This window comes from Podarcis gaigeae, assembly GCF_964106915.1.
Source record: "Podarcis gaigeae genome assembly, chromosome: 8".
Classification (NCBI taxonomy): Eukaryota; Metazoa; Chordata; class Lepidosauria; order Squamata; family Lacertidae; genus Podarcis; species Podarcis gaigeae.
This window is the reverse complement of record NC_139684.1, coordinates 4751836-4823709: the sequence shown is the minus strand read 5'-3', so window position 1 is coordinate 4823709 and position 71874 is coordinate 4751836. Positions and strand designations below refer to the sequence as shown.

General features: G+C 47.0%; 1 protein-coding gene across 1 annotated transcript; it reads right to left on the bottom strand.

Annotated features, from left to right (window-relative positions):
* Positions 1–14803: 14803 nt before the first annotated feature.
* Positions 14804–65241, bottom strand: TGFA (transforming growth factor alpha). The gene is made up of 6 exons (XM_083753475.1): positions 64838–65241; positions 43570–43623; positions 25840–25957; positions 24690–24839; positions 20786–20895; positions 14804–17864 (listed from the first exon to the last, which is right to left on the bottom strand). The coding sequence occupies exons 1-6, from the start codon at positions 64878–64880 to the stop codon at positions 17857–17859; spliced, it is 483 nt and encodes a 160-aa protein (XP_083609601.1). The 5' UTR covers positions 64881–65241; the 3' UTR covers positions 14804–17856.
* Between the last annotated feature and the right edge of the window lie 6633 nt (positions 65242–71874).

The window sequence follows — 71874 nt, the reverse complement described above, 5'->3', positions numbered from 1 at the left end:
AGGCTCACTATGGTACTTTATTTTTATATTTATAGGACTTATATGACTAGGGTTTTTTAATTTTAAAACTATGTTCAAAATTGTGGGTCGTCTTATACACGGACACAATCTCCCCCCACTTTCTCAATTTGGAGTCCCCCAAAATAGGGGGCGTCCTATACGTGGGGGTGTGTTATACACGGAAAAATACGGTATATTATTATTACTGTATTATTATTATTGTTGTTATTATTAGGCTGAGAGGCAGTGACTGGCTCAAGTTCACTCAGTGAATTTTATGGCTGAGCGAGAATTTGAACCCTGGTCTCCCAGGTTTGAGTTCAAAAAAAGCCACGCCCACGCCTACTCTCCGCCCCCGGTAGTGGAGTATGCAGCTTTGCCACCGCCCCCTCCTTGAGTATTTTCGCTTGCCCTTGAACTCTGGCCACGCCTCTTGCTTGGCTGGATGGTGGATAGAGAGGGGTGAGTGAATTTGTGTAGAAACTAGAATACAGTGGACACCCGGGCTGTGAACGTGATCCGTGCAGGAGGCACGTTCGCAAGCCGCAGTGTTCGCAACCTGCAGCGCCTGCACATGCACGGGTTGTGATTCGGCACTTCTGCGCATGTGCTGTAGCAGGAAACACCCCCCCCCATCATTCAGTTTGTACAAACTTCACACACACTCACACTCACACACTACATACGCTACGCTTCTGTTATAAATTCATAGAAAATCAACCATACATCGGATTTGCACTGTTCCACTTTTATTTTACTCCATGAAGGAAGGACTACAAAATGGGGAAGGTTTGATACAGGGCAGCCATAATCCCTTCAGCACCCCAGCACATCCACAGGAGCCCTGCCCAGTTGCTATGCCAACCCTAGACAGAAGACAATCAAGATCACAAAGAACTTGCATATGGGAGTGGATTTAGCATGGACTGGAACAAAGGACAATAATCAGCTCTTCCCTCTGGGGGCAGGAAACTGCAAACTCCCCTCTGTCACCTGGAAAGTACTCATGGGGAGGGGGAAAGGGGGAACCAGCCAGGTGACAGGACACTCAGGTTACCACCACCACCCCTCCCTCAACCCCTCCTTTCTGTGATGTATGCATGATGTTTCTGGGGGTGGGCTTGATCTACAGGATGGGAATTTCAAAAGTCTTTATAAGACCTTGCACACCATTTTTTCTGTGTCCTTCCTCTCTCCTGCAAGTGAGGGGAGCACCCTGTTGCAACAGTTCAATAAAGGCCAAGCCTACAGGCTGCTGTTTTGCTCCAAGTTATCCTGGTTGGTATCTTTGTTTTTGTCCAAGGGAGCCCTCGGATTTTTCTGTTAACAGCGCAAAGCGTGATTTAGCACTTCTACGTATGCGCGAGTGTGAGCACCGGAACCCGGAAGTAACCCATTCCGGTACTTCCAGATTCGGAGCGGTGCGCCACCCGAAAACGCACAAGCTGAAGCGTCTGTAACCCGAGGTATGACTGTAGTGTCCAAAGGTAACCTGAATCTCAGCTGCCCTGCCCACCTTTATGCCCAAAGGGAATGCAGCCTTTGGATTGGAAAAGGTAGCCTTGCCTCCCTCTGGCTATAAATCTTTCACTTGTTCTAGTTCCTGGGCGCCTTCAGGAAGCCTTAGCCCTCTGTGCAAACAACCGTGTGTTGTCTGAGCTGAATGAATGCTCCCGGTGAGAGAAGGTGAATGAGTCCTGGGAACTGCCTCAGCCCTGCCATTGAGTAGCTTTCTAACCCAAGACTTCCCTTCCCACTAGGCAAACACAGATAACACCTGCAAACTGCAAAAGCGCCATCCATTGATAGGAATGGCCACAGCAAGCGTTGTAAGCATGCCAGAGAGGTTGGGTTGCTTTTTCCCAGTTGTCAGATAGCTATTCTTGTCCTTTGAGTCCAGTGGTTCGGATCCTTGCCTCTGGAGCAGCACAAAACAAGCTCGCCCCAGCGGGGTAGCCTGGAAAAGAGGAGACTCAGAGGAGATACGATGGCCATCTTCAGATACCTTGAGGGCTGTCACATGGAAGAGGAGACATGCTTGTTTTCTCCTGCTCTGGAGGGTAGGACTCGAACCAATGGCTTCAAGTGACAATAAAGGAGATTCCGACTAAACATTCAAAATAACTTTCTGACAGTAAGAGCTGTTTGGCAGTGGAACAGACTCCCACAATAAGTGGTGGACTCTCCCCTGGGGATATTTAAGCAGAGGCTACCTGTCATGGAAGCTTTAGCTGAGATTCTTGCATTGCGGGGGGCAGCGGCGTAGCGTGGGTTGTCAGCACCCGGGGCAAGGCAAGTAATTTGCACCCCCTAACCCCTAACCTGCTGCCGCTGCCAGCTTCTTCTTGCTGCTGCCTGGGCTGCGGTATTTACGGTAAGGTAGCCACGGCGGCGGGTCCGTGTCAGGTGATCTGAGGCGAGTTGCCGCTGGTGCTGCCGTCGTTGACACCGCTTGCCCGGAGGAGGACGGCAGAGAGGCGAGGAAAATGCAACATGGCCCAGCAGCTGCAGCAGCAGCGGCGGCAGCGGGGCTGTGAGGAGGGGCTGCCTGGCGCGCCCTCCGCGGCCCTGACGCGCGGGGACCGCGGCGAGCGCTGAGAGCCGCTGCCTGCCGGACGCCTTCAGCCCGGACGTGCGCACAGCTCGTCGGTTCCGCAAGACATGGGGCTCTCTTACAGCCTGCACCCGAGGCTCTTCGACGACTCCGGAGGCGGCGAGCCCCCCCCCAGATGTTGCGCCCGGTGCGGCCGGCCCCCCTGCACCCCCCACGCTACACCACTGGCGGGGGGGTTGGACTAGATGACCCTCGGGTCCCTTTCAGCTCTAAGATTCTATGATTTGAACGTGGCTCTCATATCACCTCTCAGTTTTGTCTTCTCCACCCTAAACATCCCCAACCAATCCTCCTCTTAAGCCCTTGATATGATGTGATATTATCCAGCAGCACCCTTCCCCTTGGCCAAGATGCTTCTGTAATGTTTACTCACAAGTAAATCTTATTCAGTAAAGATCCCGACTCCCCAGCCATATCAAGTGAAGCAGGCTTTGTGCTTTATGTCTTGCAGGTTGATTCCAGGGACGGGGTGTTGTTATTTCCTTATGAGTGGAAGTAGGCAATTAAGAAGGAACAGCCAGTTTAATTACCCCAAAATTGTTTCTCTAAATTGCCTGCTCCTTTGTGCATTTCTGTTCCAGTGATGGGGAGGCACTGGGCTCCTTTGGAAGGAAGGGTGGAATACAAATGGGGAGAGGAGAGAAAAATCCAGAACTGAAGTCTTCCCTCCTTAAAATATTAAAGCCTCAAAACTCTCTACCTGCTGGTGGTCCAGTTGCATTTGTGGTTGTTCATCACAAATCCATACCCTCCAACATTTTGTGGGGGGAAATTGGGGGCACCAAATCTGTCTCTTGCCCCCTCCCTGCCGCTGACCCCCTTCCTCGCCCATCTGCTCACTGCAGAAACCCCCTTGCTTGCCCCCGCCTTCCCTCTCCTCTCTTCTAGCTCCTGCTCCTCACAAGACACAGCATGGCCTGCAGCAGCCTGTGGGAAGGGTGCCCCAGCACATGCTGCTTCTGGAAAACTGGGGCATCCCGGATTGGGATCAGTGGCCGGGGCAGCTTCTGTCAGTTCAGGATGTCCCAATTAAATAGGGACACTTGAGGGGCATGCAAATAAGTGCAGAACTCAGACAGATAGTGTGGTGTAATGGTTAGAGCCCAGTAATGCATCTTTCTTGATGGTAAAATTTCCTTACTGCCCACCAGTGCTCAATAGGAGGAGGATCAGCTTGTGCCGTAGAACTCCCTACCGCCCACCTAGAACCCTGAAACGCCCACTAGTGGGCAGTAGGGACCAGGTTGACAACCCCTGATTTAGAGTGTTGGACTGTGACCTTGGAGACCTGGGTTTGAATCTCCACTTCACCAGGAAATGCACTGGGTGACCTTGGGCCAGTCACTGTCTCTCAGCCTAACCTACCTCGCAGGATTGTTGTGAGGATGAAATGCAGAGAGGCGAACAAGGTACAGTGGTACCTCGGATTAAGAACTTAATTCGTTCCGGAGGTCCGTTCTTAACCTGAAACTGTTCTTAACCTGAGGTACCACTTTAGCTAATGGGGTCTCCCGCTGCCACTGTGCCATGATTTCTGTTCTCACCCTGAAGCAAAGTTCTTAACCCGAGGTACTACAGTGGTACCTTGGTTACAGACGCTTCAGGTTACAGACTCTGCTAACCCAGAAATAGTACCTCGGGTTAAGAACTTTGCTTCAGGATGAGAACAGAAGTTGTGCAGCAGTGGCGCAGTGGCAGCAGGAGGCCCCATTAGCTAAAGTGGTGCTTCAGGTTAACAACAGTTTCAGGTTAAGAACAGACCTTTGGAACGGATTAAGTTCTTAACCCCAGGTACCACTGTATTTCTGGGTTAGCGGAGTCTGTAACCTGAAGCATCTGTAACCCGAGGTACCACTGAACATCCCCTTGAACTCCTTGGAGGAAAAGGTGGCATATACAGGAAATATAATAAGTAAAGCAGGCAGCCAGGTTCTAGGCAGGTAAGCATCAAACCGAGGGTGAAAGAGAAATCATTGCTCTTTTCCAGGGCCGAGACAAACATCTCTGTTATGTGTGCTGTCAAGTGGGTAGGAAAGAGTCAACGATTAAAGGGAGAGCAGAATTTTAATGGCTTCAGCCCCAGCCCCACCCTGGCGGCCGCTTCTGCTGATCACCTGGCCTTCTGCTTGTAAAACCCAATCCAGGAGCCTCCCAGGGCTGCAGCTGGTCTTACCCGAAAGTCTGGAACTTGCAAGGGCTTCTCAGAAGGCTGGACCTGATCTCTTGCCTTCTGTCACCACCGCCCAGCAGGGGCTGTCCCTCCCTCTGCCTCCGGACCTCGGCCCTCTCTTAGGGATTTCTGGACTCCAATCAGCCGTTCCACAAATTTGCCCCCAGTGCCCCCTGCCTTATAAAAAGGATTATTCAGAACAGCAGCTTGCGCAGCCGCTAAGGGAGATAATAATGTGATGACATTCAAAACATTAACAATCAACTGCACACTTGTTTGGAAACCCAATTCAAACCGCTTCGTTTAATTCGTTCCGCAGTATGGAGGAACTTGATCCAGGGCTGCCAGTGTTTCAAAGTCCGGTGGTCATTTGCACCTCCAGCCCCAGGGCCGGCCCATCAATGAGCAGCTGCCTCGGGTGGCACCAGTGACAGAGAAGCGGGGCTGCCAGTGACAGAGAAGCGAGGAGAAGGGGCTAGGGGGGCTTCTGCAGAGAGACAGTGGCGTAGCGTGGGTTGTCAGCACCCGGGGCAAGGCAAGTAATTTGCGCCCCCTAACCCGTGGATTTGCGCCCCCTAACCCCCAGATGTTGCGCCCGGTGCAGCCGGCCCCCCTGCACCCCCCATGCTACGCCACTGCAGAGAGATCTCACAGGGTTCTAGTGAGACCCCGGTTTGCTCACATGGTGGCCCCTCAGGTGGGATAGCGGGACGGGTTGGCCCTGCCCAGCGACCCTCTGCTGCTGCCCCCTTGCCTCTTAGCACACCCACCCCACCTTGGGAGCCACTGATTTAAATCAACACCTTCATTTGACACCTCTCAAAGGTTTGGAGTGGATCCACAAGGACACAAAGTGAGCCCTGAAGCAGGATCGGGGCTGAAGACCTATTGAGCCTGGCACCCAGTGTCCCATGAGGACCCAACCTGATGCCCCACCAGGAAGCCCACAGGCATGGAGGGGGGAGAGAGCAAGAGCCCCCCCCCTGCTGCTGCCCCACCACCACCACTGGCACTCAGTTGCAGCCAAAGAATGGCCATAAAATACCTCCTGGCCATTTCCAGAGAGCCGCAGCCATATAAAGCCTCTTTAAAAGGCATCCCTAACCCCATCCTCAAGCTCTCTTGGGGGGGGGGTGCCTTTCTGCTGCCCGGAGCAGTAAAGCCTTTGCCTGTCTCCACTTAGAAGCATAGGATTGTAAATAACAACAACAACAACAACAATAATAATAATGATGATTTATTTATACCCCGCCCATCTGGCTGGGTTTCTCCAGCCACTCTGGGCAGCTTCCAATGGAATATTAAAATACAATAACCTATTAAACATTAAAAGCTTCCCTAAACAGGGCTGCCTTCAGATGTCTTCTAAAAATCTGGTAGCTGTTTTTCTCTTTGACATCTGGCGGGAGGGCTTTCCACAGTTCAGGTGCCACTACCGAGAAGGCCCTCTGCCTGGTACCCTGTGACTTGGCTTCTCGCAGTGAGGGAACCACCAGAAGGCCCTCGGTGCTGGACCTCAGTGTCCGGGCAGAACGATGGGGGAGGAGACGCTCCTTCAGGTATAGAGCTGGAAGGGAGCCCAAGGGTCATCTAGTCCAACCCCCTGAAATGCAAGAATCACAACTAATTCTCCCCAGACATCTTCCCTTCCTGTGGCCATCAGGCACCCATGGGGCAGGGGCAGTTTTGGGGCAAGGGAGACAGGGACTAGCCATTTGGAAACGGCCAGTTCTTGGACTTGCTCTGCTGTTTAATTTCATCGCCCAGATTTTCTGAACCCCAAATGGAACCAGCGTGGAGTATGTCCCACAAGCCTGGGAAAAGGAGAAAGGCTTGGTTTTAGTTAGGGCTCACCCAGGACGCCGTTTCAGAAATTGTCATCACTGCCGAGCTGAGAAGATGCAATGGAATTATAGGGGGTGGGGAGATTGCCCTGCACATTTGCAAAGAATTTAAAAGAGAAAATAAATTGAATTAAATGTTGCACTATGGTCCATGCAAGCACTCTGCCTGTGCAGGGGGGGGGATTGTGGGGAGGGCGCTGGCTGACTCCAGAGCTGCTTTCAGATTAGGTTTGCCAACTGACCAGACAAAAACACGAATCCTGCTTGTTGTGTATTGAGTCAAAGGATTTTATATCTGTATTATTATGGTCTGTATTGCATTAGGGTAAAGTAACTGCCTTTTGGTTCCAGAGGGTACAGCTACTATTGGTTCATTTAAGCTGCTGTATTTGGATCCTCTGTCTTATTGGTTTCCTCCAAAAGGCAGGACTGTGATTGCCTGAGATTGTTCCCTCCAAAATGTATCCTTTCTAGCTAGTTCCCTGTCCCTATAAATGTAGCTCTCCCCTCCTCAAGTCTCAGTCTTGTTTGCTTTAATAAAGAAGTGTTACTAGAGAACTGTCTCCAGCATATTATGTCAAGAGAGCTGAAATCACAAACCCCACGTCACAGCACTGCTCTTCTTCTCCTGTGCCTTTTAGCAGTTCCTTGATGCGCAGAAATCAGCGTGTGGCGCTTTTCATGACATATCAACCAGAGGTCGACAGGATCACCTGCCAATATCTGCACATCAAGCAGCTGTGAAATGCACAGGCCGGTTGGAAATTTGCCAACCCTGATCCAGATTAATTCTCCAGACATCCAAGTTGTATGACCCAGATTTTTTTTGTCTTGAATAGGCTTAGAATCTACCAGCTGCGCTATAATGGGCATTGCCTGCCTTTAATATATTGTGGCTGCATTTATCTTTAAGAGGGATAAACTCAGCAACTCTTCTGATGAGATTATATATTATACGTGCACATATATAATGCAGCCGTATATCTCTTTTTATCTTGTGCTTCTGCCCACCCACCCTAATGCTCTAGAAAGAGAAGATTGCGTTTTGTACAATTGGGCTTTGAAATGACAATTGCAGGCATTGCTGTTCTAGTACATCTGTATCTCTTGGGAATACAGAACTCCATGTGAGGACTGGAGAAGGCACGAAGGGCATCTGTGCCAGACAGAACGTCTGTCCCAAGAGCTTTGGTGGTGCTGAGCTCTCCGGTCCTTGGCAGAGACCCCCTCACACAGAAGTTCATTTCCAGAAAAAAGATTGCCTGCTTGTCTCCCTCCTACTGTCCTGGAGACAAAGACTGCCCACCAGATAAGGAGGCTGCAAGGCTAATCTCTTGGCTCTTTTGCAAAATATGCAGAGTGAATTCTGTGCATGATTTGACTGTGTGAAAAGGAAATGAGCTCTGCACCTGCTCAGGGGCACTTTCAGATATCTCCTGCAGGGTTTACACCAGGGGTAGGCAACCTAAGGCCCGGGGGCCAGATCCGGCCCAATCGCCTTCTCAATCCAGCCCGCGGACGGTCCGGGAAGCAGCATGTTTTTACATGAGTGGAATGTGCCCTTTTATTTAAAATGCACCTCTGGGTTATTTGTGGGGCATAGGAATTTGTTCATTTTTTTTCTTCAAAATATAGTCCGCCCCCCCTAAGGTCTGAGGGACAGTGGACCGCCCCCTGCTGAAAAAGGTTGCTGACCCCTGGTTTACACAGAGTGGTGCCACCTATCATGAATTAAGCCCTGTGCTCACATCTTGCCCATTGGCTGGTTCTGCCCACCAGTTGCAAGGGATCTTTTGTCTGATGCAGCAGAGCTTTCCTGATGTTCTTTTTATCTTTTGAAGACTTTGTAGGATTTCCCTTTTAGAAGGCCAGGGGCTCCCTCTCTTCTGCTCTGTTTCCTTGGACTCTGCAGAGTAGTGGGGTGTATTTTATGCAACAAACGTCTCCTGATGTATTGGGCTGGGGCAGGTTTTGGGGCAAGGACGCAGCCAGGTGGAATGAGGAGGCCAGCAGACCAAACAGCTGTTGTTGGTTTAAATTTTGTTATTCAATATCTATTTCGGTGCATATTTTATTTTCTATTTTTAAAATGTTTAATCTGCTTTTAATATGGGGTTTTTGCATTCCAGGCCAGGCTTTAATTCTTGTTTTTCACAATACACAGATTTGGAATGAATGGCAACAATTTTTATTTCTCCTGACCTTTATAAAGAGCATTCTGCAGTGGCTTTTCAGAAAGGCTGACTATAGCTAAATGAAAACAAGCCCAGTGAAGTCCTTTATTGAACCAACTGGAGAATATTATTATTATTTTGACGCAAACAATGTAATCTGATTAGGATCCTTTAGCAAGGAGGTCTCTGGTAATGCACCAATCTTGAGAGTTGCCAAGTCACCCAGGAAAAAATATGGCCTCGTGTGCTGCTGTCCCTTGAAGTGCTGCTTGATGGTCAGAACGCAACAGACCAATTTTTTCACAGCATGTTAGTCACATGCAGACCAAACTGCCACTGTAAAAAGTACAGGGGCAGTGGGCCTAAAAACATTGGCAATCTTAAATTTGTTGGCCTTCTTTCCTTAACTTCTGTGACCCTTGTCAAATTAAATTGGGATCTGGAAAAGTTGAGGACTGAAGCTTTTTCTCCTCGTCCCTTCTCCTTTTCCTGAGAAGAGAATAATTAATAACTCCTATTGCTTTTATTGACCTTTCATCTGCAGGAGAGTTTCTGCAATGCTTGCAAATTTGCTGCCACCCTCTCAATGCAGCTGGGATGTAGGCTGAGACCCTACTTGTCCACAGAGTGTCTCGCCAGAGTGGTGCATGCTCTAGTTATCTCCCGCTTGGACTACTGCAATGCGCTCTACATGGGGCTGCCTTTGAAGCTGTCCTGGAAACTACAACTAATCCAGAATGTGGCAGCTAGACAGGTGACTGGGAGGGGCCACTGAGACCACATAACACTGGTCTTGAAATATCTGCATTGGCTCTTTCAAGCACAATTTAAGTTGTTGGTGCTGACCTTTAAAGCCCTAAACGCCCTTGGCCCAGGATACCTGAAGGAGTGTCTCCACCCCCATCATTCTGCCCAGATACTGAGGTCCAGCTCAAAGGGCCTTCTGGAGGTTCCCTCACTGTGAGAAGCGAAGATACAGGGAACCAGGCAGAGGGCCTTCTCAGTAGTGGCGTCCACCCTGTGGAACACCTTTCCATCAGGTGTCAAAGAAATAAACAACTATGTGACATTTAGAAGACATCTGAAGGCAGCCCTGTTTAGGGAAGTTTTTAATGACTGATGTTTTACTGTATTTTTAATCTTTGTTGGAAGCTGCCCAGAGTGGCTGGGGAAACACAGCCAGGTGGGCGGGGTATTAATAAATTGTTGTTGTTGTTGTTATACATCCCTTTCACGGGCATTGGGCTTTACAAGAATGTACAAATGATCTACTTCTGCTTCATTGACTATGCAAAAGCCTTTGACTGTGTCGACCACGGCAAACTATGGCAAGTTCTTAAAGAAATGGGAGTGCCAGATCACCTCATCTGTCTCCTGAGAAATCTCTATGTGGGACAAGAAGCTACAGTTAGAACTGGATATGGAACAACTGATTGGTTCAAAATTGGGAAAGGAGTACGACAAGGCTGTATTTTGTCTCCCTGCTTATTTAACTTATATGCAGAATTCATCATGCGAAAGGCTGGGCTGGATGAATCCCTAGCCGGAATTAAGATTTCCGGAAGAAATATCAACAACCTCAGATATGCAGATGACACAACCTTGATGGCAGAAAGTGAGGAGGAATTAAAGAACCTTTTAATGAGGGTGAAAGAGGAGAGCGCAAAATATGGTCTGAAGCTCAACATCAAAAAAACGAAGATCATGGCCACTGGTCCCATCACCTCCTGGCAAATAGAAGGGGAAGAAATGGAGGTAGTGAGAGATTTTACTTTCTTGGGCTCAATGATCACTGCAGATGGTGACAGCAGCCACGAAATTAAAAGACGCCTGCTTCTTGGGAGAAGGGCAATGACAGGCCTAGACAGCATCTTGAGAAGTAGAGACATCACCTTGCCAACAAAGGTTCGTATAGTTAAAGCTATGGTTTTCCCAGTAGTGATGTATGGAAGTGAGAGCTGGACCATAAAGAAGGCTTATCGCCGAAGAATTGATGCTTTTGAATTCTGGTGCTGGAGGAGACTCTTGAAAGTCCCATGGACTGCAAGAAGATCAAATCTCTCCATACTGAAGGAAATCAACCCTGAGTGCTCACTGGAAGGACAGATTGTGAAGCTGAGGCTCCAGTACTTTGGCCACCTCATGAGAAGAGAAGACTCCCTGGAGAAGACCCTGATGTTGGGAAAGATGGAGGGCACAAGGAGAAGGGGACGGCAGAGGACGAGATGGTTGGATAGTGTTTTCAAGGTTACCAGCATGAGTTTGACCAAACTGCGGGAGGCAGTGGAAGACAGGAGGGCCTGGCGTTCTCTGGTCCATGGGGTCACGAAGAGTCGGACACGACTAAACGACTAAACAACAACAACAACAAATGATCTGAGTCCCATGAACTTGCTGCAGAAGATGGACAGGGCCGGATGTTTCAGGAACAGCAGCAGGTAAGGAACAGGGCAATTACAACGTGGTCCATCCCTTGTTATTCATTCTCATCTTCCCACAATCTGCACTTTGGAGAACACCTTGAGGAATGAGGTTACATGCCAGAACTATCTTGATGAATAATGACTGATGGGCTTCTGTTTCTCAAGGACATGTTTTGTCACAAATTGTACTTAGTTTCCTGTGATGGAGCCTAAGAGGGAGAATTTTTGGTTCATGTCACTTAGCGACAGTTCCAAAAGCTGGTTGCAAGAAGCCACAACAGTAAAACAGGCACATAGCACTGTTTCAGTAGTAGAAATCAACAATCTATGCTGACATTCTGTGTGTTCATTGACACCTGGAAGGACAGATCATCTCTGAGACTGAAGGAATATAATTACTGTTTATATACCGCTGTAATGAAGCCAGGCCATTAAGACTGGGGTGCTCCTGACCTCGTGGCCTGATCTTGTGCTTGTCTACTTACAAGTAAGTCTGCCATCCCCAACAGTGGCAGCTTTTGTTTCCTTGCATCAACACAATATAGGAAAGAAGTGAGGTTATAGGGAACCAGGCAGAGGGCCTTCTCGGTAGTGGCACCTGCCCTGTGGAACACCCTCCCACCAGATGTCAAGGAAATAAACAACTATCTGACTTTTAGAAGACATCTGAAGGCAGCCCTGTTTAGGGAGGTTTTTAATGTTTGATGTTTTATTGTGCTTTTAATTCTGTTGGCTGGGGAGTGGCTGGGGAAACCCAGTCAGATGTACGTATAAATAAATAAATAAATAATTTATTGAAGTTTACTGCTTGCCGCCTCTTGAGGACTCTGGCAAGACAGCAAGTAAAAGACCACAAAATTCCATGGAAACAGAATAAAATTTAGTCAGAAGAAATGCTGCCCCACCCCCAGCTCTCTACATATTAATTAGTATTTACAACATTTTCATGCTATCCTGGATTGTGGTATCTCAGTGTCCTTTAAGACCAGATTCCTGAGTCAAATTCTACCAGTACCAAGACTTACAGGCCAAGAGAGGGGGGAGAGAGAGACTGAGAATTGAATTAGTAAATCTGATTTGACATTCTACTTTTCTCACTGAGAAATACTATATTTTGCATAAATGATTTCTGGCCCAGATGCAGAACAGCCTTCTGTTGTAAACTTACCCAGCAAAAATGTCCAAGAAACATGCAGTAGGCGGGTTTGCCAGGCAGTCACAGCAGACACTGTTCATGTAGGATAATATCCTGCCTGCTGGAGTTCATGGTGGGACTCATATAAGATTATACAAGAAAAAGGAGCCGCTTTGATAATATACACCAGAATAATTATTCCTTTGATTTTAGGAGGGTGCAGCTGTATGTGGTCAGTGAATCACAACCCTCATGAACTACATAATTACTAGCTTTTGTTCTTTAACTTAAACAAAGAAATTGACATCTGTTAATGAGTTGGGTGAACATCCGCCTCCCGTTTGTACTTTGTACTTCCTGGGGGGAAAGAATACACAATCCTAGAAACTGGGCTTTTAGTGTTGTAGCTCCAGCCTTCTGGAATGAGTGAAATTAGACTAATGCCTAGTGTCTTGGTATTTAGGTGGCCACTGAAGATGTTTTTGTTGGTTTCCCCTGATCCATCCTTCTTATGGAATTTTAATTGTAGAAACAGTTTTATCACTTAACAGTAGAAATGGTTTTGTTGTGTTTAGAGCTTAATCTTTATGTCATTTTATTTTATTCTGTCACTTTGATAGCTGCAGGCAGTGTTGTGGTTTATAAATCTGCAAAATAAATGAATAAGCAGCAGCTAAAGGAACTATGTCATTGATGAAATAACTCAGCAGATGCCAGGCTGATCTCTTTTATGCTGGTGGCTGCCGTCACAATGGTGCAGTTGCCAACTCCGACAGACACAGCATCTCTGCAAACACGCAGCATCCCTGCACACCTCATTGTCACCAGTCACAACACTGAGCATTGATGTGCCCACATCACCCATGTACAGAGGCACAAAATCAATGCCCAGTGGCCAAGCAACACCATGTCGTCCCCCAGCCCAGCCCACACTGTCTCCTGAGTCCCCTGGGACCCCAAGCACCAGGAGATGCACCCAGGACCGTTCTGTATTGGGCTCTTCACCTTCCCTCCTCTCAATGCTACACTTGGCCTTCACACAAACAGCTGCTGGGAGCTTTTGTCTTAGTGGATTCTTAATCATGACCCAGATTCCCTCCTAAGTCCTAGGTCCTCCCCACCACCACCTTAGGCCAGAGCCAGCTGAGCTGGGCTCATTAAGGCCAGCCTTTTCTAGAGAGGTGTGTGTGCAGACCTTTGGCCACTAGGAGGTTTGGGTCACCTGGCATTTCTTCACTGTAACCAAAGACCATTAGGGCAGACCTCACTTCCGTAGGTGCCCACCTATGGCTCCACTTGGGATCACCTTTAGATCTGGGGATGATGGAGGCCTCGCACTGTTTTCATGTTCACAGAACCCTTTCCTTCGGTTCATGATGAATGTGAGAATTCGTCTGTGGTGCAGAGGGAGAGGGTGGGCACAGCTCTCAAGGCCACCAAGATGGAGAGAATGGGCACAGAATGACAACACCCGCCCCCCGTCTCATAATACCACGAGTCAGGAACACCCAAGGAAGCAGACTGCAGCAGCAGCTGGCTTCAGGATGGACTAGAAGGACTTCTTAAGAACGTAAGTGAAGCCTTCTGGGTCAAGCCAAGGGGACACCCAGATGCCGCAACAGGAAACCCGCAAGCAGAACTCCAGCATCTAAGAGCGCTCTCTCCTCCTGCAGTTTCCAGAAACGGGGATTCAAAAGCACTACTGGCTCCAGCTGTGGAGGCCAAGCTGAGCCATGGCTAGCAGCCACCAGGAGCCCTTTTCTCCACACAGTGCTGCTTCACCTATTAGCTTTCGATACTGTGAGAGAGGTGGCAGACCCCAGCTTTTGTCAAGGCGGTGTGTGTGTTTTAAGGGCTGGGTAAGTCTATGCAGGAGGTGAGGAACCTGCATTGTACTGAGTCAGATATTTGGGCCCCCTACCTCAGTATTGAAGGGACATGGGTGGTGCTGTGGGTTAAACCACAGAGCCTAGGAAGGTCGGCGGTTCGAATCCCCACGACGGGGTGAGCTCCCGTTGCTCGGTCCCTGCTCCTGCCAACCTAGCAGTTCAAAACACGTCAAAGTGCAAGTAGATAAATAGGTACCACTCCGGTGGGAAGGTAAACAGCATTTCCGTGTGCTGCTCTGGTTCACCAGAAGCGGCTTACGTCATGCTGGCCACATGACCCGGAAGCTGTACGCCAGCTCCCTCGGCCAGTAAAGCGAGATGAGCACCGCAACCCCAGAGTTGGTCACGACTGGACCCTTTACCTGTTTACCTCAGTATTGCCCCCACTGACTGGCAGAGGCTTTCTGGCAGTGGCTCAACGTGAGAGGCAGGTCAGCCACATAACACAGACAATAAGCACCAGACAAGGGCCACTTTGTGTATTAAAATCTGTGCAGAGACGGCCCTTATTTAAAGTATTCCCTTCAACCCATTAAAAACAGACAACAGCAAAGTATTATGAAAAAGTGTACTTCACTCATTTAAATAACTATAATTCAGCGTATTAAGGAAGAAATAACTGGCAATCAAATATAAACACTTTACGTAAATCAAATTAATTTAACCACACAATAAATTAATACATTAAATATTAACTTTCAGTGCAACATATACAGAAGAAACAAGTGTACCGCTGACTAAAAATAATCTTCAGGTTGGTTATAACAGTAAACGTACTTACAAAAAAAGAGGGGGGGGGGGGTTGTTAACAATATAACCAGAAGTCAACACACAATCAGGAAGGGGGTGTCTAGTTCATTTATCAAACATGTGTCTAATGTGAAAAATTGGCACAGTTCGTCCGTTTTATTTTTTAAGAAACATACATACTGTTCCTGCTTCTGGTCAAGTATCCAAATTGAAACAGAAGCTCAGGTGGGATCAGATCACAAAGCTCAGGGTTAAAAGGCCATCTCTAATTTCTCAAAAGCATTGCAGGGTACAATTGCAGAGAATCGTGCAAGCCAGCTCGTTTATTCAGACTGCAAGTCACTTTTCTGCCTATTCCTTCTTCCAGTGAAAAAAAGGAGCACAGGGTCACATTGTGCAAAAGGTATTTAAAAACACTGCTTTCACGTGGCTGACAAGCCACGCTGCAGCACAAATAAGAGCAAAGTCCTGGGACTGGGACTCCGAGGTTTTTTTAGGCCCAAGATGGGACTTGGGGTAAAGGTATCCCTTGAAGGAGGTCTGAGATACCTGGAGTCCTTACAGCAGCCATTTGCAACCTGGTGCCCTCCAAATGTTTGGGTCTGCACCTCCCCTAGGTGTATGGTGCTGGGAAGGAGGGGAGATGTGGTCCAAAACGTCTGGAGGGCGCCAGCTTGGGAAAAACTGCCTTTCGACGAGGAAATGCCCACCCAAGTGAATTGCTCTTCCTTAGTTCTGCGGCAATCAAGTGACCCTGACTGCACCTCAAGAGTGCAAAAGTCCAAGACGTTTGCCAAAATCTTGTGAACTTCATTTTTCAAACAAGCTGGAGTAATGCCCAGTTTAATAAATCAGCATTGGGGAGAAAAGGAGTTTAGGGACAATATTTTTTTAAAAAACTCATTTTTCCTTGAAGAGCTCAGTTCTCCTCCTCAGGACCGTCAAAGAAATATTTGTGCTGAATGACAAATAAAAAGGGACCGGGCCCTTTAAACGTAGCACAGAATGTCGTAAACTTTAGAACTAAAACTAACCTGCCTATAACTATTTCTTGAAAGGTATCAATCAGATTGGCTCTGGCAGCAATCAGGGTCAGCAGGGGTTTTAGACATGCTCAAGTAGGAACACAGATAGGGAATGGAATGGAAATAATGGAAACCAAGCTGGGGGGAGGAGGAAAGCTAGAAATTTCACAGAAGAGGTTTCAACTTGCATCTTAAATTTCAATTATTCTGCCTACTCAGAAAGAACAGCATGGCTTTTGAGTGATTTAAAAAAAGAATTTCCTCATATATTACTGCCTCCTCTCATTAGGAACTCTGCATTAGAAGCTGTCCTCTGAGGGTCCCGATTCTTGCTTATCAATTTGGCTTACAGAAGAGAGGTTTCGGCAGAATGCGGACCTCCCAAATGGTGAACTTTGAGCCAACGAGAACAGCCCTCTTCCTAACACACCTTTGGCTGCACACTCGGCAAGGAATCAGGACCCTCAGCAACATGCTACACCCCTCACACTCAAGAGCCAGCCCTCTTCCTGCAGAACAAGTATCGGGACATGGAAGCCCTTCCACAAATTGCCCCTGTCTTTGGAAACCTGCGTTAGAATTGTCAGATCAAAGATGCACAACAAGCCCAGCTGATCCCATGGAATGTTTCCAGACACACAAGTATCTGTTGAAACGCTCCAGTCTCCTGACATTGTCCTGTTAAGGCAGCCCAAAAATCCCTTCCTATTTAGAACCACAAAGGGATGACTTTTAAGAATCCATCCAAAAGTGATTTAAGTAGGATTCTTATCTATTTCAATGAGCTGGGCTTTTTTCAATTAGGTGCTAAAAACCATAACCCATGTAGCATCCTTCCCAACATCTCTTGCCTTGTAATCAACACATTTTTTTATGGTCTCTGCTTTTCATTCTTTGGGAAAATGCAGCAGAGCAGTCGATTGTTGTTGTTTTGATCCAGTTACACAGAACGGGGGTTGGGTCGAAAAAGAACTTTCTAATTTGGAGGCACAGTGATAATGAAAGCTGGAAATGTGAGCTATGTTGCTGTCGTTCGGGCTCAAAGGTGTTGCTGCTCAGTCCTTACTTTTCTAAATCCAGATATTCAAAATACGGAAAATGTTGAGTGCTGGTAGATACAAGTGATCACTTTGGAAAATTCATCTGGATGTTTCTGGATACAAAAAGATATTTTTTTCAGGCGGTGGGACTTGCAGTTGAACCCAGCGGACCTTCTTCTCAATTGGATAATTTAGCTCTCTCAAAATCACTACTGTAGCTCATCACTTCTTTTGAGTCGGATTCTGTAATGAGTGCAGGATCCTAAGACTTGAGTCCATGTTCCATGAAGTCTCAAGCAAGGAGGAAGATTATTGTGAAACAAAAGTTTACCCCCACCTGAACTGTACACAATTCTTTCCTGGTATCAGACACCCCCTCCATGTGCATTTCTCATAGCAACGTAAACATGAAGCTGTCCAATGTGCACTTTAAAAAAAAATGACCAGCCTGTACTTTTCCTACTCTTTATTTTACTATGTGAAGTCTTTTGAGATTCCTTGGTTATCCATAGGCTTCCATGTATGGATTGACCTGGTGTGTGGCGTCACGTGTCTCCACATAGTAGGGGCCGGATTCCCTCTGGCAAAGTTCTGGAAGCACAACGCATGAATGGAGGATACAGACAAGAAGCCGAAAGTTGCAGGGAGTCTGCTTGCCAATACTGTTCTGTCCCCAGGAAGCACCTGTGTCCATCTTAAGTGTCCCTCTGGAATATTGTAGGCCTCCTGTAGGATGCTCAAGTGGTCCCTTCTACACACAGCAGTAAGAATCCCAGCAGACCCCCGTCTCCATCAGACAACTGTGAAAACAGGCATCAAAATAGTTTAAGGATAAAGGCTTCACTCTGACTAGGCTGTAGCAAAGTTACGGTATAATACAATTGCATCTTGCATGCAACTAGCTTGCACGATTGAACCTCACACAGTTGACATTGGGCAAATTAATAGCATGCAAGGCAGACAGCTTAAAAGCTCTTTCATGCTAGGTTTTCCAGGTGTGGAAGAGCTTTTAAGCTCTCCACCCTGCTTAATGGGTTCTGGGATGCTCACACAAGACATCGCAGGAACTTGGACAGCCCTTGCGGGAGTGTCCCAAAACCTGCATGCTGAGTAGGACTTGTCTGATAAGCAAGGCAGAGAGCTTTTAAGCTGTCTGCCTTGCTTGGGGGGTGGCAAGGCTCACTTGACGCACCAGCTCCAGAAGGTAAGGATGCCCATATGGGGCAGTTCTGGATGTTTGTGTCCAGCATACAGTGGAACCTCGGTTCCCGAATGCCTCCATTGTCGTACGTTTCGGTTCTCAAACGGTGAAAGCCCGGAAGTAAATGCTTCTGTTTTCGAACATTTTTTGGAACCCAAGCGTGTGACGCAGCTTCCACTGAGTGCAAGAAGCTCTTGCAACCAATGGGAAACCACGCCTCGGTTTCCGAGTGTTTCGGAAGCCGAATGGGCTTCCGGAATGGATTTCGTTTGAGAACTGAGGTACCACTGTATGTGTTTTTGCATATACACATCATACCTAGAACATAACCCCCATGTAAGGTATGACTGAGCTATGCAACACAGTGCATGGAATTGAATGTTGCCTTATAGGACATGTTCACATGCAACAAGATGTCACTGTCCTCCGTGCACCTCCAAAATCTGTCCTGGGTGGCCCATCAACCTCCCAGTTCTGAGGGTGTGAAGATAAGGGGAAGGTGGTGATCCTGTTGTGCGACTGGAGGTCTGTTCCGCTCACACACACAGCAATGGATATGACTCTAAGTCACAAGCTGCGGGGATGATCACTAAGATGGTAATAGGCAAACCCACAGAGGATGGACCACCAACACTGATGGCAAAATGGTACCCTATGTCTACCTCACAATACCAAGCTTTCAGGTGTACCTGACTTCCCAGTGCTTTGGCCTCATCGCTCAAGACAGTGCCAGTATCCTTAAAAGGCAAGACCTCCAGGCTAAACTCAGCAGGGCTAGATGGGCACATAGTGAATTTGATGCAAACTCTGCGCACCTTCCTGGAGTAGCAAAGCAGCTCATAGATAATTCTATAGCTTGTAAGAAGCAGCAGCGAAGCTCCTTTCAATGCAGGGAGGGGCGTAAGTTTGTTTGCAGGGAGCTCCAAATGAGGACACTCAGGACTGTAAGTCTAAATCAGGAGAAATATAAATCCTCCCATCTGACCAAGTTGGAGACTGGGCTGTAAAATCTATTTTGAATGAGCAGAATTCGGCCCATGCCTCAGAGGAATCTAATTTAAACAGTTGAGAATTCCTGCCGTCTTCCAGTTGTAAGACTGAGAAAGAGGCAGTGTCCTCTCACAGAGGACAGCAAAGGATGGCTCTGTTTTGCTTGGTACGCAGCTGATGGAGGACAAGGCTGTCAGTGGCTGCAAACCATCCCCAGGATCAGAGCCAGTCTCCCTCGGGATACGATCCAGTGGGGTACAAGGGGAGAGTGCAATTGCACTGCATTTGCCACTGCAAATCTCGCTTCTAGGTTCTGCTTGTGGGTCTCCCAGGGGCCTCTAGCTGGCCACCGTGGAAAATAGGATGCTGGATTCGATCGACCTTTGGCCTGATCCAGCTGCCAACCACTACCTGGCAGCCCTGCTGATCTCAAGGCCTGCATTTCAGTATACAGTGGTACCTCGGGTTAAGTACTTAATTCATTCCAGAGGTCCGTTCTTAACCTGAAACTGTTCTTAACCTGAAGCACCACTTTAGTTAATGGGGCCTCCTGCTGCCGCCACGCCGCCGGAACACAATTTCTGTTCTCATCCTGTCCTGAAGCAAAGTTCTTAACCTGAAGCACTATCTCTGGGTTAGCGGAGTCTGTAACCTGAAGCGTATGTAACCTGAAGCATATGTAACCCGAGGTACCACTGTACTGGAAATACTTATTTACAGTGTCATTTTGCTTGTTTACCTTCTGTTAGAATTGGTTGTTTATTGGTCCCGTTTAGGTGATTTTGTCATTTTTGTGGATTGTTTTTTGTCTGTTTATTTTTACTACTCTGGGACTGAAACATTCTGTGAAGAGTGGGTTGCAAATGCTGCAAATAAATAATAAATTCTCACGTTCTTAACTCTCCAAGCTCTCAGTCAGAGGCCTCTCCAGTTCCTACTTCCTGAAATCCTTTGGGTTGGAAACGCTGGAGATTGAATCTGGGAACTTTTAACCTGTGAAGAGTGTGCTCTGCCACTGAACTGGAAACTCAATGCAGGCCGTGGCTGTATGAACTATTGCAGGAAGCCACCCTGACCCTCAGGGGGACATGGGTGGCGCTGTGGGTTAAACCACAGAGCCTTGGGCTTGCCGATCAGAAGGTTGGCGGTTCAAATCCCCGCAACGAGGTGAGCTCCCGTTGCTCGGTCCCTGCTCCTGCCAACCTAGCAGTTCGAAAGCACACCAGTGCAAGTAGATAAATAGGTACCGCTCCGGCGGGAAGGTAAACGGTGTTTCCGTGTGCTGTTCTGGTTCGCCAGAAGCGGCTTAGTCATGCTGGCCACATGACCCGGAAGCTGTACGCCGGCTCCCTCGGCCAATAAAGCGAGATGAGCGCTGCAACCCCAGAGTCGGCCACGACTGGACTTAATGGTCAGGGGTCCCTTTACCTTTACCCTGACCCTCAGCTCACGGAAGTAGCTAGTTTTCACCTTACTACCCTTCAGGTTAAATGCACCCCTCCAAGCTGCTTGTGTAGCCCCTTTATTTACCTGTCTCTGAATGGCAGCAAGACGTTCCTCCTTTCAGGAGCCCGTTGGGCTTCTCATGTCTGCAGACAACAGTTCTGCACCACTCGCAGTGTTTCCGTATCCTACAGCAGCTGCAAAACATAAGCGTAAGAGGTTTAAGGCAGGGGAAGGCTAGGAATGACATCAGAATGCAGAGGCTCAGTGGTTAGTGTGTTGGATTAAGAGCTGGGGGACCAAGATTCGAATCCCCACTCAGTCTTGAAGCTCACTGGGTGACCTTGGGCCAGCCATTGTTTCTCAGCCCAACCTGCTTCACAGGGTTGTTGTGAGGATAAAATGAGGAAGGGGAGAACCATGTATACCATTCTCCAGCTATTTGGAGAGAAAGGTGGGATATAAGTGAGATAAATAAATGCGAAGGGGTGGGACATCAGAATGTCGTCCGTCCCTACAGTAGAGAGGGCGGCTGGCAAAGTGGGGGCCACTTTGTGACCACCTTCAGAATGGGCTGGCAAGGATGGGCCCTTGAGTTTGTGAACCTGGAAACCCAGGTTCACACACCTGGTAGCTCCAAGCTAGCCCCTTGCACTCTGAAAAGCTGATCAGCCTCAAGTCTCACATTTGCCAGGTTTATCACAATTCAGCCCTGCTGTAATCCCGTTTTATAAGCATCTCAGGCCCTGTGATTAGGCACTATAAAGTTTGTTGCTGGATTCCAGGTTTCCTGTTAAAATTCAGAACTCCTGAATTAGAGTGGAAAACTTAACAGCTGGAAAAATAAATCAAAATGGGGTGTGTTGTCTATTAAAATAAAAGGAAGACTGTTCGGTTTGATTCGAATCAGTTCAAGGTGCTTCACTAATTTAAGATGAAATCTTTTTCACCAGCCTTATAAGAGACCAATAGCCTAGGGAGCAAAGACCCAAAGACAAGAACATTCAGGCGAAACAATCCAGGTGGTAGCTTTTTAAAAAAAAAAAAGGGTTTCTGTCTCTCCCTCTCTCTTCCTAAGAAGAACTCAAGCCCTTACATCCCAGCACAACCACTGGAAACACAGAATCTGGGAGTTGGAAAAGACCCAAAGGGTCATCCAGTCTGCAATGCAGTAAATCATCCAAAAGAATCCTGCTACTGGTCCCCCCAGGGACCCGGGTGGCGCTGTGGGTTAAACCACAGAGCCTAGGACTTGCCGATCGCAAGTTTGGTGGTTTGAATCCCCGCAACGGGATGAGCTCCCATTGCTCGGTCCCTGCTCCTGCCAACCTAGCAGTTTGAAAGCACGTCAAAGTGCAAGTAGATAAATAGGTACCGCTTTGGCAGGAAGGTAATCGGCGTTTCCGCGTACTGCTCTGGTTCGCCGGAAGCGGTTTAGTCATGCTGGCCACATGACCCGGTCAGGGGTCCCTTTACCTCACTGGTCCCCTGTGTCTTAGGAGTCTGACCAGCCTCAACTAGAAGCCAGTCATTCACTATTGCTGGTCCCAGGCTGTGCAATACTTTTCCAGCATAGATTCAGCAGTCATCCTCCCTGTTCTCCTTCAGCTTCTTAAATTCCGTTTTAGATAAGCCAGTCGTCTCTATTGTTGCCTTGCATTTATTTATGGCATTTGATGTTTCACTGTATTTGTATATATTGTTATGCACCAGCTTGATGTTTTCTGCGAGTGGGCGGTATAGAAATAGTTTTAGAAATAAACAAAAGGTGAGTCAGGCTCTCTGGTGGCTAGACTTTGGAACTCCCTGCCTAAGGATACCAGGCAGACACCTTCACTGCACTCTTTTTGGCACCTGCTAGGAACATTTCTGTTCAGACAAGCCTGAGATGCTTACAAAGTTCAAGTGAATTTTAATCTGTTTTTAAGCTATTGTTGTTTTAGCTTTTCAAAATTCTGAAGTTATTGCTGCTCATTTTTCTTAGAGATAATTTTATTGGCTTTCCTTTTTTTGTAAACTGATTTTTTGGTTTGTTTCTTTTACAAATCAAGCAGTTTATAAATATTAGGAATTTTTTTAAAAAAAATTCAGACTAGACTACTGCAATGCACTCTACATGGGTCTGCCTTTAAGAACAAATAAAGAACGGTCTGAAATTTTCAGCTAGTACAAAATGCAGCTGCCCTCATGACCCAATTTGTGAGCAAGGATGTTATTAAAACATTACAGTATTTACTACCAACACACTCCTGCATAAATACTTCTCAGCACCAAGAGAAGCGGCAGGACCTGGAGAAACCCGCTGTTGTCAGTGACTGTCCTAACTGGTTTGTTCGTTTTGGTCTCGCTGCTGGCAGAGAATGTTCCCCGAGCAAAGGTGAGAGGAGGGCTGGGGACTTGCTTGAGAAAAGGGATTAGGCAAGGCATCTCGCAAGGCGAGCCACGCAGATTGGGAAACCAACCACAACGACACTGCTGCCCGTCCTCTAAATTACACAGCAAAGACTTTAATTTTAGCTTAATAGGTGGCGTTCCAGTTGCAACACGCATGCCACCATCTCCCGTCCTCAGAACAAAAACACACCGGAACACATGACCTCATTGCAAGAAAGAGCCATTCTAGGACATCCAGGCTGCGGATGGAGAAATTGCCAGGCGGAAAGGGTGGAGGCAGAGGCAGCGCAGGGCGGGTTTTGTTTTGTTTTTTTGCAGCAGACAACAGCTGAAAACAAAACGCATGCCCAGTTCTCTCCAAAGTGTCTTTCTAAATTAAGGGAATCCTTAATTTAATTGCATTTTTTGCAAAAGAGAATTAAATGCTGAAATGCTTCTGCAAATCTACACGAGGAAATGGAAGATAAGCAGGAGGGTGTGTGTGTGTGGAGGAAGAGACATAGTTTCATGCTCTTCTCATCCACAAAGTTAACAAAGTGGTTCAATTTACAACTAAAAATAAATTACGCAATATATTATAATGAAGAGACACTTTCAGAAAAAGTCCCCAGTACTTCCAAAGCAGCTGTTCCGGACACTGGGTAAAAGTAAGACTTAATTCCACCAGCCTTCTGTCTATATCTTAAGCCAGGGTTTGCAGATCACAGAACTGTAGAGCTGGAAGAGACCCAAACAGATTTGGGCTGCTCAGGTTCAGGGAGGTGACTGCACCACATGGACCACTCTGATATGCTAAGAACTAAGTGACCGGCCATAGCTCAGTGGCAGAGCATCTGCCTTGCATTCAGCGGGTCCCAGGTTCAATCCCCATCAGCATATCAGGGCTATGATTGTCTCCTGCCTAAAATCCTGGAGAGCAGCTGCCAGTCAGTGTAGACAACATTGAGCTAGATGGACCAGGGCAGGACTCCGCACAAGGCAACTTTCTATGCTTCTAAGATCATGCACACTCTTTTAAACGAATTTCTACCCTACTTTCCAGGGGTGGGGAAGGCTTCCCGAGAGAGACTTGTACATCGCTACAACCAACAGGCTTACAATCTAAAAAGGCAGGGCACAAAAGGAAAACTGGTTGGGAGGGAGGAGGAAATGAGCAAACTCAGCTGCACATTCTTTGTTGGAAGTTCTTCTATAATGATCAGCTAGGGTAGTCCAAGTAGAGGAGTGCAGAGTTGATGACGACCCAGCATCCCTTCTCTTGTCTCCTCTGCTGCAGATTGATGCTGCGGTTACTGCCCGGTGACAGCTGTTGGAGGGAGAGGTCTGCTGCCTAGTATGCATTGCAGTCTATGCAAGCAGCCTTAGCCACACGTCAGAGTGAGGTCTGCCTCCAGCCTTCCAAACTGGGAAGCAGGCTGGACTTGGAAAAGGAGATCCTTCTCTCCATCAACTGTTGCTGCCCACCTGAGCCTATTCAGTAGGCTGGCCACCTTTTAAGACATGCATTTTACATAAAACACACGCCTTGGTGCATGCACAATGCACACACACGCTTCATGCTTGCAGAGATATCAGTTCAAATGGAAGTTTCACTTACTGTATTAGGACGCAGACCATGATAAGGGCAACAGAGGCTATAACGGAAACCACCACCAGGGCGGTGATGGTTTGCTTTGTCTGGTTGGCGGCCACCACTGCAAGGAGGTCCGCGTGTTCGCATCGCGCCCCAACGTACCCGGAATGGCAGCTGCGACGAGGCAAAAGAAAATCAAGAGCAGTGAGTGCACAGAGGAAAAGACACAAGCTTTTTAAATATGTGTGTGTGTGTGTGTGTGCAGAATTTGAGCCAGATGCTGTTTTCTCACATTCAGAATTAAAATGGGATTTTACCTAAATCCGGGGGCTGGAACGTGCCTAGAGGCAGGGTGGGAAGCAGCTACAGAAGGCCTGGTTTGCATTTCCCATTTAGAGTGAAGCGCAAAGTCCTGCTCTCTCTGCCTCACTCCAGAGTTTGCAGTGCTCCTTTTGAGCCACGGGAAAGACTGCACAGTGTTCCCAATTAGGGCATTAGCCAGGCGTGATCCAAATAAACCAATGAATTCTACGTATTTATACTTCTGCTATGTAATGTGAAATTTTAGCTGCTTAGGAACCGTTTCAGCATATAAGTGGCATATACGTTAATTTTAAAACATTAATTAAATAACTGGTATTTTACTCTTCCCCATCTGAACACAGCATGTGCTCTGGATCATGTTGACATGTTATTCTCTTCGCACCAACTCTCAACATTCCAACAAGGCAAATCTTGCAGATGAAGGGAGCTTTTCCATACGTCCCACAAGGGCCCAAGAGCCATCCCCATTCCCTAAGGCTCCCCTAAGGATGATGGGAATTAGAGTCTTCTTCTGGACTCCAATTCCCATCATCCTCAGCCAACTTAGCCGATTGCAGGGATGATGTGAGCTGCAGTCCAACAACATCTGGTGACTCAAGAATCCAATGCAGGCATAGGCAAACTCGGCCCTCCAGAGGTTTTTGGGACTACAACTCCCATGATCCCTAGCTAACAGAACCAGTGTCAGGGATGGTGGGAATTGTAGTCCCAAAACATCTGAAAGGCCGAGTTTGCCTGTGCCTGGTCTAATGCATGGAGGCAGAGACACTTTCTTTCGTGACATGCCGACTGCACGGTTACTGCTGAATGCAACAAGGTGGGTATTATAAGATGCAAGAGAGAGACTTACACGCAAGCTGGTTTTTCCTCTTGCACCAAGAACCTGCAAGTACCATGGAAGCAAAACTCACTATGAGCATCTGGACAGCTGTTAAAATGAGATCTCACAGCAGCAGCCACTGGCGGACCTAAGAAAGGATGGACGAGAGAGAGAGAGAGAGAGAGAGAGAGAGAGAGAGAGAGAGAGAGAGAGAAGACTGGTTAGTCTTTGGTACCGTTGCCAATACAACTCACACTGCATACAAAAAAACATATTTCAATCAGCCACTTTGTTTGTTTGTTTTGCAGATACTAGAGAGAGAGAGAGAGAGAGAGAGAGAGAGAGAGAGAGAGAGAGAGAGAGATTGTTTTAAAATAGATTTTCATGAGAATTCATCAGCAATGCTGTGCACCTTTATATACATTTCTACATGAAAGTGTACATGATATGAACATTTCGGCAAGCAATTTACCTTAATATTGGGCTTTTCGTAAAAATAAAAATAAATTCACAAATATATGCATTCTTAGGCATGGTTGCCCTTAGTACAAGCATTTATCTACACACTCCTTGGTTAGAGAGGTGCAACACAAAAGTGGAGCAAAACTGGAAGGGTAACTCCATTTGTTTGTGAATTGTTTCAGAAAGAAATTATTAGGTAGCCAAGCATTAAAATATAACCTACACCAAATTGCCTCTCCCCCTCCATGGCCATCCTAAGGACACAAAAAGAGCCTGCTGGATCAAGCCAATGGTCCATCTAGCCAAGCATCCTGTTCTCACAGTGGCCAACCAGATGCCCCAATGGGAAACTGGCAAGGAGGATCCAAGCGCCAGAGCAACGCTCTCCCCTCTTGGGGTTTCTAGCAACTGCAGAGGCGAGCAGAGCCATCTTGGCCAGTAGCCATCAATAGCCCTCTCCTCCGCAGGTTTTTCTAATCCTCTTTTAAAGCCATCCGCTGGTGGCCATCACTGCCTCCTGCAGGCACTTCCATAAGATGGTGAACATGTTTGGGATGCACAGAAGAGGCTGAACAGAGATACAGAGGCCGTGCTCAGTCCGCGTATGTTTTCACCCACGAGTTGTCCCTCACCTACCATCAAGGCTCAACTAGAACGCTATACCTAGAGTGCATGAACCAAGCCAAGGTTTGCCATTACTGTAAGGCAAGCAGAAGGGACAAAGGCACTTAATCTTTGTCTACATAAATAATCCGGGACGCGGGTGGCGCTGTGGGTTAAACCATAGAGCCTAGGACTTGCCAATCAGAAGTTTGGCGGTTCGAATCCCCTGTTGTTCAGTCCCTGCTCCTGCCAACCTAGCAGCTCGAAAGCATGTCAAAGTGCAAGTAGATAAATAGGTACCACTCCAGCAGGAAGGTGAACGTTGTTTCCGTGCGCTGCTCTGGTTCGCCAGAAGCGGCTTAGTCAAGCTGGCCACAAGACCCAGAAGCTCCCTCGGCCAGTAAAGCAAGATGAGCGCCGCAACCCCAGAGTCGGCCATGACTGGACCTAATGGTCAGGGGTCCCTTGACCTTTTACATAAATAATCATTTAAACATTTCCATTGTTTTTGGATTATATTTTTTGGTTTTTGTCTTATCAAATGAGATTAAGTGTAAGGTATTGGTTGTGTTTAGAATAGATTTATGAAAGATTTAGAAAACTTATTGATTACAATATTTGTATGAGATTGTATGGGGAAATACAGAATAACAGATACAATTTTGCTTAAAATGTATATAGGAAGTGCCGTGTAAGTGATAGAAGTCAGTCAATGAAATTTTATTATTGAGATGTTTGTAGAATAAATTTGGAAGAAATTCTTCCAATTTTTCTTCTTCTCCTTATTTTTTCTATTTCTTTTCTCTTTTCTTCCTTTCTTCTTCTTTTTTTATATATGCGTGCTTATCTGAAATATATATGTATGTATGTATTTGCAGTATTTTGCTTGTGTTTTGTAATAATTATGTTAAATAAAATCTAAATAATTTTTTAAAAATTAAAAAAAGAAGGGACAAAGGCAGCAGTAACAGCTGTCAATATAAGGATACTTGTCACACATACTTTTGTGGGGTAGTGGGCTGAGAATGTGCGCTGCTAAGAACACATCCATTTACAGGAAGAAGGTAACTGACCATGACATCATTCAACCTTTTTAGAAGCCATGTGTCTTACAACTTAAATAGTCGTAATAATAAATGAAGATATATTTGTGCATTTATGCAAGACATTCCTGGGCTGCCTTTCTGGACACCGTCCTCTCAAAGAGGCTCACGGAATATCACATGCCATAAAGCAATCTTCCTAAATTTGGCACCCTCCAGATGTTTTGGTTGACAGCTCGATGGGACTTGTAGTCCAAAACATCTGAAGGAAATCATGCCGGGGGGCAGCTGCTACAAATGTCACCTTCCATACTAAGTACCACAGCCACCAGATTGGCAAATTCCACAACAACAAACAACAACAATTTTATTATTTATACCCCACCCATCTGGCTGGGTTTCCCCAGCCATTTTGGGAGGTTTTCAGAATACTGGATAACCCTCATTAGCAATGCATGCCAATGTATTATTTGCCATTACTTGCAAAAAACACCTGGAAAAAATCTTAGTGCAATAATTGTAACATGCCTTGCAGTAACCAAGGCTGCAATTTTTGCAGCATTTTTGTAAACTACAGTGGTACCTCTGGTTGTGAATGGGATCCGTTTTGGAGGCCCATTCGCAACATGAAAAGAACGCAACTCGCAGCGCCGCTTCTGCGCATGACATCATTTTGCGCTTCTGAGCATGTGTGAGTAGTGAAACCCAGAAGTAACCCTTTCCGGTACTTCCGGGTCGCCACGGGACGTAACCTGAAAGAACGTAACATGAAGCAGATGTAACATGAGGTAAGACTGTACTCAGAGACTACTGCAGTTGAGTCGCATATCAACTGTAGGAGAGCCAATGTGGTACAGTGGATTGACTGTCGAGCTCTAGGATCTGGGAGACCAGGGTTCAAATCTCCACTCTTGCCATGAAGGTCACTGCCTCGACTAACCTACTTTACAGGGTTGCTGTTGTGGGGACTGAATTAAAAGAGGAAGAAGAACCATGTATCGCACCTTGAGCTCCTTGGAGAAAATGTAACAAATAATAAATAATGATTTAAATAAAAAGAGTTTCATGAGAATTAGCTACCTTTAAAAGCAGGACATACCGCTTAAAAGCCTCTAAAAGGTTATTGAGACAAAAAGTATCCCTCGTTTGTGATAAACTAGAGAGGCTAACAGATCCTTTGAAAGCCACAGTTTGACTGGTCATGAAAGTATTTTCTGAGAGTGCTTTAAGCTGGACATTGTTAGCACTCGTTACAGATGCTGGCCGACATCTGAAAAATCTCACCCGGCGAAGACAGAGGCTGCAAGATACTTTTCTGGAGCAAGCAACTTCCTTCAGACCAGTCTGTCCGCACTGTTGTGCGGGTGGCTTTACTTTTCTCAAGTAAACCAGATGTTGCAGCAGGCAGACAAAAGCTGATGCCACAATAAATCTGCTAGTCTCGGTTGTTAGTGGAGTGCGAAGTGGTACCCTGGCTCCGTTTCCCAAAGGCTTCCAGGCCCCCAATGACACGGTGAAATTGACGCAGCCGGGCTGCAGTCTGCACACAGCCTTACATCACGATCCTGAGTGTGTTTACTCACCAGATCCAATGTGCCCCCCGCCACCCAGACATCCACGCTTCCCCTCAACTCAAAGCAGAAGAGGTAAACAGAATAAGAAGGCAGGCCTTGTGTGAGAAGGTTTGAAGAACACAGCGATCTTTCAGATTTCGTACGCAGCAGTATGCAGAACTTAAGAGGTGTGCGTGTCTAGTACGGTTTGGAAGGCTTAATTTCATTACATTAAGCTACATATGTCTGAGCAGAAACGGGATCAGCAGTCTGCTCCTCAGGACTGGACTGCCTCCTGTCATCACTTGGCCCAAACGCTGCCACATAAGACCTGCCCCGCTCAAAATTTTAGTGTAGCAGCACCTACCCTCTGGAACTCCCTGCCTCTTGACATCAAGCAGGAGCCTTCGCTGTGCACATTTCGGTGCCTGCTAAAAACATTTTTGTTTAGACAGTCCTGTCCAGATGTTTAGAAAGTTGGTGCAAGTTTTAATCCGTTTTTAGTCTATTGTTATTTTAACTTTTGGGAAAACCTACATTGTTATCAATTCTTCTTATTGATCATTTTATCTTTTTTGTAAACTGCTCTGGAGGTTTGGTTGGTTTTTTTACAATCAAGCAATGTATAAATTATATGAAATAAAGTAAGAAATAAACGCGTCTGACTTCAACATCTCTCCTGTCTCACCTCCATGAAGGCCTGGCCTTAACCCCCGAAGCCCACACTTCCAAATGGATAGAAATATACTTAGAAAAAGCATTTATATATCACTGTATTTATATATCACATTTATATATCACTGTTCTCTTAATTGCCTGCACGATTTCTGGCGGCACTGAAAAAGTTTTCAGCAGGTGTCTAAATCTTTTGCAATTATATTTGCCCACTCATAGCTTCCTATCCATGCTTCTCTAACCACTGCCACCCCCACAACTCAAAATTTACACCACAGGTTCCTGAGGACACCAATTTCTCTCCCCTCCAAAATATGTAACCAACCCAACACCACAAACAGCAAGACTCCAAAGAGAACACAAAAACTTAAGAGCCCAATGAATCAGCCCATCTAGTCCAGCATCCTTTTCTCACAGCAGCTGACCAAACATTACTCCCTGTGACTGGGATAACTAGAGGCAGCCTATAGGAAGTTCACAAACAGTTAAGGGGTATCCTGTAATTTTGCAAAAGGGATTGGGAAAACTGTGGTCCTCTGACATCTGGAAGTCCAACAACATCTGGTTGGCCATCAGTTCTCCAGCCCTGCCTTAGAAAATCTGCTTGCTGTGGGAAGGTAAAAAAGCGAAAAACTTCTGGGAAATGATATATAATGAAATGAAAAAGATGTTGAAATATACATTAATTAAGAAACCAGAAGCATTTTTACTTGGCATTATAGGAGATTATATTAATAGACAGGATTTTAAGTTGTTTTTATATGCAATGACGGCAGCAAGAATATTATTGGCACAAAAATGGAAGCAAGAAGAATTACCGACAAAAGAAGAATGGCGGATGAAGTTGATGAACTATGCAGAATTAGATAAATTAACTGGAAGTGTTCGAAACCTGCGGGATCAGAGATTCTTAGAAGACTGGAGTAAATATACAAACTATTTGAAAAGTAACTGTAATGAACAGATTATGCTAGTAGGACTGCAAGAAGTTTTGAGACGAGGATTATCTGAAATATTGCAAGAAAGACTATGAGGAGAATTATTAGTTAATGACAATTAAGAGTAATAGAGAAATTAAGAAATGCAGAATAAGTGATAAAGAACGAAAAATCATCAAAGGTGTTGACAGAAGTCTAAAACATTGTATATGATAGGAAGTTATGTTATATGATTGTTGGAAATGATATGTTAAAAAAACCTAATAAAAATGTATAATTAAAAAAAGAAAAGAAAATCTGCTTGCTTTCCGAAGAGATGTAAAAAAATAAATCTATAAGCACAAGGAACAACCATAGATACAAGAGAACTACTCTCCGTCTCTCTCTCTCTCTCTCTCTCTCTCTCTCTCTCTCTCTCTCTGTGTGTGTGTGTGTGTGTGAGAGAGAGAGAGAGAGAGAGAGAGAGAGAGAGAGAGAGAAAGAAAGAAACTTTGCAAAATGGAGAAACTGTGGCAAAACGTTTGTGCTGGTTATTCCATATAATGAACCATTATTATGAAGAATGTTTGGTATTAAAGAGATTACCAATAAGTATGGTTCAGGAAACGTTCAGGGAATCCTGATCCTCCCGCATTGTTACACAATTATTCAACACATCCTGGGCTGTTTTAAATTGTTGGCCAACAGTTGACATGGAAAACAACATCCTGCTCAGCAGATCGCCCCTTATATAAAAAGCCCACCCATTCTCCATTTCAAAGCCCCATCAAGTTCCTGTTGCAGAAAGTTAATGGCAAACCAGGCAGCAAAGCTAATTAAAACCACAACTTCAAAATGTTTCAAATGAGACCCTGGAAGAAATTAAACATCGTCGAAAACTTTTCCTGCATTAAGTTAATATTTTCTTTGAGGAAAAAGGTAGCTTTGTTCCAGTTCTCATAAAACAACTGGAAAATGGAAATGAAATACAGTCGTTCTTAATTGTAGTCAAAGCGCAACAAGAAAACGCTTGTCACAGGTCAGGTCAAGAAACTGTGCTGGAAGGCCCCAAGTTGACGAAGAAAGCGAAACCTACTCTAGAGGAAAACACTATGCAGGACACAAGTCACTTATCTTTTGCAAGACCCCCACTTTTTGCGTGCTCTTGAGTGTTTAGCTAGCTTGGGGGGTGGGACACACACACACACACACACACACACACACACACACGTGTTCATTCCATTAACTCTTTAGTGGCCACATCCCCTTCACCACCCAAACCTTGCATTTGGATCGAGGAGACCCAGTTTAACCCTCTGCACAGCCATGAAATTCACTGTGGGGTCTGCCTTGAACAAATCAGTCCCAGTCTACCACGCAGGGTTGTTGTGAGAATCAGTGGGGGGGAGGAGGTGCTCACCAAGTACTTCCATGAAGGATGTAAATAAAAAATACCCCAAACCACCACCACCCCACATTTTAAAATTCATTGTTTATTGTACTCTGATTTCAAACGGAACAAAGCACAGCTGTAAACAGTGGGAGAAGATAAGCTCACTCAGGTTAGTTTTAAAGGAACATGAGCTTAAGGCAAGGGAAAGAGGGATGTAAAAAAAGTAAAGGTAAAGGTACCCCTGCCCGTACAGGCCAGTCTTGACAGACTCTGGGGTTGTGCGCCCATCTCACTTAAGAGGCCAGGGGCCAGCGCTGTCCGGAGACACTTCCGGGTCACGTGGCCAGCGTGACATCGCTGCTCTGGCGAGCCAGAGCCGCACACGGAAACGCCGTTTACCTTCCCGCTGGTAAGCGGTCCCTATTTATCTACTTGCACCCGGAGGTGCTTTCGAACTGCTAGGTTGGCAGGCGCTGGGACCGAGCAGCGGGAGCGCACCCCGCCGCAGGGATTCGAACCGCCGACCTTTCGATCGGCAAGTCCTAGGCGCTGAGGCTTTAACCCACAGCGCCACCTGCGTCCCAAAGAGGGATGTATTGCTGTCTAAGTGTTCCTCCTCTTAACTGTAGTGCTTGCTTTGCACAGATCAGTGACATAATATCATCTCATTCTGTAAGGACCAGCAAGATAATCTATTGACTCCAATTCCAATATTCGTATATGTGCCGTTTACTTGTATATATTTTAAAATTTTACATCTGGATGTTTTATGATGGCCTATAAAGTGGTACCTTGGTTCTCAAACTTAATCCGTTCCAGAACTCCATTCCAAAACCAAAGTGTTCCCAAACCAAGGTGCGCTTTCCCATAGAAAGTAATGCCAAATGGATTAATCTGTTCCAGACTTTTAAAAACAACCCCTAAAACAGCAATTTAACATGGATTTTACTATCTAATGAGACCATTGATCCATAAAATGAAAGCAATAAACAATGTACTGCAGTCACACTATCAATCAATAGCTGAACTGGGTTCCACACAGTCACAAAAACAAAACAAGAAGCTGCAAAAATAAATAGCAAAACCAGACAGACCTCAGTGTAACACTCAAAACTGAAGTGTGGCACTCAATTCAGAAGCATAACACTCAAAATGGTTTTGTGGCACTCAAAACGGAGCACATTCAGCTTCCGAAAAAAGTTCGCAAACCGGAGCACTTACTTCCAGGCTTGCAGTGTTTGGGTTCCAAGATGTTTGAGTACCAAGGCATTTGAGAATCAAGGTACCACTGCACTTGTAATGCCTAATAAAGGTTTGGGTAAGTAAGTAAATAAGTAAGTAGGGACGCGGGTGGCACTGTGGTCTAAACCACAGAGCCTAGGGCTTGCTGATCAGAAGGTCGGTGGTTCGAATCCCCGCGACGGGGTGAGCTCCCGTTGTTTGGCCCCAGCTGTTGCCCACATAGCAGTTCAAAAGCACATCAAGTGCAAGTAAATAGGTACCGCTCCGATTGGAAGGTAAACAGCGTTTTTGTGCACTGCTCTGGTTCGCCAGAAGCGGATTAGTCATGCTGGCCACATGACCCGGAAGCTGTACGCCGGCTCCCTCGGCCAGTAAAGTGAGATGAGCGCCACACAGTGGCGTAGCGTGGGGGTGCAGGGGGGGCCGGCCGCACCAGGTGCAACATCTGAGGGGGCGCACGCTAATCTAGTGGAAGAGACTCGAGTGCTAAAATCCACGGGTTCGGGGGCGCAAATTACTTGCCTTGCCTCGGGTGCTGACAACCCACGCTACACCACTGGCGCCACAACCCAGAGTCTGCCACGACTGGACCTAATGGTCAGGGGTCCCTTTACCTAAGTATGTAAGTAGGTCTATTGACTCACTAGCATAAGTGGACATTGTTTTAAGTTCAAGCAATCCTGGGAACTGGATCAGGGCTCATTGTGATGCTGGAAAGCAATTAATGAGCCATAACTAGACAGCTGCGATTTACAAGCTGATGAAACAGCCCCTCTGATTGTCCCAGGCTTCCACATAAAAAAGGACTCAGTTGCTCCTTTGGTTCTCCTCCTACACCTCTAGTCTAATTAATTAATTTAGTGTTTTAGTTAGTATGCTGCCCTTCATCTAAAAATCACAGGGTAGTTCCCAACATAAAAATACAAAATGAAAACACAAAATACATAATGAATCAAAAACCAGAGAATGTTAATAAGTCAAAGAAACATTTTTGCCTGCCGCCCAAAGATATGTAATGAAGGCACTAGGTGAGTCTCCTTGGGGAGTGTGTGCCACAAACGTGGAGCCAACACAGTAAAGGCCCATTCTGGTGTTGACACCTTCCGGACATCTCGTGGAGAGGGAAACAAAGAAGGGCCCTGGATGATAATCACAGGGTCTGGGGAGGTGGTCTTTGAGGTCTTGCTGTCCTAAGCCATTTAAGGCTTTATAGGTCAAAACCAGCACTCTGAATTCGGCCTGGAAACTAATAAGCAGTCAGGCCAGGATCAGTGTAATATACTCAAGCCATCTTGCCCTGATGTGCAGCCTGGCCACCGAATTCTGCACCAGCTGAAGTTTCTGAACCATTTTTTAGAGGCAGCCCTACATACCAGAGGATAGATGAGAGAAATTAGACAATCCTTGTCCAGATGGGGCCACAGTTGGGCCACTAGCCAAAGCTGATGGAAGGCACTCTGCGCCACTGAGGGACCACCACCCCTTGCAAGGAGGCATTAACTACCTCCTTGGCCCAGCCAGCTCTCCTCTCCCTGCTAGTTTTTATCAGCCAAGAGGTGCTAGCAGTTGCCACTACGACCCAAGCCCTTTGTCCACATCCTCAAGCCTTACTAACTGAAACTCATCCAACACAACAGTATTAGACAGTTGCTTTGGACACCCCTTGAGATTCATCTGCTGTAATAGAAGAGTCAAGATCCTGGGGCAGACTTTGTGACCACCCATTTATATTTAAATGTGCACCTCAGTATTTGTACCTCAGCATTTCCAACATTTTCCATTGTGTTTTGGTGCTTCGGGGCAGGCACTGACTGTGAAACTCAGAAAAGTGCAAAACCCAGAGGAGAGTTCTGTTCCAACCTGTGCATTAGTTAAGAAGGTGCAAATTTTGGCAAGGGCCACCTGCACAACTGCAAGCGCCAACAGCTCACAGCTAAGCTACTGGGCCCCAGCAGGAAGGGGCTGGATGAGGGTTCGGAAGGCTCACAGCGTCTTAGATTTGCCTCTTTCTACAAGGCAGGGAGACGGGGCAGCAACAGAGCAACGCAGCTCAGTCTACTAGAGCTTCGCTAATGTCTGTCCCAACATGAGGAACTGGCATTGAACATCTTCTAAGAAGGCGGAAATCTTCCCCTCCAAGCTTGGAGATTTGCGGAGCCTCCTATAATTTTGCGCCTGCCATTTTGAAGTCAAATTGAACACCAGCCTCTTAGAAAGGAGGCTTTATCCGGCTGCCAGGAGTGATATTTATAAGTTCACCTTCCAAGAGACACAAAATGCCTTTCAACAGGCTGCCGTGTAAATAACCAGGGGATGCATGAATTGGCCCCATACAAACCTCCAGAGCTGTTTTGCTTTGAACCTGGGCAGAAGCGTGAAGAAAACACACACACACACACACACACATATAGACAGACCCTAAGACATCCGGCTTTTTATGGTCCCACCATTCCAAGTAATGGATCATGGGAGACAGGTTTCCCCTGCCACACACCTCCACACACACAGGTATTCTGCACAAGCCATATTTCTTACATTTCAGTGCTTTTCAGAAGGGCAAGTGTTGACATGTAATCTTTTTCAATTCAATCCATTCATAAAATCTACTGAACATCCTATGAGGTGGTAGGGACAGACACAAGACAAGGAATAGAGTAAAGAAGAAAAATAATTCAATGCCCTTTGATTTACTGGGCTAGTCCACACATTATGGAAGAAAGAGCTGATCCAGCATATTCCACATAGTGCTGCACCAGTGACACCAGAATATTAGTGCAGGAATAGGGAGACCTGCGTTGGGGGAATCCCAAGCTCAAATCTCTACACCTGCCTCCCCTAACCTGGTGCCCTTCAGAGGATCTGACCCAGCCAGCACAGCCATATGATGCTGGGGGTGATGGGAGTCGTAGTCCAAATCCTCATTGGGCAACAACTTGGGTGACCTTTTGAAGGCTCATGCCAGGATGTAGTTCAAGGTGAAAGCCCCAAGCCCTCTCAACCAGCAGTACTGAGGCCATCAGAGACATACCTGAAAGGGAGTTTCCATTCAAATTCCAAAAGCTTCCCAAAGGCTTCACAGCCTAAGACATAGACCATGCAGTGTGAGATGGGGGAAGAGAAGGGAAGAGAGCCTGGAGCAACTATGCTGGAGAAGTTTGGCTGGATGGGTCACTGGAAGTTCACTGGATGCCTGCACTGGAAGCACTGCAATGGCCAACCAATTGAAAGCTTGGGGTGCTGTGCAACTATGTTTTACTCAGAGTTGACCCACTGAAATTAATGACTATGACTAAGGTCCATTTTGCTAATGTTCCTGTAATATATATGAAGCTAGTTATCCTTGCATGCTGCCTTTCAAATGCATTACCACATTGGATAAGTGAATGAATGAATGAATGAATGAATGAATGAATGAATGAAATAATACACAAGGCTCATCTAGAATTCTCAAGTCTGAGAAGGATTACAAGGGTTTGTCAGAGTAATTAGCTTCTGTCAAAGTAATGAGCGGCTGTTTTAAAGATGCAACATTCTGAATTGTTACAATTCCAGTCACAATTCAAGAATGGTACAAACAAAGCTATATCTATATATCCAAGTTACTTAACTGTTACGAAATCACAACACCCAAGTCTATTATTTATAGCCAAGCATGTTAGCAAGAGATTGAGTTGTTCCCTTGGCAAAAAGCCAAGAACCCAGACAGTTATAAATGCCACTGAAAAACCACACACCCCTCTATTAAAAGACAGGAGTCAGTTTAAGTGTGTTCATTTCAAAGGGCAGATTGAGGTGGATCCAAAACTGAGCATGTACACACACCTGCGAGACAAGGAAGCAAGCCCTTGCCGTTTGAACAGAGGAATGCCAGGTGAATACCTGGAATATTTACCGGTAACTATGGCAAAATACAGCCAACTGATAATATTTAACCAGACAGTTGACCAGAAGCTCCATCCTAAGAGACAGGGAGCTCCCAGCTGCATCAGTAGTACTTTGTCAATAGCAGCTGAAACTCTTCAGGATTTGGGAATTCTCTATATGCACAGTTATACTTCATCTCCTCAACTTGTAGGCACTTTGGAATTGTCCAAATCACTTCATAGATACTCAGAATTCAAGACCTGAATCACAGGACTCTGTTTGCCTATGAAAGGGCTGTGGAAAAACACCAGGAATAGGTCTTCAGATCACAACAGTTATTTGCCTTTGAATTCATTGAAAGTGATGCTAAGAACAGGCCAGAATCACACATTTGCATCCCAGGAAGTCTCTGTGGTACAGAGTGCCTTCTATCAGCTTCAGCTATCAGCTATATTGATAACCTAACCTTTGTTGTCTCTGCTCTGGTACCCTCTAGGTTAGATTATTGCAACACACTATATGTAGGTCTGAAGATGGTTCAGAAACTTCAGCTGGTGCAGAATTTGGCAGCCAGGTTGCTTACTGGGACAATACTTGGCGTTAACAAAGGATATTCAGTCACCGGATGTGCAACCATTTGCTTTTCATGAGAAACACAAACCACCTTGCAAAGCAGTGTAACTGTGCAAAACTGCTAGTGTAAAAGTAAAGAGAAGTTTGATTATTTCCCTCATCCTTGGATTTCCTCAGTGCTCCTCTGCCACAAACAACAGTTAAACCCGAAAGCCACATTCTCCCTTGCCAGAGCAAGGGGAATCTGAATTTTGGAAGGTTCAGGACAGACAAAAGAAGAAAGGACTTGTGGCCGACCTGCCTCTCACGTTGAGCCACTGCCAGAAAGCCTCTCCCAGTCAGTGGGGGCAACACTGAGGTAAAAAGGTAAAGGTAAAGGGACCCCTGACCATTAGGTCCAGTCGTGACCAACTCTGGGGTTGCGGCGCTCATCTCACTTTATTGGCTGAGGGAGCCGGTGTACAGCTTCCGGGTCATGTGGCCAGCAGGACTAAGCCACTTCTGGTGAACCAGAGCAGCACACGGAAACACCATTTACCTTCCCACTGGAGAAGTACCTATTTATCTACTTGCACTTTGACGTGCTTTCGAACTGCTAGGTTGGCAGGAGCAGGGACGGAGCAATGGGAGCTCACCCCGTCGTGGGGATTTGAACCGCCAACCTTCTGATTGGCAAGTCCTAGGCTCTGTGGTTTAACCCACAGTGCCACCCGCGTCCCCTAACACAGCTGTAGTGACTATGTAATTTTTTTTTACTCTTTCTGGGAAGAGTCAGGTCAAAACTGATTTGAATTAGGCATGCTTAAGACAGTGAACTGTCAAAATGTCTTACAGATATGGTACCTCCGCAGGAAGTGTGTCAAATATCTAAATGGCCAAGAGTTTATGAGGAAACGCGCACATGTTCAGAAGCACCTGCAGCTCAAAAGGGTCAAGAGGCATTGTTAGTGCCAAGGACAGACAGGTCTGCGAGAAGGTATTTCACCCAGGGTAAAACAGAGTCACTCATTTTTACTACACACCTAGACAGCTGCAGGCTGGGTTGTAAAGTTGCCTTTGGATTTTATAGCTTCACATAAAAGAACAACTGGTCTGCATTCATCCAGCAGATCTCTTGATCATCTGCAAAGTGACACCTGGGGTGGTCTCTCTCCAAGGGCCAAAAAGTTTGATACAGAGCGCAAGGCTAATGGTCCCAAAGAAGCAGAACACGCCACACACCATGACGCCACTGCAACATAGCGGGAGTGCAAAAAAACAACAACACAGAATGTGGCACTGAGTGGAGAAGTCCACTTCCTTAGAACCTACCGTATTTTTCGCCCTATAGGACGCACCGGCCCATAGGACGCACCTAGATTGGGGGGGGAATAAAGGGGGGGAAATTATTTTTTCCCCCCAGGCACGGGGCTTCCCCCGACCCCAGAACGGGTCCCAGAGTGCAGCTTTGGCATCGCTCTGGGAGCTTGCCGGGCTGGGGGGATAGCTTCCTGAAGCCTGGAGAGCGAGAGGGGTCAGTGCGCACCGACCCCTCTCGCTCTCCAGGGGTCTCCAGGGGGAAAAGTGCATCCTATAAGGCGAAAAATACGGTAAGTTTCCATTTAAGGAGGAAAAATATGTTTCCAGTCCTTAGGGTTGCAAGGATTAAAGGGGTCTGAACAAGATCACAGAGAGGGGCTTTGGTACCCAAATTTAAACAAACTTGCTTCATTTGTGTAATTTATATGGATTTGTTTTCTTGGCACAAAGTTTTTAGTGCTTTGAAGAAACAGAGTCTGTGTTTGCACACAATCCTAAACTATGGCTTGTTCTAACCATGGTTTGTTCAATCGTAAGTTGTGTCACAGGCAAGGAAAGCAAACCACGGCTTGTTTCTCCCAAACTTGGTTTCTTTTCCAGCTGCTTCTGCCTCATGATTCAGCTTCTTGCTGAGCATTTGGTGTGTGGACAAACAATCTATGGTTAAGCAGGGCTGTTGGGTTCGGACAACTCACAGCCCACTGGAACGGGTCCAGGAAGACATGCAGACCAACCATGGCTTAGTGTTTGTTGCAACCAGAGCTCTGGGTGACATTATCTCAAAAAGGATATTGTAGGGTTGGACAATGTTCAGAAGAACCAAAATATTCAAGGGGGTGGAGCAGCTCCCCCATGAGGAAAAGTTGCAGAATTTGGGACTATTCAGTTCAGAGAAAAGGTGAGTAAGAGGCAACATGATAGAAGTTTATAAAATTATGCATGGCCGGGAGAAAGTGGATCGAGGAACGTTTTTCTCCCTCTCTCATAACACTAGAATTCATGGATATCTAAAGAACCTGAATGTTGGAAGATTCAGGACAGACAAGACTTCTTCACACAGCACGTAAATTATGGAATTTGCTCCCACAGGAGGCAGTGATGGCCACCAACTTGGATGGCTGTAAATGAGGGTTAGACAAATTCATGGAGGAGGAGAGGGTTAATGGTGGCTATGAGCCACAGTGGCTATGGTCTGCCTCCATGGTTTCTGAACACCAGTTGCTGGAAGCCACCGGAGAGGAGAGAGGGCTCTTGGGCTCAGATCCTGCTCCTGGGCTTCCCAGAAGAGGCATCTGGTTGGCCACTGTGAGAACAGGATGCTTGGCTAGATGGGCCATTGGCCTGATCCTGCAAGCTCCTCTTATGTTCTTAGCTTTGGCCCAATTATGCTGCATTACTGTCTCCAACTAATTTTTGTTTTGCCAGCGCCCAGGAGAGGTTTGAGGAACCGTCTAGCCTACCGTGGCAAATTTCCCTCTCCAGCAGCATCACTTCAAAGACCCCAGGATTGCCTCCCCCTAAAGGCTGCCGGTTGTGGTTTCAAGGGAGCAAGAAACCCATGTGCAGGATTCCCATACGTCTCAGGCTTGTCTGCACGGAAGGGAAGAAGGGAGGAAGGAAGGAAAGATCCTTTGGCTCCAAAATGCATAAAGTGTGAAGCAGCCACATATGACACACCGCACAGTGCTGGAAGCCCCTACAGCCAGGACAGCAACGAGGAGACTTCCTCGTAAAGCACTGAAGTTATTATCACGCCAAACTCCTCTCTCTGCCTCCACAGCTGCGGAACATCCTCCTCTTTTCCCACAACTGCAAAGCATCATTAGGGAAGGCTGCCGCCTGATTAGTAACAGACAGAAGCATTTCAGCAGAGATCCTGCCTCCCGTAAAGCTAAGCTGCCCTTTGATCTCAGGACCCGCTCACGCTTTGCAGATCCCTCCATGGAAGCCACCCTAACAGCCCAGGGCCAATTTAATTCGCTCCAGGAAGCATCTCATTGGAACAAGGCTGGCCATGTACACAGGTTTAATCTATATATCAAGGGCAATTTCTGTACACCACAAAAGCTCGGGGTTAATAGCCCAGTGGATTAGAGGATTGCAGAAGCAGATCCCACTCTTAACCCCAGGGCACTGCAAGTTAAAAGGGAATCAGGCCAAGGGCTGAGGCTCCAGAGACAGAATAGCTGGTTCTGCGTCCAGCCTACAGCTGCTTAATGCTCTCTGTACCACAGCACTGAGCAGCTTTCTCCAACCCGGTGCCCTCCAGATGATTTGGGCTTCCACTCTCATCAGCTCTAGCATCATACAGCTGTGCTAGCTGGGGCTGATGGGAGTGGTAGTCCAATAGAGGGCACCAGGTTGGGGAAAGGCTGGCGCCGAGACCTTCCTTTGCAAAATGTCTAGGAAGTTTTTCAAAACCTACAGACAGAAACACCCCAAACCTACACCCAAAAAACCGAAAATGCAACTGCTTGAATAAAGGCTAATAGAGAAAATACATATCTAGGCAGAAGAGCAAAAGGAAGGCAGTTTTCCAAAGACAGTTTTGACAACAGCACATGTGGCAAAACTGAGGAGCAGGAACCGAGGAGCAGGCTGACCACCCCAAAAAGACTCCTAACTGCTGCCTCCTTTCCATTCTCAATCAGCCATACTTTAAAAAAACAAAAACAAAAAACTATTGGATGAAATATCTGGGAAATCCATCACCGCCATGGTCCTTAGAGGTTTGCAGCTGGACCCATTTTGGGTTGATGCAGCAATGAAATTACTAAGTTCTTCGTATTCTAAACTGGGGAAAGACCAGAGAGCTCAATCTATCTACTGGAGAGAGATTGATGGGAGTCAGGTGGGGGTGGGCAGGGCGGGGGAGAACAAAAATACATTCCCTTGGCACCCCCCTTCTCCCTCTCCTTTTCCTGCTGAAAATGAGGAGGGAGGTCCCATCCCTTTTGACCCAGTATTACGATCCCTGCTGCAAGAGGAACAAAATGTTGCAAGGCTGGACCAGCTCTGTGTCATTACCTGTCCTCGAGACCAGAAAAACGAAGCTTAAAGCAGAAGTGTATAATTTTATAACTAGGCAGCTGTGCAGTCCATTCTTATCAAGCCCTGCTGGAATGAGGAAAGGTTTTTGTTTTTTAACTGAGCTGCCACCAGATACCACCTCCTTCCATTTTTGCCAGCAGAAAACCAGGTTAACAATGCTGAAGATAAGAGAATCTCTCCCCTTGGTTACATCAGCTGTAACCTAAGAGGTGACCTAAAAGTGGTTTAAATGAGAAACCCCAGTCACAGAGGTCCTGGCAGCCACACCTCCTGCAGTCTCAGAAATTAATCAAAAGAAAGTTCCAATGTTAACTGCTGGGGAGGGGGAGACCTCCAAATGGAAGTATTTGTATTTATTTATTTGTTTGCAAGGATCAGGGGAATTAAGAGTGAGCCTGCAGACAAGCTGGAGGAATCTGTGCCAGCAGGCAGCCACCACAGGGCAGAGGCAATGTGTTGCAGTGGTTAGAGTGTTGCGCTGAGAGACACCCTGCAGGAGTGAACAGCAGCCCAAATCCAAGCTTTCACGCACAAGGCAGATTGCAGCCTTGGACCAAGAGGAACTCGTAAAGGTAAAGGGACCCCTGACTGTTAGGTCCAACTCTGGGGTTGCAGCGTTCATCTCGCTTTATTGGCTGAGGGAGCTGGCGTACAGCTTCTGGGTCATATGGCCAGCATGACTAAGCCGCTTCTGGAGAAACCAGAGCAGCGCATGGAAACGCCGTTCACCTTCCCGCCAGAGCAGTACCTATTTATCTACTTGCACTTGAATGTACTTTCGAACTGCTAGGTTGGCAGGAGCAGGGACCGAGCAACGGGAGCTCACCCCGTCATGGGGATTTGAACCGCCGACCTTCTGATCGGCAAGTGGTTTAGACCACAGTGCCAACTGCTTCCCATAGAGGGACTCTTACTGGTTTGTTATTTATTGCATTTATAGCCCAAGAGGAGCTCAAGAGACCAAAGAACCAATACCACAGAGAAGCGTTTGACACGTGCTTTTTGACTGACACCCAGCCACACGGGAAGGCAAACAGTGGCATGTGGCATCAAGCATATTTCATTTTACAACTTAATGAACTCACCACTCAAGGCGGACGTTGTGTTCTCCACGGCCTGGCACACAGCTAATACAATACCTAGAGAAGGAAAAATAGCCAGCTTTAAAAACAGGGATCATTTGAGAGCGTCAAGAGTTTACTTTAAAAGCTCAGGCTACTGAAAATCCCAACATGACAAGCATTTTCATATTGTGTCAAACCGCCCCCCCCCCTTATTATTCAGGTACATCTGCAACCCAAAGCCAACACCCAAAACACTCTGATGCAACCCAGCAAGGGTGAAAATTTAGGGTTGTGATTCAAGGCCTGCGTGCCATGCCGTCTTCCAATATATTTACTTCCAAGTGAACGTACAGAAGACTGGGCTGCATGGCTCAAACTATGTTCCCCCTTCTGCACATGATCAAAGGCCAAAGAGTGGATCTTTCAATCAGCTACTTCGTAATCAAATTAACAAAAATGAATGGATTTCTTGGCAAGAGCACATGCAGGGGTGGGGGGGAAAGCAACTAAAGTCAGAACTAATCAGACTTTAATCCGGTCTTCAACCTTCTCAGATTCAGGAGTCACTTTTTAACTAATAAAATGGGACTTGATTTTAACTGCCCTTCGCAGCAGTTGAAGATTATACAAAGAAAAAATAAAAATGTTTTTTTTTTCTTAAAGAGTAACTTGATGAGTTTTCAGGAGCAAAGAAACCTCATCTGATAGTGTCCCTGATTAGGACGACTGCATGGGATGGAAGTAGGATTGGGGGAGAAATTTGTTCTGTTTGCATTTTAATATGCACCAAATTTGCAAATGCAACTGAAATGCAGCTCTCTTTCAAAATTCATACACCCAAAATTTGCAGTGCAATTCTCCAACTAAAAAAAATGCATTAAAATATTTACTGTATGGTAAGGGAAAGGCATACAAAATTGGGCATTAGTGGAAATAACATACTGGACCAACTTCATTACATTACGGGAAAGTGCTTGCCAAAAAGCGTATACCAGGCAACAAATTCCGTCTGCTAGGTGGGCAGAACCACAGGCAGAAGTGGACACAGGAACTTTCACTAGCAAGTGGGGTGGGGAAGAGCATTTGCTTCACATTGTCCCTTTGATTTTGCTGGAGGTGCCAGCTGGGAAGGAAGAGGAGTTGGGGGCTGACCCAATCCCTGGACTGGCTCAGAACGGCACCAGCGAGGAGGACACTGGCTCAGATCCCGACCAAGGCAGCTCTTGGCCGAGCCAAACAGCGACCCATAAATATGCCAACAGCATCACCGGGCGTGATGGGAAAAGCTTTGGAAGCGCTTTCGCCGACCTCATCCTTGGGATTGGTGCCCACCATGATTCAAACTGGGGCAGAGATCGTGGCATTCCCCCCGCCCCACAGAAGAAGCACCTCTTCAGCTCAGCCGGGGTTCAGCACAGAGAGAGAACTCATTAGCTCAGCTGGGAATTCTGAGTTATTAAAAGACCGATGGGCCCACGCGGTTCAAAGGAAGAGTTCTTGGGGGAGTCAGAAGGCACAGGAATGCCCGGCAAGGGCTTCCGATGGATTCTCAAAACACTGAACTACAAAAACTGGCTTTCACACACAGCTGGTCTTAGTGACCCCCCTCATGGGGGGGGCAGGGAAGGGAATCTTTATTTTAATGCAGGTATATCTAAGGAGCTGCCTTACCCCAAGTCAGAGTGCTGGACCAGCATTTGGGACTGAGTCCCTGCAGTCTTGCCCAGCCTGCTTGCCCTCTAGCTGGTTTAGACTACAGTGCCCACTAGTCCCAGCCAATGCACAGGGATGATGGGATTTGTAGTATGAATGTATGTAGTATGTGTGCCTGGCTCCTTCATTACATATCTTCAGGTGCCAGGCTAGAGCATTCCCCTTCTCCCAGGTATTGGCCTAATTAAACAATCCATGGGCTTTTAAACCGTGGCGGGCAGGGGGTTGTTGTTTTTGTTTGTGATTATGGTATGCATTTTTGTGTTTTTATGTTATAAACTGCACTGGAATCTTCGGATGAAGGATGGAATAGAAATTCAATAATTAAAATAATAAATCAATAAATTACACAAACATACATAAACAGTGAAGGACACCAGGCTGAACAAGGTTTTGTTGGTTTTGTTTTATTTTAACTGGAGGTGCCACTGTGGTCCCAGTCCCCGGAGCGATCACTACAAAGCGCCCTTGCTTTTTAGTGCAGGGTTGGGGATATCAGAAGCTACCAGTACAGTCACCTCAGTACTGTCAACTCTGACCGGCAGCGTCTCTCCTGGGTTTCAGGGTCTCTCTCCCAGCCATCCCTGGAGATGTTGGAGGTTGAACCTGAGATTTCCTGCAGGCAAAGCCAGCTCTGCTCCTGAGCTAAGGCCTTTCCCTACTGACAGAAAATCCTACAGCGCCCCATATTTCCAAGGGGGCTCTCGTTCAAACACTAACCAAGCCTGCCCCCTGCTTAACTTGCAGCTGCTTTCAAGCTGGTGTGCTTTTGTGGGTGGGGGGAAGAGGGGTGCTGAGGCAGGGCTGGGAATTCCAGAGCAGTGGGAGGAAGAGAGAATGCTTCTCATGCCCCAAGACAGAATGATCAGGTCCACCCAGATGCAGGGCAAAGCCCACATGAGTCACCCTGGTTCGGTTAATCCAGAATAAAGGCCCCTCCTTAATTCTGCTCTTGAAAGAGACACGGGTGGTTTTGGGGAAACTTTTCTGACAATCTTCTTGGAACATGGGAGTCCATGCAAGAAAGCAAAGGTAAGCCACTACAGGCTGCTGTCTCATTGCAGTCTTCTTCATCTCTCTCCCTACCCCCCACCTTGAGTTCACACTCCGACTTCTCCTCTTAATCATCAAATAGTCGCAGTGCAAGAAGACTCCCCAAGCTGACAGGACACACTTTCAAGCCGAGGCAGGCAATGTCAGCTTCCACAAAACAAACACAAGCGCCTTATATTCATGGAACAGAACTGCTTAAGTTGTGATCCTCTGCTCTTCACCCAGGGTCTCAGATGAGGCAACTCGAGGTTGCTTTCTACATCCCCTTCAAAATCATGGCACCCTCAGAGTTCAGAAGCTGCCCGATTCCACAAGAAGGCATGGCGTGTGACTCTGGCTCTCTGACCAGCCTGCAGTCACTTTGTCAAGAATGCAGGATTGGGCCTTCGGAACTGAGAAGGCAGCACTTTGGGCTCTCAATCAAGCCTCTTGCAGAAGATTCCACAGTGAAGTACAGTAAGGTCACAATTTATGCCCATTTAACAGTCACGAATTCGACCACATAGAGTTGTAAGGGGTCCCAAGAGCCATTTAGTCTAACCCCCTGCAATGTGGGAATGTAAGAAAATATAGAGCTTCTGGGAAATGATATATAATGAGATGAAAAAGAAGTTGAAATATACATTTTTTAAAAAACCAGAAGCATTTCTACTTGGTATTATAGGTCAGGATATTAATAGGCAAGATGTCAAATTGTTTTTATATGCAATAACAGCGGCAAGAGTAGCCCAGAAATGGAAGCAAGAAGAAATTCCGATGAAAGAAGAATGGCAGATGAAAATAATGGACTATGCAGAACTGGACAAAATGACAGGAAGGATTCAAAAGCTGCGGGAACAGAGATTTACAGAAGATTGGAAGAAGTATATGAACTATTTGAAGAGCAATTGTAATAAACAAATTATGCTAGTAGGACTACAAGAAGTTTTGTAGGAAGAAATATATGAAGTGCTACAAAGTAGATAAAGAATAGAGATATTGGTTATGAATTTTAAATGTAACAGGGAAAATAAGAAATGTATACTAAGAGATTAGATTGGAAAATTTTCAGACTGGACTGATGGAAGTCAAAATATTGAATACGATGTTAAAATATGTTTAATTACTGCTGAAAATGGCATGTTAAAAAAACTAATAAAAATTTATATATATAAAAAAATCCAAGCAAGGGCACGAGCTTAAAAGCTCTTGTTGTGTGGCGTCTGCTTGGGCTACCCAACATGGAAGGGGTTTTTAAGCGCTTCTTCTTACTGGGAGGGTGGGGGCAAGACTTGCTCAGTGCGCCGGCTCTGGGATGCTCTCCCGAGATCTTGAGGGGCATCTGCGTTCTTATGAGATCTCGCAGGAGCATCCTTCCAGAGAGGAGGGGCCAAGCACACCTTGCCCACCAAGCAGACCTGGCGCGGAAAAAGCTGCTTAATTCTCTGCCTGCTGGGCAAAGCCCGCTCAGCACTCAGTCCCTGGGAGTCCTGAGGATTCTCTCTCCCTCCCCTTCACCCACTGAGTAGCTCCAAGGGTTTGGTATACATGGTTTTCATGCAAACATGGAACCCTTGGACCCAGACCCCCACGTAAGATGCAGCCCCACTGTAGCCAGACGGGAGGGATGGAGGGAGCGGAAAGAAGAGAAGGGTTGGCGATCCAAGGCAGTTATTCCTTTTTTTGTTGTTAAATAATTTTGATTAGTTTTCAACTATAAAAATCCAATACTGTATATGCCACATTGTATCAATACCATATTACCCCACACATTTCTCATTAACATCAAAAAATATCCAAAAAGAAAACACACACACACCCCAAATCCCCAGACTTCCCTTCACCCCCTCTTCTGGTTCTTTAAATAAACCAAATCATCTTACATTCCAAATCCTTTTACCCAATTTTCCAACTACTAAACAATTAAATTTGTGATATACTGCACAGATATTTTAAATATTCAAACTGTTTTATGCATTACACATCTATGCTTACAGACTATTTCCCCTTTTAAAATTATCCTTATTGTTGCTTTTTGCAAGCATTTTTAATCCATATCTGCTGATGTCCTGATTTATTTACAATCGTTGGCCCCTAAATAAAAACCATTTCCCAGACAGTTACCCATTCTTTTTTCTTACTTTGGCATATTTAAATTTCCTCTGGAAGAGGCTTCCCATTAGGACAATTCCCAGTTTCAGCCCCCTTCCTTCCAAATTTCTCTCTGTCTCCACGACTGTGATTTCACCAAAATTTCTCTAACTCAAGGCAGTTTTTCCTACAGCATATTGAGAACTGTGCAAACGCAAACACACACACTTTGTTCTACTGAATTACTTGGGGCTTCCAAGACAAAACAAGCAACAGGCAATAGCAGCACAACAAAGCATTGAGCACTGAGCAGCACCAGGGAACATGTTTGCACCCCAGCTCCCCAATCACAGCCACATACAAGGGGATGTAATTGGAAGCAGGAGCAAGGAAATGCAACCACAACAGAGGTCTGCCTGCCTGGAAGGAGACCCGGCAGGACCACAGAGGAGGAGGAGGGGCGCTCCTGGAAGGAGAGAAAACTTCGCTTCCCAGCTTGATTCAGAGGAAGTTCACGGCAGCTGTTCCAAAAATGGAAAGGGCACAAAACAAGACAGCAAAGGTGATCCCACCAACGTTTCTGTCCCGGACAACAACAAAAATCCGAAGAGAAAACCCTCCCTTACCGTTCAGGATTCTTTCAGAGCAGGAAAAGAGTCTTTTGCAAAAGCTGCCAATGCTTATGTCTGGGAATTAAGTTTGATGGGAAAGTTAACAGAAAGGGTACGTGAAAGAAAACAACGTGAGAAACTACATAACTTTTGCATAATGGGGTCCTCCTTTATTACATATTCATCAAAGAAAAAACTTGCATTTAAACCACCTAAGACACATGGGAGCATATGGAATGGTATTTTTTAAACCAGCAAATCTAGAAATATTTTTTTATTTGACTATATTACTAATATAATTATCTGGACGTAGTTGGGGCTGTTTGGGGGGGTTAGGGGAAAACTGTATTTGATTGCTTGTACTTGATTATATGTTGTTCTTATATTCAATATATATATATAGAGAGAGAGAGAGCACTAGCTTCCCTGTACCATGAGAAGTCTGCATCTGCCCCAGCAAGTTACATTTGCAGGGCATCAAACCCAACAAGGATGGCACCCCTGAGATGCTCCTGTGCTGCCTGTTTTGGTTGCACAAAGTCACTTTGCACCACACTGTTAGGCTACCTCTCACAAACTGGGCTGTGTGCATACCACGTTGACAAGATTCCCATTCTGAAACCACACACGCCAAAGTCTCTGGCGAGAAAAGAGGTATCTCACAATCACAGCGAGCAAATTGTCCCCGGTGTAATGAAATATGCAGTATGGTACAGTGGTTAGAGTGTCAGACTAGGACCTGAGAGAGGACAGGGTTCCAATCCCCGCTCAGTCATAAAGCTCACTTAGGATGGTTGCTGCCTCTCAGCCGAACCTGCCCTACAGGGTTGTTGTGCAGACTAAATGAGGAGGGTGGGAAGCATGTATGCTGCCCCTTGAGCTTCTTGAAAATAAAGATGGGAAATAAATGCAATAAATAAATAAACCAAGTTTATTGTCATGCAACTCTATCCTATGTATATTGTGTGATGGAGGCAGCAGGACCCTGGAACCTCCTGCTGACGTGGGCTGGCAATCATGCCGGCCACTTTCAAGCCTATCGTTGCCACAAGCACTTGAGGAAGCATTTACTTCTTCTGAAAGGGTTCTGATCTTCTAGCTGCAGAATTCAGGCCCATGAGAAAATTCTGCCCTCCCTTAGAATTGCACAAGATGAGCAGAGCTACGCAAGGTTAGGAGCTGCTATTACAGTAACGTACGTCAGTGTGCTAATACCATGTCCCAGTTGTCTTGTAATGCTGGCATGACAGCACAGATTGTGACTTCATGCCTTGGCAAAAGGAGCCTCTTGAAGACCATCTGTGGAGAGGACCAAGGAAGGCTGGTGGGACGGGAAAGGGGAATGAACATAAGAACATACAAAGAGCCTGCGGGATCAGGCCAATGCTCTTTTAAAGCCATCCAGGCTGGCGACCATGACTGCCACCCGTGGGAGAGAGAGCTCCACAGTTAGGTATAGGAAGGGGACCAAACCTTGGGGATTCTGCCTAAAGGGGAAAGGGCACCAACACACCTTCCTCTCTCTCAAAAAAAATTCAAGGGTCCATCTTTTTAGTCGAGGACCCACGTGAATGTGCCACACAACCACGATTCTACAAAACAAGCACAGCACTGAGCGATTGTTCAAGCAATTTGCAAAGTCAAATTAGGAAAAGCACAATGAGTAGGAGCCGGCCAAGTCAATGCAAAGCGATTCTGTGGGATGTCAAGGCAAAACATTTGCAGCTGAAAGGAAAGAGGCCCGTCCCAAGTTCTTCGGAAGAGGGTGTGTGTATACGCGCCACCCCCAGCCCCAGCCCTTGCCCTGGGGAAAAAACCACTGGGCTTTGCTTAAGCAATTTTGGGAGGCAAAAAATGAGCAATGAACAATACAATGTGTTCCTCTTTTTTCTCTCTCAAGGCAGCACAATTTTCTGCTTCAGGAGCAGTATACGGTCATTCTAGTTTCATTGATGCAAGTGGCAGAGAGAAGATGAACTATGGAGTCCAGAATGTTCTGAAGCCAGTGTGAACCTTCTGCATTAATATATGAGAGCCAACCAGGTGCCCACCAGATGTTTTGTACTACAACTCCCTCCAGCCCCAGTTGGGCTCCCACCAGTGTGAATAATAATAATAATAATAATAATAATAATAATAATAATAATTTATTATTTATACCCCGCCCATCTGGCTGGGCCTCCCCAGCCACTCTGGGCGGCTTCCAAAAGAATATTAAAATACCATGATACATCAAACATTAAAAGCTTCCCTAAACAGGGCTGCCTTCAGATGTCTTCTAAAAGTCTGGTAGTTGTTGTTCTCTTTGACATCTGGTGGGAGGGCATTCCACAGGGAGGGCACCACTACCGAGAAGGCCCTCTGCCTGGTTCCCTGTAACTTGGCTTCTCGCAGTGAGGGAACCGCCAGAAGGCCCTCGGTGCTGGACCTCAGTGTCCGGGTAGAACGATGGGGGTGGAGACGCTCCTTCAGGTATACTGGACCGAGGCCATTTAAGGCTTTAAAGGTCAGCACCAACACTTTGAATTGTGCTCGGAAACGTACTGGGAGCCAATGTAGGTCTTTCAAGACCGGTGTTATATGGTCTCAGCGGCCGCTCCCAGTCACCAGTCTAGCTGCTGCGTTCTGGATTAGTTGTAGTTTCCGGGTCACCTTCAAAGGTAGCCCCACGTAGAGTGCATTGCAGTAGTCCAAGCGGAAGATAACCAGAGCATGCACTACTCTGGCGAGGCAGTCCACAGGCAGATAGGGTCTCAGCCTGCGTACCAGATGGATCTGGTACACAGCTGCCCTGGACACGGATTTAACCTGTGCCTCCATGGACAGCTGTGAGTCCAAAATGACTCCCAGGCTGCGCACCTGGTCCTTCAGGGGCACAGGTACCCCATTCAGGACCAGGGAGTCCTCCATACCTGCCCGCCTCCTGTCCCCCAGAAACAGTACTTCTGTCTTGTCAGGATTCAATCTCAATCTGTTAGCTGCCATCCATCCTCCAACCACCTCCAGACACTCACACAGGACCTTCACCGCCTTCACTGGTTCTGATTTGAAAGAGAGGTAGAGCTGGGTATCATCCGCATACTGATGAACACCCAGCCCAAACCCCCTGATGATCTCTCCCAGCGGCTGCATGTAGATGTTGAAAAGCATGGGGGAGAGGACAGAACCCTGAGGCACCCCACAAGTGAGAGCCCAGGGGTCTGAACACTCATCCCCCACCACCACTTTCTGAACACGGCCCAGGAGGAAGGAGCGGAACCACTGTATGACAGTGCCCCCAGCTCCCAGCCCCTCAAGACGGTCCAGAAGGATGTCATGGTCGATGGTATCAAACGCCACTAAGAGATCCAGCAGAACTAGGAAACAGCTCTCACCTTTGTCCCTAGCCCGCCGGAGATCATCAACCAGTGCGACCAAGGCAGTTTCAGTCCCATGATGAGGCCTGAATCCCGACTGGAAGGGATCCAAATGGTCCGCTTCTTCCAGGCGTGCCTGGAGTTGTTCAGCAACCACTCACTCAATCACCTTGCCCAAGAATGGAAGATTTGAGACTGGGCGATAGTTGGCCATTGTGGCCGCATCTAAAGATGGTTTTTTAAGAAGAGGTTTGATAACCGCCTCTTTCAGTGGGTCTGGGAAGGCTCCCTCACGGAGGGAAGCGTTCACCACCCCACGAAGCCCATCACCCAGTCCTTCCCAGCTAGCTTTTATAAGCCAGGATGGGCAAGGATCCAGGAGACAGGTGGTTGGTTTCACTCGTCCAAGCAGCCTGTCCACATCCTCGGAGGTAACAGATTGGAATTGATCCCATGCAATTTGACTAGACAGGACTCTAGCACTCTCCCGCCCCAGCCCTGCTCCCACAGTGGCGTCTACCTCTTCCCGAATCTGAGCGACTTTATCTGCAAAAAACTTTGCAAAATCATTGCAGGAGATCATGTGGCTCGTACTGGGCCCCGATGTAACAGGTGGTTCCGCTAAATTGCAGACTACCTGAAAAAGTCTCCTGCTGCTGTTTTCTGCAGATGCAATAGAGGCGGTGAAGAAAGTCTTCTTCGCCGTCGCTACCGCCACTTGGTAGGCTCGACATTGAGCTCTAACCTGTGTCCGGTCAGCTTCAGAATGGGTTATCCGCCACCGGCGCTCTAGCCGTCTCAACGATTGTTTCTTTGCCCTCAGATCCGTGGAAAACCACGGGGCTCTCCGGGCTCCATGCAATCGGAGAGAGCGCTTCGGAGCCAAACAGTCAATAGCCCTGGTTAACTCCACATTCCAGCGGGCCACCAGGGAATCAGCTGAAAGGCCATCAACATGGGATAAAACATCCCCTACCACTCTCTGGAAACCATTTGGATCCATTAAGTGGCGGGGGCGGATCATCCGAATCGGTCCCACCTCCCTGCAGAGGGGAAGGGTCGCAGAGAAGTCCAGTTGCACCAGGAAGTGATCTGACCTTGGCACTTCTTTTGTTTCACTTTTAGTTAGTGTCAGGTCACCAACATCAGTAGAGGTAAACACCAGGTCCAAGGCATGTCCGCGGCTATGGGTTGGGCCAAACTTATTCAGGGACAGCCCCATGGAGGCCATGCTTTCCACGAAGTCCCGAGCGGCCCCTTGTAAGGTCGTGTCGGCATGGATATTAAAATCCCCTAGGACAACCAAACTAGGCGTCTCCAGGAGAACATCCGCCACGACCTGAAGCAGCTCGGGCAGGGAATCCTTGGTGCAGCGGGGAGGTCGGTACACCAAAAGGAATCCTGTACTGCCCCTATTGCCCAACTTCCAGAACATGCACTCAGAGAACTGGGTCTTCCCAATAGGACGCCTGGTGCAAACTAATGACTTCCTAAAAATCACTGCAACGCCCTCTCCCCGCCCACAAGGCCTGGGTTGCTGTGCGTAAGAGAAACCTGGTGGACAAGCAGCGGCAAGAACAGGCCCATCTGCTTCATTCAACCAAGTCTGTTACACATGCCAGGTCAAATCCTCCATCCATGATCAGGTCATGGATGGCAGTGGTCTTATGAATCATTGACGTGGCATTGCACAGCAGCACCTTCAGGTCATGTGGGTATCCCTTGCTGATTCTAGTATCCATCTGGTCAGGACCAGACCTGGAGGTAGGGATAGTCCTCAGACAACGACTAAACCTGCCTCCTCTGTAATGACATGGTCTGGTCTTAGCGTAACTCCTCCTCCTACCCGAGATCACTGAGATCGGTTGTCCCAACGCATCCCCCCCTGTGGAACATGCCGCAGCCATTTTGTTGGCTGGGACCCACTCCCCGGCAGCCCTGACCCCTCCCCTGGGCAGCAGAGCACAGCAGTCCTTATGGGGCTTCAGGCCCCGCCCAGGGCCAGATGGTGAGTGGCAGGAAGGAGCAGGGCCCTCAGACACCCACACAGGAGAGTCCTCCTGGGCCCATTGCATGGTCATGTTGGCAGGGGCTGGTGGAAGCTGAAGTCCAAAATATCTGGAGGAATGATGAAGGGAAACTTTGGGAGGCAAAGTCACTGCAAAAGTTTAAGAATGGCTATATCAGTGGTTCCCAAACTTATTGGGGCCACTGCCCCTTTGGTTCCATAAACTCATCCCCAGTGCTGCCTAGTCTAGCCTGGCCTGGACTGCATGACCCACTAAGGAATATAATAACACAATAACATTCAAGATAGCAACAATTCAACATCTATTCAAACCCCAATTAAACCTGTTTAGTTTAATTAATGCAACAAAGCTGATGAACTTGATCCAGCGATATCAACTTTTCAAAGTCTAATAGTCATTCACATCTCCAGTGCCCCCTGCATCCACTTGCCTCTCAGTGCCCCCCTAGGTAACCCCACTGCCCCCCAGTGGGAGAGATCACTCGCTTTGGGAACCCCTGGGCTACATCCCATTCACCTGCAGATGGTGGGGCTCACAATCTCTCCCACCACCTCAGGGCCCACTGGGTGTTTGGGACTGCCGTTGTGGCTGAGGTTGATGGGAGTGGCTGCTCTCTAGGGGTCTTCAGCTACATGTAAGGGGAAGCTGCCCTGTATATATAATAAACAGATATAACAGATGGTTTTATATTATAATAATACTGCCTACCAAGGGAGAAATGCAGTTCAAGAAGAGCTGCAATCTGTAAGGAACTGGCAGTGCCTTCCCACTTCACACATGGCCAGTTGGCATCTTAAGCTCCCAAATGCACCTGAAAGTCTCTTTACTCAACTAGCAAAACTGACAAGTTTCGGTGGCATGAGAGAGCATTGTGTGCCAAGAGAAACCCAGCAGTGGAGGGTGGAGCTGCTCCTCTCCCTGGATCGGCTGGGAACAGAAAAGCGAGCAAGAGGGAAATGTAGCAATGCAACAGGATTTCAGTCTCCTTTTCCTAGGAAATTCTCACACAAACATGTCACAACCCTTCCATACAGCAAAGCAGGCCACAGTTTGGAAACCCACAATAATCAGCCCTGATTTTAGCTAGAAAGTTGTGTGTAAACTGTGTGCTTGGGTAAAAGGCAGCAGTGGGTATAAATTCAATAAGGAAAATGTAAATTAAAAGAGACTCACCACTTGTTCTTCAAAATACATGCGTACCTTGGTTATCAAACGCCTTGGTACTCGGATGTTTTGGCTCCCAAACACTGCAAACCCGGAAGTGAGCGTTCTGGTTTTCGAATGTTTTTTGGAACCCGAACGTCCGACGCGGCTTCCGATTGAGTGCAGAAAGCTCCTGCAGCCAATCAGAAGCTGTGCCTTGGTTTCCGAACCATTCCGGGAGTCAAACAGACTCCTGGAACAGATTAGGTTTGACAACCAAGGTACCACTGTATACAAAACCTCAGCGGCAAGCAAACACTGCTCTAGAAACCTTAAAAAAAGGAATCTAACAACAATTTTCAATTGCTCCATTTTCCTCCTTGCCCGTTTCTCAGAACTATCACATGGATATTTTAAGAGATCAAATGAACAAACAAATCGAACGACTCTGAGATAACTTGCTGCCCCAAGTATATGCTGTAAATACAGCTGGAAATTCTGGGACATGTGTCCTAGGGCTATGTGTTACTTCATGTGGGGAAGGGCTGTAGCTCAGTACACCTGCTTGGCATGCAGAAGGTTCAATTCCTGGCATCTCCAGGTGGGCTGACAGAGACTCCAGCCAGAAGCCCTGCGGAGCCACTGCCAGTCAGTTTGGACAATAGTGAGGTGGATAAGGCAGCTTGCTATGATCAGTGGCACCCCCTAAAAATACCTCTGCACCCCAAGCAGCCCGTGGGGTTCCTCGTGCAGTTAGGCTGGCCTCATTAAAAGCCAAAGCGATCATCAGCACACACGGACAATTAGAGACGCCGTTCGTAAAAAACAAACCAGACACTCAGCTAATGCATTCAGGGATCGTTCCATGTTCATCTAAGCATCTCTTGAGGCAACACTGAAAGTGTTCCTGGTCACTAACAGACTCTGCTCCTCAAAAAAGAAAAATCCAGACCTGAATAAAAAGGTGTTTCAAGGGTGATAAAGATCACTTGCCCACCTCATTTGGTGCTATATGTGGTATCAAAGGTTTTTTTTTAAAAAAAGAATAGCTAGTAGATGAATATTCCACGTTCTTTCATCCAAAGAGCTTGAAGTGGCCTGCTCAAAGTGGTTCTCCTTCTCCCCCTTTTTATCCTCACAACAACCCTGCAAAGGAGGTTAGGCTGAGAGGCCGTGACTGGCCCCAGGTGATGCAGTGATCGCCATGGTGGACTGGGGATTGGGACCCTGTTCTCCCAGGTCCAGGCCCAATGCACAAAGCACCAAGTGCTGAGAGGCACACAACTAGAAGATTACAATGTAGTGGACAAGTATCATTGCCATCGCATACTTTTCAACAAGGTTTACAAAGAACCACAGAGCACAAAAATGATGGTCTTTGTACTGAAGAATGCTCTGAGCAGCAGGTAACAGACAGCCTTCCAAATAAGGTCCTGTTTCGAATATCTTCCCAAGCTAATACACACCTCAAAAACATTTCAAGGCCCTGATTGCAGTTTTCACAACTGGGAAGACTTCAGGAATGTTCCTCTCGCCAAATAAGTTACTCGATTCCAAGAGAATAACACCACACAAGGGTCCAGAATTATATGCAGGTTATTAAAGAGAACTGTGCCCTTGTGTGTGATTTTGTATTCCAACACCACTACAAAAGAGCCTGCTGGATCAGGCCAACATGGCCCATCTAGACCAGCATCCTGTTCCCACAGTAGCCAGCCAGATGCTTCAAGCGGGACCTGAGCACCTCCTGTGGTTTCCAGCAACTGGTTTGCTGGAGGCACAGAATAGCCAACCTTCTCCTCTTCCATGGATTTGTCTAATCCTCTTTTAAAGCCATCTAGTTTGGGGGCCAACACTGCCACCTGTGGGAGCGACTTCCGTAGTCTAAGTGAAGTCCATGTACAGTGGTACCTCTGGTTGCGAATGGGATCCATTCCAGAGTTCTGTTCACAACCTGAGCAGAATGCAACCCGCATCTGCGCATGCGCAGGTCGCGATTTGCCACTTCTGCGCATGCGTGTGACATCATTTTGAGCGTTTGCGCATGCGCGAGCGGCAAAACCTGGAAGTAACCCGTTCCGTTACTTCCGGGTCGCCGCAGTACGTATCCTGAAAGAACATAACCTGAACCTGATGTAACAAGAGGTATGACTGTAGTCCATAGATGACGCTTCTTCCTGGAGGTGGGCATTATGTCTTAAGCAACATTATGTCTACAGGAGCTTTTGCAGAACAAGCTCTGCTTCAACCTCTCATTCTGCTCTGCTGTAACAATACCTGGTCAGCTCCCCAATGTGAATCGATATTGCCAGGGTGAAACACACAAGCCTGCAACAGACCAAGGTCAGGTTAACTGGTGGGCTCAATGTACTACAGAAGACAGCCTTTGCAGGCTTCAGGATTCCTAGCCAGGGCAAGGAAGAGGTGTGACAAAGTGCCTCAGGGCACTCTCTTAGCTCCAATGCTGGCCAATATCTACAATAAGCTGCTGGGAACAGCAGCCATTAGAAGTTTTGGGGAGAGGTGACATCAGTACGTTGATGGCAGTCAGCTCGGTAACATCTGAGCCAGGAGAGGCCGTGACAAGCTGAGCTTGAATCCTGGCAACACAGAGGCCACTGTGGGTGAGTGGTTCCCATGTCAGAAAAGCTGGTCAAGTGCCTACCCTCGAATGAGCAGGTTTGTGTACTGGAGATGCTTCAGGATGCAGCTCTGTCTCTGGAGGCCCAGGAAGTGGTTAGAACTTAGAAGCACCTTCTATCAGCAGAAACTGGTCCAGCAGCTATGACCATAGCTGTCAACCTTCCCTTTTTTTTGCGGGAAATTCCCTTATTCCAGCGCCGTTTCCCGCTACTATCCCGGGTTGTTAGCTATCCCGTAGACTATCCCCGGTACAGGAGAGGCTGCTGATCCCTTATTTACAAATCTGAAAGTTGACAGCTGTGACTGTCCCTCGACTGGGAGTGTTTGGCCACAGTAGTTCATGCAATGGTTGCCTCAAGCCTGGGCTACTGCAGTCTACTCTACGTGGGGCTTCCCTTGAGCCTGATCTGGAAGCTGCAGTTAGTGCAGGATGTTGCGACACAATTGGCAACAGGAGCAAGACCCTGACAGTATATTAACAGGTGTATCATTTTCATCTTACCACATATATGCCCACTTGACCACTTTGATTCACGGAAGTGGCACTACTACAGGTGCCCCACAATACCTGTTCTGCAGTTGTAAGAACGCAATCTTTTAGTGTGGCAGGTATATTCACCATACTCTTTTTGGCACCTGTCCCAAACATTTTCTGTTCAGGTATCCAGACATATAGAAGGTTGATGTGTGTTTTAATCGGGTTTTTAGTTTGTCACTGATTTTTTTTAAAAAATCAGTGCTTTAAATAGTTGTTTTTAATTGTTTTTTACTGATAGTTTTATTGGTTTTGTAAACGGCTTTAAGGCTGTATTACAATAAAGCAGAATATAAAGCTTGTAAAATAAATAATCCAGTTTCCAAGGCATTAGTGCACCCTTTCCCAGCATGGTACTTTCATCTGTTTTGGAATGCAACCCCCACCAGCCCTAGGCCATGGCTGGGAGTATGATACTGCAGCTCTCACTCCCCACCTCTCTTCTTCCCCAACCTTAAACCATGTATAACATTATACAGTCGTACCTCATAAGTAAAACGGAATCTATTCCGGAAGTCCGTTCGACTTCCAAAATGTTTGGAAACAAGATGCAGCTTCTGACTGGCTGCAGGAAGTTCCTGCAGCCAATCAGAACCCACATCAGATGTTTGGGTTCCAAAGAATGTTCGCAAACCAGAACACTCACTTCCGGGTTTGTGCTGTTCAGGAGCAAAAACGTTCGGGTCGCAAGGCGTTCAACAACCAAGGTACAACTGTACTGTCTCACATCAAATATAACTGATCTGTAGAAAGGATTCTATGAATGGAATTCTATTGCAACCCAATAAAATATTTAATAAAAACAATCTGAACAAGAAAAGGGGGGGGAGCAGTTCAGCAGCAAAACAGGGTTTAGGACTTATGAAGTCCAGACTATGCCAGTCTCTGCTTCCCAAAAAGTTAGTCAACAACACCCAGGCCTTGCCTGCTACACTCACGTTTGCTGAACAGCTCAGCTGATTCGGCCCCCTGCTCTCTCAAGATGTTCATTAAAATGTGGTGCTTCCGCTTCCCATGCAGGAACGCTCAGCAGAAACGTCTGGGCGCTTTGATCCATCGCTCGCTTTCAGAGCCGACATTTTATCCAGATGTTATTTGCCAACCATTGTGCCTCTTTTAGCTTTTAATGAAAATAAACAATCCTATTGTGAAACTTATTCTGGTCTCATTAGTACGATACTAATTTTGACTCCCTCCTCTCATTTTTGCCAGGAAAAAAAAAAGGAATAGGATGTCTTGTCCCCTGGCCTCAGCTACTGTTTTCCTGGGGAACTTCCAGCCCCCCCCCCCCCCACAAGTGAAGGAAGCCCTTTTCGTGCAAATCCTTTGATTTAAATTCACTCTGAACTCTTGGCCCTTGAACCTGCACAGGTATGTCTGGGACCGATTCACAACTTTCAACACAGAGTAGTGACAGGGCAGGGAAAATAAACTGAATAAGGCTTTTGCAACAGTCTAATCTACAAATCAACTGATAATGCTGGCCTGGGGTTGGTTGGTGTACACAGTGTTTTGCCTTGGGCTACAACTGCCTGCAGAGATTATGTGACACTTTTCTGCTTTTGCTTTACTAAAGCTGAAAGAATACAACCCAAATGTGGCATCAAGTGACTTTAATCACACTCACTTCGGAAGACAGCTAAAGTCACAGGGGCCCCTGAAGGACACTACATACTGTGTCCGGATCCAGGTCAGATAGTTAGAAGCTGCAGCACAATTTCAGTTCTCTTACCAGAGCACATTGATACCTAGAACTGTAAAAAGTAGGTATGGTACACCTTGAGGGCGCATCTTAGTTAGTTACTGTGCTAGTGTACCAAACAGCCTTTAAAGGTAAAGGTAAAGGACTCCTGGACAGTGAAGTCCAGTCAAAGGCAACTATGAGGTGCGGCGCTCATCTCACTTTTAGGCTGAGGGAGCCGGCGTTTGTCCACAGACAGTTTTCTGGGTCATGTGGCCAGCATGACTAAACCACTTCTGGCACAACGGAACATGATGATGTAAACCAGAGCGCACGGAAATGCCGTTTACCTTCCCGCCACAGTGGTACCTCTTTATCTACTTGCACTGGCGTGCTTTGGAACTACTAGGTTGGCAGGAGATGGAACAGAGCAACGGGAGCACAACCCGTTGCGGGGATTCGAACCGCCAACCTTCTGATCAGTAAGCCCAAGAGGCTCAAAGGTTTAGACCACAGCACCACCTGCGTCCCATCAAACAGCCTTTAGTTACATCTGACTATTCCAGCGCTGCAAGATAGATCCCTCTTAAGCAGGCAGGGAATGGCTTAAGGTGAGCATGAATCCTCACTCCAGAACTGGCTTTCAGAAGCAGCCTTGCTCTCACTAAACCCAAATATTAGGGTACATGTGGCAATTCCAGTTATCATGAAAAAGCATGCACTTCAGAGACATCATGCTGAAATTGGAGCCAAGCAAAGAAGTGGCTGAAGATGAAGATTCTCCCTTCAGATTCTTGTGTTGAATTATGCAAAAGTTGGAAGCATGTTCCATGAGAACATGGGAATGGAGCACTTGCCAGCGTAGTTTACACCTGTATACCTTTGGCTTTCACCCAAGTTAAAGACATGCTATAGACTATAGTCCTATAGCTATGCTATAGCTATAGTCCTATAGACTTCTCCAACCCGACACCTTCCAGATGTTTTGGACTACAACTTCCATCAGCCCCAGGCAGCACAGAGGCTGATGGGACTTGTAGTCCAAAACATTTGGAGAGCACCAGGCAGGATATGTCCAACTGTTGAAATAAAAACAAAGCTGCAACAAAATGTACGTCTCTTGCATTCTTTGGGGCCAGAAGGGAAACCTCCACTGATGCCCTCACCTCCCTCATCAAGCAAGGCTACAACATCAGTTGAGCAAGAGGAGCATTTGTGAATTGACCCTTTCTGATGCAATGCCTGGGAATGAGTTTCTGCATCACCGCAAATACATTTTGGTTGTGTCTCTTTACACATTCTACTTCAAGTCATCAAAACACAAGAGACTAGACTGGCAGGATTTGGGTAGGGGGTCATATGCACACGTTCTCTTGAAATGCCCCAAAGATTCTTGATTCAAGATTGAGTCCTGTTCCAACCTATGTCAATTTCGCTTTAATCAAGTGCAGCTTTTCTTTTTTAGTTTTCCCTCAAACGTATGGAACCAGGACACAGCCCCCTCTGCCTTTTCCTAGTGGATAGGGCCCATATTCTTTAGATGAGTAATCATGCAAGACTTGATTTCTTGCTGCTCAATGTTTGGACTGACTCTTTTGAAAATGGTGTGCTTGTGAGGCACTATTAAAGTTCCACCTTTCAGCATCTGTCCACGATTACACATTCACACATGCAATTAACCACCTGATGGTACAGGAATCAACAGGGCATGCATGTGTGAACTGCCTGCAAGAGAAACTGACCAGTTTTATGAACCACCATTTGGAACCCTGCCCCTGAATTTGCTCTGTCTATACACACCAGGCCACAGATAAACAAGACAACCCTCCCTCCCCCCCCGAAAAACACCCTGAAGCCTATTAATCACAGCTTAAATTCTGCAACCTGATCCTAAACATGTTTACTTAGAAGCAATTCCCACTTAATTCAGCAGCACTTAGGAAATGAGCAATCTGGATAGTTCTGTATTGTGGAAGCATGCACTATGATTTTAAGGAAGCTCCTTGGGGCAAGGACCAGTCATTTTTGACATATTAATCTAGAGCACCATGGTCAAGGATGACACCATCTCATGCACTCAGCTCTTGGTGTATTTGCGTTGCAAGATCCTTAAGGAAATTGTCAAGTTCTTCACTGGGGAAATCCTGCGATTCCTTGATGAGAAGTTCTGCAACAGCAGGTCAAGGGTTCCTGAAAGGCAGAGCGGCCCAACATGTAGCTTCGAGGGGAGCACTGGATGCAATATGGGGGTACCCTCTCCATAGCTTATTGGCCAGTGCCAAGACTTATTCCACATGTGCCAAGTATACACCCTAGAAAAGCCTTCCCCAGCCTAGCACCCGCCTGATGTTTTGGACCACAACTCCTATCAACCCCAAGCAGCAGGAGGACTGATAGGAACTGCAGTTCAAAACATCTGGAGGGCACCAGGTTGGGCAAGGCTGACCTAGAACACAACCCAGGTTCTCCCATTTAGGGATTCCATGATAGTCAGGCTGCTGTGGAAAGATTTGAGAGCCAGTGTTTTAAGGAAGGTGGCCTCTGACTTACATACAGGGGTGAAAAACTGACTGATGAAAAGGAAGATCACAGGAGATTATTTAAGCACATGCCTGGTTAAACAACCTTCATTCATAACACTGAGCTATTAAGATTTCAAAAAACAGGAACTGGGAGCAAGGGAGATGTCTTGAACCCGGGAAAGAATTGCGATAAAGCCACAGAGTAAAGTGTCTAGCCTTTCGATCCAGAAGGTATCTCCTGTGTCTGGTGTCTCATAACCGAAAGCTATCCAAGCGCCTGGTAACTGGAAGCCAGAGAAGTCATCTAGATATAACAACCGAACACTAACACTACTATGCCTCTAACCTGAGAAGATAATAGCTGAACTTTTAATCCTTTGCTAAAACCCACTTGCGCTTTTATACGCCAGGTGCCTCCTTCTTTCCCGATACCTGTGGGTCTCAGGGCCCCTTTCCAAACCCAAACGGGTCAGTGTCACACATGAAGCCAGACCCCAAGGGGCCGTTCTCCTCCCCCACTTGACTGTCCGGTTTTTATCAGTCTCATTTTAACCTATTATTTCCGCAGTTGATCCTTAGCAGGATTCAGTCCAAAGAACAAACTTCTTAACTGCAACACTTGCTAGTTTTTCTGAGAGTGCGCAGAGAGAGGGGGGAAACTGCTCCCTGCTGATCTGAGCTGCTGGGAGAAGCTGGAATATTGCTTATTCGGTTTAATTTATTACAAGTTACATAACCTTAATGCCCATACAGGAGTTTGGACCCAAGTCAGCCTTCTTTACACCACAGCAAATCCCACAACAGCAAAAGATCACAACTAGCAGCAAACACCCACCAGTGTTTTTAAAAAGCGCCATTTGTTAAATTCTCCAAAACAGCATCTCTGTAATTATCTGGCTATTTCACATTTCAAAAAGATTGCTAATCGCTCGGAACAAAAACAGCCCCAGTCCATATTGTGCGTTCAGGCTGCTTTTGCCATGTAATTAAAAGGAGGACATTCACAGGTAAGCAAAGTCACCCTAAAAGGCATTTATTTGCCACCCCCTTTTTAAAAAACTGTTTACAATAAGACAGAAAATACCATGGAGGGTCTAAATGCCTCCAGTTTCTATTGTTCAGCCACCAAAGCAAATCTAGTAAGGAGGAGGAACAGCAGGCAGCAGAGAGAAGAAAATACCCCCAAAATGGGGGGGGGGGCGGAGGCGACAGGGAAGCAGAGAAGGAAGCAGAGGGGACAGATAATCCGATTGCTTCGCTTTATCAGTCCGTGGCGAAGTCTTGAGCAGAGATGGATTACCTAGAAAGCCTTGTATGTATTCTAAAGCAGGTAGCTCTCAGCAGCTACTATGTCTTTTCAAGCAGGTAGTTCTCTGTGAGGCCGCTTGCTGCCTTCCCCTCCTTTCACTGTTTTCCTCTTAGTTAAATAAAATTTCATTTATTGCATTTCTATCCCGCCTTTGTCCTCCAAGAAGCTCAGAGTGGTGTGCGTGGTCCTCCCCCACCTCAGTTGACAACAGCCCTGCGAGGCAGGCTGGGCTGAGAGGCAGCCCAAGGGCGCCCAGGGAGCTCACGGCCAAGTGGGGGATTTGAACCCTGGCCTCTCCCAGCTTCTAGCCCGCCTCTCTCTAACCACTACACTGCACAGCCTCCCATCTACTCTGGCCTCCTCCTCAGCCTCTTCTCCTCCGCCTCCGGAGCTTGGAGGGGGGGAAAGCGGGTCTGCCAAGGAGGGGAGCGCTTTCGAAAGCGGCGGCCAGAGACCCCAAGACTCCGCGCAGCAGCTCGACGGGACGCGCGACGCTTGCCGCTTCTTCCATCCCATCCCAGGTAAGTTTACTCGCGAGGGTTCCCGGGTGGTTTTCCTCGCGAGCAAAGGCTCAGTTGGGAAGGGGAGCCGGAGCCGCGCCCGGACGGGAGGGGGCCACTTACCGAGGGTGAGGAGGGCCACCTCGGCGGCCGCCGCGCCGACCATCTTGCCCGGCCAGCCGAGGAGGAGAAGGAGGGGGAGCGGCGTCGGCGGCGTCGGTGGACTCAGCTGGCCAGCCCTCGGCCCCCGGCGGCAGCGGCGGCGTCGAGCATTCCCGGCGGGGCGGGCGGGGAGCCCCTTCGGCGGGCGAGCAGGAGGCGCGGGCGGCGCGTCCCGAGGCCGCTCGGCAGCGATGCACCTGCGACGGGCGGAGCAGCAGCGAGCGCCTTCCCGGGCCGTCGGACGCGCAGGCGAGCGAGCGAGCGAGCAAGGGCGTCGGGGCGCTCCTCTCCTGGCGGCTCCTTCCAGGTGCGCTGCGCGGCCCCGAGTGGCCGAGGCGGCGAGCAGCGTCCGCCCCTCCTCCTGGCGCTGCGCCGGCCTCCCTCCCACGCCCCCCGGGCGGGGTGGCGGCTCCGGCCCCCGGGACGCCCTGCAGATGCGCCCCGCGGGCGCTAGGCGGCGACGGGCAGCCGCCAGGGAGAGGCTGCACGTCGGAACAGCTGCAAGTCCGTCCCCGCGACCCGCCAGGAGGTGGTCGCGCGGCGGGAAAGCATCGCTTGAATGTCTCTGTTTCATTTCGTTTCTTTTGGGCGGGGGGGGGGGAGCTCATGAAAACCAGGGGAAAGTTTCATGGAAAAGTTTCGAATTGCAACTTTTTTTTAGGACAGTACTTCCACTCTTGTAAGCGATAAAAAGTGCCTTTTATATTTGCAACACAATAAAAATCCATTTAAAAAAAGTTTGGTTTAGAATTATTATCCCCGAAGAATGAATGATGCTCTAACTGTAAATGTATTTTTCCCTAATGATTTTCTTTTTTAACTTTAAACTGCTTTTAAATGATTATCATTGTAATTGCTTTCGGAGTGTTTGAAACAGTTTCAGAATATTCCTATCCCTTCTTTTTTTCCCTTTTTGAATTGCGGGTCTGTTTGCCACTTCCCCCCGCCCCTTGCCCAGGCTGTTTGGCTTGGATGGACAAGGCTAGAAATTCAACAAATAACTCAAGAAGGAGACTCTGGGGTTGCCTAAGATTTTGTAGCTCTGCTGCGTCTTCAGGTGTTGCCATTACTCAAACAAGAGGCCCTGATCCTTCCCAGGTATCTGCAAAACCTCGCCATTCCCAAATTGCATCATGAGAAACAAGGCAGACCTCTCCTCTCCCCACTCACCAGCTGGGGCAACCCAACAGACAACATATTTTCCTCTTAGTCATTCAGGTGACTTGCACCTATTTGACTTGGGGATGGCCACATTCTGTAGTTTTTGCAGCAGAAACCAAAAGCCAGAAAGTGTGTTAGGATGAGCAACTGGCTAAGAATGACCTGAAATATCTGCGCATTTGTATCCAGACTGGATGGCAGCCATGGGGACAAGCGGGAGAGTGGCAGGTGAGACAGGTAAGGATTGCAGGGGGCTGGACTGGATGACCCTGGGAAAGGATCCCTTCCAATTCTCCAATTCTATGACTCTATGTTAAAGTGCAGGGCTTAAAACATCATCTTTTAGCTTGAAAGGCTAACAGATTTCTTATGTGGGGCTACCTTTGAAGGTGACCTGGAAACTACAACTAATCCAGAATGCGGCAGCTAGACTGGTGACTGGGAGCAGCCGCCGAGACCACATAACACAGGTCTTGAAAGACCTACACTGGCTCCCAGTATGTTTCAAAGTGTTGGTGCTGACCTTTAAAGCCCTAAATGGCCTCGGTCCTGTATACCTGAAGGAGTGTCTCCACCTCCATCGTTCTGCCCGGACACTGAGGTCCAGCTCCGAGGGCCTTCTGGCAGTTCCCTCACTGCGAGAAGCCAAGCTACAGGGGACCAGGCAGAGGGCCTTCTCGGTGGTGGCACCTACCCTGTGGAACACCCTTCCACCAGATGTCAAAGAGGGAAAAAACTACCTGACTTTTAGAAGACATCTGAAGGCAGCCCTGTTTAGGGAAGCTTTTAATGTTTGATGTATTACAGTGTTTAAATGTTTTATTGGAAGCCGCCCAGAGTGGCTGGGGAAGCCCAGCCAGATAGGCGTGGTATAAATAATAAATTATTATTGTTATTGTTATTGTTATTATGACATTAACTTTCACAGATTGCTGCAGACCAGAACAGCTTCTGCCACAATAAATCTGTTGGCCAACAAGGTGCCACAAGACTCTTTCTTCTTTGTACTACGACCCTTCTGAAAAGCCTAGATTAATTTTCTCTTTATGTTCACAAACTAAAAATTTAGCTGAGGCCAGTTTTAATGAGCAAGTGTAATAAAAAAATGTTCACTAGTGAGGCTATAAATAGGGAATCACACTTGGAGAGGGGGGGGCGGGCAAAGGGTGTTTTTTTGTTTCCCGTGGATGACTATAAGCCAGAAAGAAAAAGGATATTAACACAAAGACCTTTCCTGCTTAGAAGTATGTAGTGAGCCTCACCAGTTTTTGTTTTTTTTTTTTTTGAGGGGGGGCGGGTCTTTTGTGGAACTCACCAGGATAGCGAAATAGTAGTACTACAACAACAACAGTTCTAAAAGGCATGGTGCCCCCTGGTGGTGTGGCAGTGGAATAGAAAAGAGCCTTGCTGGGATGGGGGGGGAGTCAGACTACAACTCCCTTCAACCTGTGGTTTAAATTACACCTGGAGGGCACCACGTTGGGAAAGGCAGTGTGAGTGCTTTGGATGATAGCTGGAACGTATGCTGAACCATTGCCTAGGAGAACACTGCCCAACGGCCGACTGAAGAAAAGCAAATTTGACTCATTCCTCTCTTTTTTATTTATTTAATCAAAGTTTTGATACAAACATCAACTGCAAGAGACACATACAACAAAAACCATAATAACAGTAATAACACAATTTGACAGTTCAGATTTGGATACACTGATATACCTATTTGATTCATTCCTTTCCAAACAAAGGTTGCCACGTTTTCAAACTGGCCGCTGTGCCTGCGCCTCTGACGTCTGGCGTCTATGTCCAAACAGCAGGAAGCTTTGACCTCTGCAGATCAAGCTGCTCCATTAAAGGCACAAGGGGGGCGTGGGGGGCGTTTTATTCCCTGTCACCTGACAACCCCACTCAACTCCCCTCTGTGTTATTTCTCATCTCTTTGGGCAAGCTTGGAGACCACAATATTTATTTATGTAAATAGAAGGTCGCTCCATTGTAATCAGCTTCCCACTCCTTGCTTGAGTCATTCATAAGCATAGTTGCTACATCTCTGGACGAAGCAAAAAACGGCAAACTCAGTGATTATCAGGGTGGTTTGAACCCCAGGGGGGGGGGGAGCAGGAGAGATTTCTTCAACAGCTGGATGGGTTTAGTGAAGGAAGAAAACTAGGCCCATCCTAATCCAGATTATTCAGCGTTAAACAGCTTTTGAGAGAATAAAACTGCTATAGGCATGTTTGCAGATCAGCCCCTTTGCGCCGCGGCAGGTGACCCGGGGAGAAAGAGATGTACAGCAGGTGCTACTTTCACCCACCTTTGTATCACAGGCTGCGTCTGACAGCATTTCCTTATTTAATCCCATCGGAGCCCTCGCTCCCACATTGCATCAGGTCAACTTTATCTCCATTGCAGCAAATGTAACAGTAGTGTATATTTTACCTTATGCGTAGGGCCTTTGCTTTGTTTTGCTTTTCTACAGTACTGGAGCAGAACCATACCGAGAAATCATGATGCCTGACAAGGCCTCTCCTCCTCCCAGAGGGAAGGGGTTGTGAGCGGGAGCAGCTTCCCGCTGGGGCAGGGAGGCGTTTTCGGCTCCCTGCTCCTGACTGCCTCTGCTGCCGCGGCCAAGCCTTCCAGTCGACCAATAGGGCTGGCTGGTGGGTGGGGCTAGCCGCATTTAAACAGCCGTGGCAGCGCTCAGCTCCCAGTCTGTTCCTGCTTTCTTCGGATCTCCCGCTCTCCCTCCCTCTTAGGTCAGCTTCTTCTTTTGCGTATTGACCTTGCTATGGACTTCGGTTGGTTGCCTTGGTTGCCCAAGGGGCCCGGTAGGACTTTTTTATCCATTTGGCAAATTGGCACCCGCCTCTTGGCTTTTCCGCCTACCTCGTAGCAATTCGTCACAACTTTATGGTATTGGCGGTTAGGCACTGGTATATGTGTGCTGTGTTGGAGGATTGGGTATGGGCCATCATCTACCCCTCCTCTTTTGGATATTCCGTTAAAGGGATCCAGCGGTCGTGGATCCTGTCCGATGCCCTGCTGGTGGCTAGGGCCATGGCATGACCCCTGGTGATGTCATGGGGGAGCTTCCAGTTGTATTTGCATCAACAAGCTCCTGGATGTTAACCCTGATATGACTCCCGTGGAGTCTTGTATTGCTGTTTCATCCAATGCCTAAGCCAATACTACTCGCATGCTGTAACCAATAAAAGTTGAGGCCTAATTTTGCCCATTAACCTAAAATAATTTTTCTTTGTGTCTTATTTTAATCCTATGCAGGTGGCAGGTCCTTGATTCACAAGAGGACCCTGCTGGAGCAAGGGTCCTGCATCCTGTTCTCACAGTGACTGGCCATCAGGTGCCCCAATGGGAGGCCCACAAGCAGGACTCGAACACAAGAGCCATCTCCTGTCCGGTGGCTTCCAGCAACTGCCATTCATAGGCATTGCTGTCTCTTACTGTGGAGGTAGAGCTTAGCCTAGTAGCCCTTGAAAGCCCTTTCCTTCTTCATGAATTGCTCTAATCCTCTTTTAAAGATCACTGCAGATGGTGACAGCAGTCATGAAATTAAAAGACGCCTGCTTCTTGGGAGAAAAGCAATGACAAACCTAGACAGCATCTTTAAAAGCAGAGACATCACCTTGCCGACAAAGTTCAAGTTCAAGTCTAGTTCAAGCTCTGGTTTTCCCAGTAGTGAGGTATGGAAGTGAGAGCTGGACCATAAAGAAGGCTGATCGCCGAAGAATTGATGCTTTTTAATTCTGGTGCTGGAGGAGACTCTTGAGAGTCCCATGGACTGCAAGAAGATTAAACCTATCCATTCTGAAGGAAATCAGCCCTGAGTGCTCACTGGAAGGACAGATCCTGAAGCTGAGGCTCCAATACTTTGGCCATTTCATGAGAAGAGAAGACTCCCTAGAAAAGACCCTGGTGTTGGGAAAGATGGAGGGCATAAGGAGAAGGGGACGACAGAGGATGAGATGGTTGGTTGGTGTTCTCGAAGCTACCAACATGAGTTTGACTGAACTGCAGGAGGCAGTGGAAGACAGGAGTGCCTGGAGTGCTCTGGTCCAGGGGGTCACAAAGAATCAGACACAAACAACTAAACAACAACAAGAAGGTTGGAGGCCACCATTGCCTCCTGCAGGAGTGAGTTCCAGAGTTCAGCTCTGCGTTGTGTGAAGAAGTCCTTTCTTCTGTCTGTCCTGAATCTTCCAATATTCAGTTTCATTAGAAGCCCACAAATTCAAATATTATGAGAGAAGAAGCAAAACTTTTCTCTATCCACTTCCTCTGTGCCAGGCATCACTTTATTAATTTATATCATGTCACTTCTTACCCGCCTTTTCTCTAAACTGAGCTCAAATGCTGCAGCCTTCCTTCTCCCCCTTGATCATGAAGACCTCCTCCAGCCTTTAAACCAGCCTTGCCCAAACTGGTGCCCTCCAGATGTTTGGGACCACAACTCCTCATCAGCCTCAGCAAGGGCCATAGCTCAGTGGCAGCGCATCTGTTTCCCATGCAGAAGGTTCCAGGTTCGAATCCTGGCCTCGGAATGTCCCCCATTTGAAACCTGGAGAGCTGCTGCCAGCAGTGCTGCCAGTAGAGAGATGGACCGGAGCTCTGATGGCACATAAGGCAGCTTCGTTTATGTGCTCAGACATCACAGTGAGATGGTGTTCAGAGAAGATCTGTGTTGGCTGGAGCTGATGGGAGTTGTAGTCCAAATAAGGGAGGGTGGAGGAGAATCAGCTTGGGCACTTAATTTGCAGTCACACCTTTCTCCAGATGGCCCCAGGGCAGGTTCCAGAATAAAAACATTAATGGAAAGTATGAAACATTTGACAAAATCCAGGTAACCTCCTACACACAAAAGCCAAGCATTAAAGACAAGGCAACAGTCAATAGCTAAAGCACAACAAAGTACAAGTAAGCAGAACACGTGCCCTGCAGATATTTTAAGTCCTACCAAGGCCCTGGGCAAAGAGAGCTGCCTTCAGTTGCAGTCAGCATTAAGCAGTAAGGGAAGAGCCCAGCAGAGGTGTCTTTCTTTCCTATTTTATTAGGCCAAACTGGGGCAGCTGACCTTGGCTGATCCTGCTCCTTGGTGCCTTGTTTATCTGTTTCCACTTGCTTCATGGAGAGACAGCGAAGAAAGCAAAAATGCAACCAGCATAAACGTGACTCTTATTTTCTTTCCATGGTTGTTTGCAAGAGATTGGAAGACAGAGTCAGGGCAGGCCTACAACCTCTTGATAACCAAGAACATAAATGAGATGCACCTGGGAGGAAATTCTCCTGCAAAAGCCTCATGAGAACATACAGGAATTGAGGTTGTGCTCAGCTAAGTTCCACTCAGAGAAGACCCATTGAAAGGTAGCCAACTAGCCATGCCCATTAACATCAATAAGACTAGCACTGGATGCAACCCATAGGCAGGAACAATTCTTGGTAGAGCTCCCATCCATCACAACTTTTTGTCTTGAACTACTCGCACTCCTGGGACCTCAGCCCTGCAACTATATGGACAATAAATGTTTTTTTTTAAATCCTAAAATTTTCAGAATTAATCTAGATTCTATACCAGAACTAATTTCTCGTAGGGACATTTCCTTGGGAGAGACACTGGCAGGGTTGCCATATTTCAAACAGTGAAAATCTGGATAGAAAAATTGTTGAGTTTTTTGGGGAGCAAAGTTGTTGAGTTTTTTTGTTTTTGGCCAAAGTTGTTCTTTGGCAAATTTGCAAAAGAGAGAGAGAGTTTTTGAACTGATCTTAAAGAAAATCGCCAAAAATAACACTGCCCACATGGGTTGCCGTGCACCCGGATTTTCCTT

Excerpts from the sequence above, each read along its gene's own strand:
- TGFA (XM_083753475.1), bottom strand. The coding sequence starts at position 64,880 with ATGGTCGGCGCGGCGGCCGCCGAGGTGGCCCTCCTCACCCTCG. Across the intron at positions 43,624-64,837 it reads GGTGGCCCTCCTCACCCTCG|GTATTGTATTAGCTGTGTGC; the intron begins GTAAGTGGCCCC and ends TTCCTTCTCTAG. Across the intron at positions 25,958-43,569 it reads CACAACGTCCGCCTTGAGTG|GTCCGCCAGTGGCTGCTGCT; the intron begins GTGAGTTCATTA and ends ATCCTTTCTTAG.